Source organism: Dipodomys ordii, unplaced genomic scaffold (genome assembly GCF_000151885.1).
Source record: "Dipodomys ordii isolate 6190 unplaced genomic scaffold, Dord_2.0 Scaffold31, whole genome shotgun sequence".
In the NCBI taxonomy this organism is placed as follows: Eukaryota; Metazoa; Chordata; class Mammalia; order Rodentia; family Heteromyidae; genus Dipodomys; species Dipodomys ordii.
In genome coordinates, this window is record NW_012267247.1 from 8,456,042 (window position 1) to 8,528,130 (window position 72,089).

General features: G+C 40.2%; 5 protein-coding genes and 2 pseudogenes across 5 annotated transcripts; 4 read left to right on the top strand and 3 right to left on the bottom strand.

Annotated features, from left to right (window-relative positions):
• The first annotated feature begins 18,640 nt into the window (after nt 1-18,640).
• Nucleotides 18,641-19,582, top strand: LOC105985692 (olfactory receptor 1D2). Its single transcript, XM_013016324.1, has one exon. The coding sequence runs from the start codon at nt 18,641-18,643 to the stop codon at nt 19,580-19,582; it is 942 nt and encodes a 313-aa protein (XP_012871778.1).
• A 3,475-nt stretch (nt 19,583-23,057) lies between these two features.
• LOC105985693 (olfactory receptor 3A2) lies at nt 23,058-24,005 on the bottom strand. Its single transcript, XM_013016326.1, has one exon. It carries the CDS (start codon nt 24,003-24,005, stop codon nt 23,058-23,060), a length of 948 nt encoding a protein of 315 aa, XP_012871780.1.
• Nucleotides 24,006-33,211: 9,206 nt separating this feature from the next.
• Nucleotides 33,212-34,159, bottom strand: LOC105985775 (olfactory receptor 3A1). Its single transcript, XM_013016429.1, has one exon. It carries the CDS (start codon nt 34,157-34,159, stop codon nt 33,212-33,214), a length of 948 nt encoding a protein of 315 aa, XP_012871883.1.
• A 9,456-nt stretch (nt 34,160-43,615) lies between these two features.
• On the bottom strand, nt 43,616-44,586 carry LOC105985694 (olfactory receptor 3A1-like). Its single transcript, XM_013016327.1, has one exon. The coding sequence runs from the start codon at nt 44,549-44,551 to the stop codon at nt 43,616-43,618; it is 936 nt and encodes a 311-aa protein (XP_012871781.1). The 5' UTR covers nt 44,552-44,586.
• Nucleotides 44,587-58,163: 13,577 nt separating this feature from the next.
• Nucleotides 58,164-59,099, top strand: LOC105985695 (putative olfactory receptor 3A4). Its single transcript, XM_013016328.1, has one exon. The coding sequence runs from the start codon at nt 58,164-58,166 to the stop codon at nt 59,097-59,099; it is 936 nt and encodes a 311-aa protein (XP_012871782.1).
• A 1,287-nt stretch (nt 59,100-60,386) lies between these two features.
• LOC105985696 lies at nt 60,387-70,264 on the top strand (annotated as a pseudogene).
• A 40-nt stretch (nt 70,265-70,304) lies between these two features.
• The window catches only part of LOC105985697, a 12,236-nt pseudogene continuing 10,451 nt past the window's right edge, over nt 70,305-72,089 (top strand).

A 72,089-nucleotide genomic window follows, 5' to 3' on the forward strand; every position in this document is an offset into this window, starting at 1 on the left:
GCTATTTCCATACATGCACAGAGTTTACTTTGAAGAAATTTATCACGTCTACCATATTCTTATGCTCCTATTCCTCTTCCCTCTCTTTTCAAATAGCATTTTATGGGTTTCATTATGTTATACACACACACACACACACACACACACACACACACACACACACACACACACACTACACATTGTTCCATTCTCTTCACCCCTTAGTATCTCTTTTGCAGTAAGAGGCCACAATTGCTCTTAGGAGAAGAATACAAAGGTGTAATGCCTATGTGCATCTGATTATATAAAATAGTATTTATAGAAAGGAGCTCCAGGAAATGGAAATGAGGATTCTTTCCTTGTTGCTGTTTTTTATTTCTTTTTTTCTTTGTTTTCTTTTTATCTGTCTTTGGGAAGGTAAGCAGTTGGCACTGAAATGGAGGGACAATAGGGTAAACAAATGCAGCAGTGGTACTCACTAGACACTGTGATGAAAATGAACTATACAACTTGTGCATGAGGATGGGAGGGAAAAACTGAGAGTGAGGAAAGGGGTGACCTTGTCCAATAAGAAATGTACTCTTGCTGGACACTGGTGGCTCACTCCTGTAATCCAACTACTCAGGAGGCTGAGATATGAGGATCATGATTCAAAGCCAGGCGGGGCAGGAAAGTCCGTGAGATTCTTATCTCCAATAAACCACCAGAAAACGGGAAGTGGTACTGTGGCTCAAGTGGTAAAGTGCTTGTCTTGAGCTGAAGAGCTGAGGGACAATTCCCAGGCCCAGAGTTCAAGCCCCATGACTGACAAAGAGGAAAGAAAGAAAGAAAGAAATGTACTCTTTACCTGAGTTATGTAACTGTAACCTCTCTGTGCATCACCTTTGTAATAACAATGAAAATTTTAAAGAAGAAACCATGATTGGTTATATAGGTGATAAAGTTGCTTAAGTGTGGGGCTAGGAAGGTGGCTCAGTGGTAGAGTGCTTGCCTTGCATGCCTGAGGCCCTTGGTTCGATTCCTCAGCACCACATAAGCAAAAAGAAAAAAGCGGGAAGTGGCACTGTGGCTCAAGTGGCAGGGCGCTAGCCTTGAGCTGAAGAGCTGAGGGACAGCGCCCAGGCCCAGAGTTCAGGCCCCACGACTGGACCCCCCCCAAAAAAAGTTGCTTAAGTGTATTCAGGTTGTGGGTGTCAGTAGCTGACTGTGTAAGTACATGCTGTAATATCCATTCAGTGATGAAGTTGCCTAGCAACGTAGTTCTCAGGATATACTTCCTGACTTTTCCAATAAGAAATATCTTTTGGAGTCCCCATAAAGAAATTGATGCAACATTTAATGCTACTATGGTCATGGAAATTGGGCTATTGTTTAAAATGATCAAGTTTGAAGGAGAAAGATGGTAAATTGGAGTCAACCCACCATTTTCTCATGTCTCTCTGAGCCTACAACTGATCCTGTGTAGCTGCAGGGTGAAGAAAGTGTTGTAGCATGGCACTAGTGTGTAGCAGTACACATAAGCAGTTTGGCACAGCGTGTAAAATGTCAAACTTAAGATTTATAAAAGAAATGATGAACCCAAATACTGGATACTAGGCAGCACAGTACAGAAAGGGGAGAGTCCCCCATTCAACTGGAACTTTGAGCAAAAGAGAAAAGGAAAACCTTGTCAAGATCCATAGGTGCACATTCTTGTACTTTGCAGATACGGTTTAATGAAGGAGATCTGGATAAGCTGAAGCTGGAGAACTGGTCCCCTATACAGCCTAGCCTTCTCATTGGTCATTTTTTTGTATACTGATACTGGGATTTAAACTCAGGGCCTAAGCACCGTCCTTGCCAGTGGGTTGGCACTCTGTCTTTTGAGCCACATCTCCACTTTTGGTCTTTTTGATGTTTAACTGGAGGTAAGAGTCTCATGGACTTTCCTGCTTGAGCTGACTTTGAACTATGATCCTCAGATCTCAGCCCAGCCTCCTGAGTAGCTAGAGATTACAAGTGTGAGCTACCAGCACCTGTATGGAAATCATCTTGAGAGATCTTCAGCTTGGCAAAACAAAAAACTGTCAGTTTGGTATCTCCACGCTTCATAGCTCCAAGTCTTCATCACTGGCAAAAAGAGCAACTAACCTGAGCATCAGTGTGGGCCCTTGAAACTGGATATTACTTGAATAGATTCGCAGTCACTGTTACACTTGGTGGGGAGTGTGGGACTCTGCTGAGAGAAACCGGGATCCTCACAACTGGGCAGTGTATTCTGACCTCTGGGAGATGGACCATGATCACATATGTGTGAACTCCAAGTGAAGTGTCAGAGGCACGGCACCTGGGATGCTATGCTGGTGGGGGGTGGGGGGAGCAGAGTCCCCTAGTCAGGACATTTTCACTGTGCAAGAAAGAAAAGACAGGGTTCAGCATGCAAACAACCTTTTTGGGGGTCTGATCTTGTTGATTTTAAGAAAGACAATGGCTCAATACTGGCAGAGCTCAGCATTGCAAGTACACTTCAAAATGACAAGCTAAGCCTGTTTGTTTTTTTTTTAAACCACATCAATGAATCATCTCTGTTCTCTATCTTTTCAGGAAAGAAGAAATATAGGCCATTTTTTTCATGTGTTTTATTTTTTTTTGGTTATATTCGTGACTTGTTTTGGTGTGTTTACCCTCACTACTCTCTTTGTCTCTGTCTCTCTCTCTGTTTCTCTCTCTCTCTCAATCTCTTTTAATCTCTCTCTGTGGTGGTACTGGATTTTGAACCCAAAACCTCATACTTTCTAGGCTGGTGTTCTACCATTTGAGTCACATTGGAGATGTGCTCTGCTTTTTTAACCTACAATGATGTCAAATCATGGTCCTCCAGCTAGGCTTAAAGGTTTGAGCTATTGGTATCCTGCTACTATTATTTCTTATACCTTCAATGTGTATTTTCTCTCTTTTCTATTTTATGTATTTTCTCTTTATTCATTCACCCATCCCTTGTTCATATTACTTAATGCTTTTGCTTTTGAATTTAAAAATTTCTAATTGATGATATATAAGCATTCTAACTAATTCATTTTCTATCACTTTTGCAGTTTAGCTATTGTTCTCAACCTTTTAAACTACATATAACTGTCTGAACTGTTATTACTGATGTTTACTTTTTGTCCATTGAGTGGTATAAGGGATTAGTATTTCAAGACAAGGCTCTATCTAGTAATGAAATAGTGCACCACTGGCCTGAAAACAGAGATGAAGTGGAATATAATGGTAGACTCAGAAATAAGCTAAATGCCCAATAACCACTTTGTCTTTGACAAAGCTACAAAAACATACTTTGGAGAAAAAAAATAGGTCTTTAACAAATAGTGCTGGGAAAATTGGATATCCACATGTAGAAGACTGAAACTAGATCCTATCTCTCATCCTCTACAAAAAAATATCACTTCAATATAAATGAAAGACTTTACCTGAAACTTTGAAGACAATTCAGGAATATATAGGGAGACATGTAAAAACATAGGCATAGATACAACTTTCTAAATAGGACTTCAATTGCTTAGGAAATCAGAGCAACAATGGAAAAAATGTGACTGCATCAAATTTAAATGGTTGAGAAATAATTGTCCAACTGAAGAGACAGCCTACAGAATAGGAGAAAATCTTTGCAAGCTATTCATCAGATAAATGATTAATATACAGAATATATACAGTAATCAAAAAATCAATTACTGAAGAAAGTAATTCAGTTAATAAATGAGCAAAGGAACAAACAACTTTTGAAAGAAGTACAAATAGTCAATAAGTAACATCAACATTTTAAATTTTTAGCCATAAAGGAAATGCAGATCAGTTATGTAATCAGCCTGGATGCCCATCGACAGACAAATGGATAAAGAAACTGTGGTATGATTGAGCAGTGGAATTTTACTCATCCAGGAAGAAGAAAATGTCTTATATGAGGAAAATGGATAGTAGAGATGATCGTGTTAAATAAAATAAGCCAGTCTTATAAAGACAATTATTACATGTTGTTTTATTTTCTCAAGTGTGGAACTTTGAGAAGGAAAAGGACATGAAAGTAAAAAGGTAACAATTCAGCATGTGGAAAAGGAAAAAGACAATGGGGAAGGATAAGAAAGTAATAAATGGAAGAATGTAATCAATGTATATTAAATGCATGCGTGAAATACACAAAATCCATTACTTTGTACAATAAGTATATGTGAATCAAAATGCAATTGGCCATGAACAAGTATGATCAATATTACATGTCTGCATATTTACAACTTTAAAGGAACAGTACATTTTTCTTATGAAAATAGGTAATTATACAAAATGTTCCTGAAGGTTATGACCCATCAAAATATTTTCACCCACATAAAAATATCTCTTCACGGTAGGCATGATCTGGGTACTATTTTGTTAAAGATGAGGGGACAACTTCTAATGAGAAGGTCGAATAAATTTCAGTTAAACACTATGGGAACTAGTGTGTAGTTATTCTCTGACCGTCTTCCCTATCTATTTGTGTACGTCAGAGCATGTTGTGATTGTTTGGGGCATGCTGCCAACAGCCTGTGCCATCTGAGCTTCGGGTGGGTTTCCAGTCACTGTAGAGAGTTTGCTGCAGATGGAATATGTGATGGAACAAAGTGCACACTTTTGCTTTCTGAGGTGATAATAGCAAGGGAGTTGGTATCAGTTCCATGGACTGGGAAAAGTTGTTATTTCCAGAAAGAAGACAGTGAAGAGAGACTGAAGAGCTGTACAGGGCTGGTGTTCAATGATCCATGCCTTGTGTCACTCAAATCCTTTGGTAGCTTCTTATTTTACCCAGCTCCCATTCTATAACATGGGACTTCTATTTGTTGTTGCTATTCAAGTGTATCTGGTCTCACTCCTTTCCAAATAGAGTGGAAATACATCTCATAATTAAGAATTTCTTTTGAGTTAGTAGGCTGTTACAAGATGGAAAGATTTAAGTATACGTAGGTTGAGAAAAGATGCAAATATATTTTGGACATAATTAAAGGCTATCATCTCCATTCTGTATTGTCCTTTCTAGATTTTGTTCACTGAAGCTATCACTTTGGGAGTTCTGGGAGAATGACTTCTTCCTTCATCCATGCTGCACCTGTGTTTGTAGCTATTCTGTTCTTTTTGTGTGGTAAAGACCCAACTTGCTTATTAATGTTTATTGCTGCTCTGAAGGAAGTACTAGGAGATATTCACATGAATGCTGCAGGTAAAAAACAGGATTTCTTTCTCATTTGTGTGGCAGCGATGGTAATCAGTTATCTGAGTTAGGAAAGTCACGCCGATCTTTTCTTGTAAATATACTGTGTAAGGAGTAAAAAAAAGTCACAGGGTAAATTACAGTTTCTATTTCAATTAATTTCTTATTTTTGCATTTAAATGAGCATATATTAGTCTTGTAAGTGGGTTTCATTGGGATGTTTCCACACATGCATACAATGTACTCTGGTCAAACTTACTCCTTTCCTCACTTACCACTTCCTCTTCTTAAAACAATTTAGTAACTAGGTATAAATAGTCTAAATACACCAATTAAAAGATAGGATTAGCCAAGTGAGTTAAACATTATCTAATTGTATGCTCTCCACAAGAAACTCTCTTCAAATAATCAAACTATTTGAAAGTAAAATGATGGGAAACTATGCAGATGTGAATAAAAATGAACAGATGTAGCTATATTAATTTCATGTAAAGTAGGTTTCAGAGCAAAGAAAATTATGGGAGGCAGAGAGGAATATTAAAGATATATCATTATGTCATGATCAAGAGGTCAGTCTACCAAGCAGGCATTCCCATCCTTAATTGGGTTTGTCACACAATTGATAGAAGAAAAAAAAAACCGTGAAGAAAAGCTAGTAAAACTGAAAGGTCACAGACAAAACCATAATTACCACAGGAGAATTCAAAACCCTTCCTTCAACAATGGATGGAACCACTAACTCAACCACTAACCACAACTCAAAAGAGTTGGCATTTGAGGATGGCTTTCTTCAATAATAGCAGAACAAACATGTTTTTATCCCCTTCTCAGAATTTACCAAACATATTCCAAGAGAGAATCTACCATCAGATTTTAAAATAATTTCTATGCCTCCATCAGAAAGAATGACATTGCACCATTTGTTAGGAAATGGAAAGACTTGGAAAACATTATATTAAGTGAAGTAAGCCAGGCCCAACGAAACATAGGTCCCATTTGCAATAACTAGTATATCTCTGAGTCAAGCAGAAAAGGTCAGGTAAGTTGATGTTAGGGGAATGAACCCCAAGATAAATAATTAAATGTTTTTTTTTCCTTTCATGCAATTGTTTCTATCATAGTTACAAGATGATTTCTATGTTGCTTTGTATGTCCCTCCCCCACGGTACAATCCATGCTTTCACTGTATTTGATGTTGGTATAATTTGTGGAGGGGAAGGGAAAAAACAAATCGTTTAACCAGGGATACAGGTGGACCCATTACAACAATGAGATGTACAAGTCATTATGTCAAAAAACGAACTTTACAACTTTGGTGGGGGGAGGATCAGGTGGGGAGGAGGGGAGTATAGGAAGGGATGGGAAGGAGAAACAAAGAGGAGGCAACAATGCTTGATAAGGAATGTACTCGTTATCTTGCCCATGTAATTGTAACTCCTCTGTACGGTATTCTCACAATAAAAAAATTTTTTTAAAAGAAAGGAAAAAATAAAATAAAATAATTTCGATCAACAAATAAAATAAAAGCTACTAACACATTTAAAATAATTGGAATAATAATCCAAAGTTTTACAACTGGGCACAACTGGGTTGAGAAGACTTTCTCTAGGGATTAATTCAGCATCCAAGTTAAGGGGCCAAGGGATGGAGGAAGCAGAGCCTCCCTGGAGCCTCATTAGTGGGGAAACAGATAGGTGATAGGCTAACGTTCCTAGCACATCTCAGCACAATTACCTATTTCCCTGGGTGGTCCCTGGTGGTCCCAGAGTCAGATCCTGTCTCTGGCTCCAAGGAAATTCAGCCTTAGAGACCTTATTCTTTATGAGTTTATATCCTGGTCCCACTAGATGGGAAATTGAAGTTCCTACCATGTCTGACAGAGCTCTGTGTCCCAGTGCCCAATACAGGGAGAAACTTCTATTGTATTTTAGTAAAAGTCTATGGGTGAAGTTGGGTGCCAGTGGCTCATGCCTCTAATTCTAGCGACTCAGGAGGCTGAGAACTGAGGGTCATGGTTTGAAGCCAGCTTGGGCAGAAAAATATGTGAGACTCATATCTCCAATTAAGCATCACAAAACAGAAATCAAGCTGTGGCTCAAGTAGTACAGTACCCAGCAAAGGGATAGCATGCAGGCTCTGAGTTTAAGGGCCAGTACTGTCTGTACTGTCTGTCTGTCTGTCTGTCTCTCTCTCTCATACACACACACACACACACACACACACACACACACACACACACATAGAGTCCATAGGTGGAAATGAATTGCTCGAATGTTTGATTAAGGTCAAGAACTGTGAGATTTTCTAACTTTTTCCTTTAAATGTCCACAGGAACACATGGCAAATTGAAAATGTATTTGCCAATGGATGTTCAGAGTTTAGGGTGGCTTGTATTGTTTGTCTCATCTTTTTAGACTTTTTAGTCTTTTTAGTTGGAATACAGTAATAATATGAGAGATTTTCATTGTGATAATTCCATGTGTATATATATGTGTGTGTTTTTTGAAAATTTTCACTCCCTCCTTTCTCTCCTCCTCTACATAGTTTATCTATCTATCTTTTATCTATTGATACCCATTTTGATCCTCTCTACCTTTCAGCATGATTTTTCTCCCCCACCCTGATGCTCCCTAGACAATACTGTCTTTACAATAATGTCCCATCATCATCTTCATTGTTGTCACCATCATTGTCATCATCATCACTGTCGTCGTCGTCGTCATCATCATCATCATCATCATGATTTCTGGTCTAGGTTTCACAAAGGAGAACATATGATATTTTTTTACCTTGGCTTATTTTGCTCAACATTTTGCTTCAGTTCTATCTGTTTTCCTGCAAATGACTTAATTTCCTTTTTCTTTATGGCTGAGTAATATTCTGGGGTATAGGTAATCAATAGGGCAGAATCTACAGTGGCTATTGTGAGCAGAATTGCAATACATATGGGGATGCAGGTAACTTTCTTGCATCTCGATCAATTCTTAAGGCTGAGAGGGGAAGCGGGCATGTGATCTCGAGGTGATAACGCACTGTTCTGATGGGCTCCAGGGTCATTGCTCAGACTCTTATTCAGAAATCCAAATTTACTGAGCAAACCTCCTTGGGTTGTAATTTCTCTGTGCTTAACACATGAGCCAAACAGCATAGAGAAATGGAAACTTTGATAGGCAAACACTTGCTGGGTCCCAAGTCCTGGTTGAGGACCTGGTGACACTAGGATCAGGCAAGATTCATTGAGAAGCCCCAGATCTTGGCTCCGCAGGGAATTGACATAAACATAGACATTAAACATAACCATTAAAAAAATCACATCTACTACCCACACCCAGGCCAGCATATGCAATATATTTCTAGGTGTACTTTTCATACTTTCCTGTGTGGGGGGAATGACAAGAAGTAGTTCTTGTCACTATCTAATGAGAAATGTCCCATGAACATGTTTTCACCCTTTATAAACACCACCAATAACCTTAGCATTCCCTCATTTGACTTCTTATTTTTAAAATGATAAAAATTGCTATGTTGGATATCTTTGTAAAAATTCCACATTTCAGATGACTTATTAGGACATTCCTGTTTAGGAGTATAGTTACAAAGACAAAAGGAGATTTCCTAATATCTTCATTTTTAAATGATGAATATCTGATCTTCATGGTCTGAGGCATACACTTGCAGGTTTTTCTCAAACTACAAGTGCACACATATTATTTAAAAAGTAAGATCACACAACACTTTTATCTTTTATTTAAAAGTTTATCAGGAGGGTGGGAGGGATAGCTCAGTTGGTAGAACACTAGCCAATGAGTGAAAGTTTCAAGTCCTGAGTTCAAGTGCTTGGACATAAAGCAATTCATCATGGAAAAAAAATGTCACATTACTTCCTTAAGATATACCTCACAAGGTGCTTTACAAAGACATTGTATTTCATTTTATGAATTATTTGTTTTACTTGATTGTCTACTGACAGATATTTGAGTGACTTCAAATTTTCATAATTACAAGTCATATTATCATAAATTTCCTAATGCTTTTGCCTTTTCACCCTTTGCATGGTTGCTTGAGTTCCTCTCAACCCAGAAAGTGACATTGTCTCAAAAAGAATGAGCCCTTCAGTTTTTGTGGATGCTCTACAGTGCTAAAAGGCTTGTAGCACGTTCTAGAACTCAATGTTTTTCTTTTGCCTATCTTCAAGTGCAGTTATTTTTCTTGAACTTTTTGAAGAAGTCATTGGGGACAATTCCCCTAACATTGTAATCTCAAAGCTCCTCCTTCCTGCCAGGTCACTGGAGGAAGTAGGCAGCAGGAAAAATGTCAGGCCTCCAGGGAAAAACTGGCTGCTGCCCAGAAAGACCACGTTGCTATAAAAACAAACAAACAAAAAAACAAAACAACACCATTTGAGTCAACCATTCTTCAAGTGCACTGGCCTAAAACAATTCAAACGGGCAAAAAACAAGCTTCCTGCTACAAGTCCCCACTCTCGATAAGTTCTGCTTTTACCTCGCCTATAAAAGCTCTGCTACAACTACACTCAGTGAAACCTCTCTGATTCTGACCAGAGAGTTCGCCCAGGAGTGTACCCCAGTAAACTTTCCTGTCAAGCTTTTTATTCCTCTAAAACTTTATCCTTCCTTCCTTCCTTCCTTCCTTCCTTTCTCTCTCTCTCTCTCTCTCTCTCTCTCTCTCTTCTATTTCATTATTTTCATGGAGCATTCAAATATATGGTGATATTGTTGGAGGTCTCCTGCCTCTTACTTTTCTTCCATAATTTTACCTGGACAGTCTTTTTGCTTTGTCTCTTTTTCTCCTGTGCTATTACATGTAGGGTCTATTCTCAGAAACTTCTCTTCATTGTAGAGGTGCCTTGTCCAAAAAGGAACAATGACTAGAGTTGAGGGTTCACTGGGTCTTGGCTACTCCAAACTGCTCAGACTAGAAATTCAGTATGTTTCCAGTTCTATCCCTTTTCCAAGGCTGTAGGTGGGGGTGTGTTTTCTTCCATCCTAAGACAAATGACATCATCAGCTCTCTTTGTGATGTTAACACTGGCCAATGCTTATTGCATAGCTGCAGTCATTCACTAGGGGTTGTCAAAGGGGTGATATTCTAATTCCATCTTTCATTTTCATTTGTCAAAAGGAAGATAATGATAAAAAATAGTAAAGATACTAAGTTGTATAGATAGTCAGGAAAGTTCGATGAAGGCAAAGGTGGTGAAATGCAAAAACAAAACAAAATGAAAACAAAGCCAGCTGAAGGATACATGGCAGAAGAGCTTTGCCACCGAGCAGATAAAAAAAAAAAATCATGGCTGTTTTCCAGACTCCTGTCCAAAGTGCTAGGCTTTGCTTTATCTAAAATGCATTTCATTCTCTTCCTTGAGACGTTTCAGTGACTTGTGATTGGAATAAAAAGTGGCTTTCCAGTTTATTCTGCCCTTACCTTCCAGCCTCGTGCCCTGCCACTCCCAATCTAGCTTTCAAAGCACCAGCATCTGCTTCTGGTCAGCCCTAGAATGTTCGTTCAAAGATCATCCCTCACTTTTGTCGTTCCTGATGCTGTTCCCTCTGTCTGAGTGTGTGCGGGTCCCCTCTCAGCTTAAACGTCTCTTTCTCAGAGATTTATTGTTGTGGCTATGTTGGGTTGTTTTGGTGCTGGAGCTGGAACCCAGGACCTTCTTATGCTGAGCTCTGTCACTAAGCTGCACACCGAGGCTCTCTTGGAGTTCTTCCTGTCTACCCAGTCTAATAAGAGGCATACTCCTTTCCTCTCTACCACTCCTTATTTTTAGATTCATTTTCTTGGGGGCCTCATTAGCTTGTAATTATTTCACCTCTTTGTCTGTGTAAGAGGCCTCTTCTGCTCTGGTCTGAAACTCTATGAAAGCAAGTGGCTATGGCCATCTTGGTCAGCATGGTGTATCTAGGGTCTAGCCCAATGATTGCCATCAATGGACAAACAATGCAAGAATAACGCAAGATGAGAACTGAGGGCAGGAAGCCAGATTCTTGGGCAGGGGAGGCTGCCTTAGTGGCAGGTGTACAGAATATGGGCTACTCTTAGGAAAGGCTGCTGGTGGGGAAGGCCAAATGCTAGTAGCAGGAGAGCAGCAAGGACAGCAATCTGCCTGACCCATGGTTTCACCCTCTGTGGCATCTATTACCCACCTACATTCAACTGTGACCAAAAAATAGCACATGGAAAACTCCAGAAATAGAAGTTTTAAGTAAGTTTTTGTTGTTGTTGTTTTTGTCAGTCATGGCTACTGAACCCTGGGCTTGGGCAATGTCCCTCAGCTCTTCAGCTCAAGGTTAGTGCCCTACCACTTGAGCCACAGCGCCACTTCTGGCTTTTTCTGCCTACGTGGTACTGAGGAATTCAACCCAGGGCCTCACACATGCAAGGCAAGCACTCTACCACAGAGCCACCTTCCCAGCCCCTTTAAGTTTTATTCCAATAGATCCTTATACTTATTCTATCATACTGTTATTGTTCCTCTCTTATTGTACATGACTTTAGATTTTATCATAGGTATGTATGGGTAGGAAAAAAAATCTTAGTCTATATGGGGTTTGTGATTTCAAAAGCTCATTGGGACTCTAAGAATGAATCCACCATGGATAAGGGTGAATAAGGACTCCATTTGTGGCACCAAAAGAACTCTACCTGAAGCAGGATGGACAAAGAGAAATTGAGGTACAGTCAGCTTACAGCAAATACAGAAAGTATTTCTTCATGTACTTCCCTTAAGATTAAGGGAGCAAAATCATTTAGGAGAAAATGAAACAGGATAACTTAAGAAACTGAGGCCTGGTGAAGGCAACTCCGAAATATGGTGCCATTATTGCTTTAAAGAGAGACAACAGGATGCATCCCCCTTATCTCAAGGATAAGGTTCTGTTCTATGGAAGGATGCATTCTTACCTGGAAACTCAGAAAGTAACACCAAGAGTAATAGAGCAAAGACAAAACATCCATCTTTGCATAACTTTGAAGCCAGATCCTCTGACTTACCATATAAATACCCCCAACAGCCCAAGATACTGTGTGTGTGTGTGTCTCCCTGTGAGAGCATCCACACTCTGCTAGAGTGTGCCCCCGCTCTTCTGCTCATCCATTTGCCTATTTTTTGTCTATTTGTCTGCTTGACTGCTGGCTTACTTACTCAATTTACCAAATTTTCTTACCACTGTGGCTTGTCCACAAATTCTTATTCTACGATTTAAGTCAAAGACCCTAAGTGAAGAGTTCCTATCTCTAAAGGGAAACTTCACTAACCCTTACCTGTATCCATTCATGCCCACCTCATAACTGAGCAAGAGTAAAGTTGGTTACTGCTTGATTTGAAAAGTAGGGGCAAACTAAAACATTAACTATGGCTTATATAGCAATAGAACACACTGCCCAGGCCTCAAACCATTCCTGCTCTCCTTCATGTGCTATGTGGCCCACATGACGTCTCCAAACAGGGTGTTTGACATCTGCCAAGCATGAGACCAGGCGTAAGGCCTGTGTGAATGCAAGGAGCTCCCCATCAGAGGAGTTACATGCAAACACAAGTTGAGTTGCCCTCTAGAAATGCTGCTATCTGGACAGGGTGTATTTTAAAGCATGTGGAGATGGGTGGTTTGAATCTAAAGCCTTTCAAGCTCGGACATGGTGGTGCTAGGAGTTTGGGTTGAAAGCATGTGGGCTGAGAGACTGATGGTTTGGGAGATCCAAGCTCATCCCAATCACAGAAACAGGGAAATGGGGGGAAGAGGGAGAAGACCTGGAGGAGACTAGGTGAGGGAAGGAGAGAGAATCTGGTATACTCCTGGTAAACAGGGCTCATCTCTCAAGGCCCCAGCTCATAGATAGTAACATTAGTGAAATTATTCCTGTCCTTCTGAAGATACCATCGTGGGATTACTTCCCTGAGGCCTCTCCCAAGCTGATAAATAAGGCCTGGCACAGTTCTGGCTCAGCCCCTTTCTTTCGGAAAGGAGACTCAGGAATCAGCTTTCAAGTCCCTTAACCTTGCTGGGGAGCCCACAATCTGAGTACCAAGCCTCTGTTTTTCCATCTTTGCCTTAAACTGCTGAGTCCCTGATCTGGGCCTTCTCTGTGAGTCTGTGAACCTGCATTGGATGGAGAAGGAAGGTGGGCACAGCAGAAGCAGGGGATTCTGAGAGCTGCAGAGACATCGGTAAGGTCTGGATGTCCAGGGACTATGCTCTTTGTCTCTCTTTCTTTTCTTACAATTCTCATCTCTATCATTTCTCTCATAGACATACACACCATGAAAAACCTTATGACCTTACTTAATGTTCAAGGTAATACGATGATCCTTCCAATCATTTTAACATTCATTTTCAAAGTGCTCTTACATGTCCTGTTGCTTGTGAGTCTCCAGCCTGTAAAAAAGACAAACCTCACAGGTTTTCTCTCTTATATAGGGTTACCTTAAAAAAAGAAGAAGCCTGATAGCAGTGCAAAATGGGGGCTGTTTGGGGTGGGCACAGGCTGCAGGGGTGGGTGAAAGGAACACACGATAGAGAAGGTGCAATCAGATGGAAGCATTTCATTTATATTTATGAAAATAGAATAATGAAACCTGTCAGTATGATTTTAAAAATTGGGAGCGTGGGAATGAGAAAGAGTCATGGAGTAAATTTGATCCAAGAAATAGCATAAAGAACCCCCTGTGTGCAATTAATAGCGGCTAATAAAAAAATCAAAAAGTAAAAAGCTCCATGGAACACCGTAAGGCATTCCAGGGGGAGTGTGTCCTCCCCTGAAGGTCCCATAATCAGGCAGCATCGGAAGAGGTACAAATCTCAGTTTGATTCTTTTTTATGAGTGTATATTATTTGTTTTTATTTAACTTTTTTATTATCTTGAAATAGTTGTACAAAGAAGTTCCCATTCTGCAAAACAGTATGAGTACAACGTATCTGACAACATTGTCACCCATCTCTCTTAACCCATCCCTTCTCTGAGTGTATATTATTTGTGCAAAAAGGTTCACTGTGCTATTACCACACGTGTGTACAAGGTGCCCCAATCAAATTTACTCCTTCTACGAAGCCCAGTTTTCTGACCTTTAGCTCACAGTACTTTTCTGTACCATCCCCCCATTTTTCTCTATTCTCTGTTGATCCCACAGCTGAGGGGTGTGTGTCTCCAGAGTTTTCTGACCATGCAGATCTTCAGATGCACCGATTCTTACAAACTCTTAGCATAGAATCTGAAGCTCTGGGTGCTTGGATTTTGAGAAGACAGCTGGTAACTATATCATAAGGAAGAGGGCTTGAACATCCTATTTTATTGGTTTTGTTTTATTATTTATTTATTTAAGTGTTTTGCTCAATACTAGTGCTCTACCGCTTGAGCCACAGCTTCATTTCGAGCATGTTGCTGGTTAATTGGAGATAGAATCTCATGGCTTTGTCTGTGCAGGCTGACTTCAAACCAGGACCCTCAGATCTCAGCAACCTGAGTGGCTAAGATTACAGGTGTGAGCCACCAGTACTTGTCATTTTTTTTTAAAAGACCATTGTAAGTGATTCTGGTGCATGCCAAAGTATGTAGGGTGCATGCCTTGTCTTTCAGGGCAGAAAGCAGAAGTGCTAGTTCCTCTGGGCATCTATTCCCTGCTCTCTGCTGCCCTCCTGTTTTCTTCCATCTTCTCATCAGGAAACAGTCCCAGATGATCCTGAACTTTGGGCACCAGACTGGGTGGGCAGTGGGCTTGGCAGGCAGAAGAGGGGAGCTCCATTGTTTACTAGTTGAACAACTTCAGGAAATTCATTGAGTTTTGAAGCCTCAAGTCCTCATCGATGGTCTAACAGGACCAAATTGTGTTGTTGTGTGCACTGAGAATTACATTTCTGCAGAGGCTGGCCTGGCAGCGATGTTTGAGTGCAAGCTGTGGTGGGTCTTTCCAAGCGGGCCATGCAGGGGCAGAGTGAAGAAAACCCATGTGGTATTCAGAGACAGCGATGCTAAGGATTCAGAGAATGGATTTTGGACATTCTAGAAACATACAAAAAGCATTGCTGGGGTAGGCAGTGCAGACCTGCCCACTGACAGGCTGTCCTGGAGGAAATGGATTTCTGCTACAAAAGGGAAGAGAGTGAGAGATATTCTCTTTGTCCCTCTCTCTCCCCATGAAACACAAAGCACTTTGATCTCCTGCTCTCTTCTTCACAGTCACATAAGCGCAGACTCTATGCTATTGTGTGTGTGTGTGTGTGTGTGTGTGTGTGTGTGTGTGTGTGTGTCCTGGAGTTTGAATTCAGAGACTGGGTGCTGCACTTAGTGTTTTCACTCAAGGCTAGTGCTCCTCTTCTAACTTAGATTGCTGATTATTTGGAAATAAAAGTCTCATGGACTTTTCCTGCTCAGGCTGGCTTTGAACCATAATCCTCATATCTCAACCTCCTGAGTAGCTAGGATTTATAGGTGTATGCTAGTGGCACCCAGTTCTAGTGTGTAATTTTTAATGTTGCAATTGCTAGGAACTGCTTCCATATACAAATGGTAAGTATTATTATTGATAGTTTCAGAGTATTCTATTACCTTAATGGATTATGTAATTTTCAAACAACCACTCTAGGTATAAATGATTACTATAAAACCTGCTTACTTAGCCATCACCACAAACTAAATTTGGAATATTTTATTAACTCCAAAAAGAAACCCTTTCCCCATTAATGGTCATTCCCCATTTTATGCCACATATACAGAAAGCCTAGCTCCCAGCAGCCACAGTATGCCTTCTCAATCTATGAATGTGTTTAGTTTCAGATCGCTAAAGTCAAATGTTTACCTTACTTCTTAGTTTTATTATTATGAAGGCTGTGATAATCATTGAGTAGTACACTTTTACATATATAGTATATATTCTACAGTATACATCATTATACACTATATATACTATATACTCTATAGAATATGACATATATACACCATAGAGTATATATAGAGAGTATATACTATAAAGATACACTATATAGATATATAGAGAGTATAGTATATAGAGCATAGATATGTGTGTATTATATAGGCCATAAATATTATATACTATTCATATATATTATATAGATATTATACTATAGTATACCATACTATAGAATACTATACTATAGTATCTATGCTATCTACATAGCATATAATATATATACTATATACTGTATATAGTACATACTATATATGTTATCTACTATAGTCTGCATGATATACACTATGATAAATAGTGTATAGAGATTTACAAAGTCTACACATATATCTATCTCTCTATATATATCTATATATAGTGTGTGTGTGTGTGTGTGCGTGCGTGTGTTCTGATATTTGAGCTTTAAATTCAAGGCCTCTTTTTCTTGCTTTGCTATTTTCTGCTTCCTGATCAAGCCTGGTCCTCTACCACCTGAACCATACTCCACTTCCAGCTTTCTGTCCATCAACCAGAGATAAGAATCTCTTAGATTTGTCTGTCTGGGCTGACTTTAAACTGCAGATCCTCAGATCACAGCCTCCTGAGTAGCTGAGATTATAAGCATAAAACGCTGGTACCTGGCCTTTTGAGATGTGGCTTTGCTGTGGCCGTTTGGCTTTTAACTCATGATTCTCCTACCTCAGCCACCAGAGGCTGAGATTACTGCATAAACCACTACACTATTTGTTCATACTCTCGAGATAAATTTCTAGTACTAGAAAATACTCAATCAAAATAAGCCTGCTTCTCCCCAATTTTAGCTTGTTTTCAAAGTCATGAGATGGCATTAAGATTATATTTTTCTACGGAAAAATGCTGAGTAATTAATGTTGGAGAAGATATTTGTGACAGTATACTATTGTGTATGTATATGTTGATTTTTAAAGCATATTTCTAGGATTTTTTCAGGATATATAGAGAGAGATAGATATATGTGTAAACTTTGTAAATCTCTATACACTATTTATCATAGTGTATATCATGCAGACTATAGTAGATAACATATATAGTATGTACTATATACAGTATATAGTATATATATTATATGCTATGTAGATAGCATAGATACTATAGTATAGTATTCTATAGTATGGTATACTATAGTATAATATCTATATAATATATATGAATAGTATATAATATTTATGGCCTATATAATACACACATATCTATGCTCTATATACTATACTCTCTATATATCTATATAGTGTATCTTTATAGTATATACTCTCTATATATACTCTATGGTATATATATGTCATATTCTATAGAGTATATAGTATATATAGTGTATAATGATGTATACTGTAGAATATATACTATATATCCTGTACATATTAGATATATAATACAGTATATATGTGTATATATATATGTATATATATGTCAGCCATGGGGCTTGAACTCTGGCCTGGAAGCTGTCCCTCAGTTCTTGAGCTCAAGGCTAGCACTCTACCACTTGAGCCACAGCACCATTTCCAGCTTTTTATGTTTATGTTGTACTTGAGGAATCAAACCCAGGGCCTCATGCATGTGAGGCAAGCACTCTACCACTTAGCCAGCCACCTTCCCAGCCCCATTTTACATATATATATATATATATATATATATATGCACATGGAAGTATTTATTGTGAGCTTACTGCATGCTATCTCTTAGTACTGAACATTTTAATCACAATTTTATTACTGTCACAACCTTTTTGTACTTGAATGAACTAAATCTCAAAAAAGTCAAGGAACTAGTCCAGATTCTCTACTAGCCAAAACAATTTGCTCAAATTTGTTTTCTGATATTTTGACAGCATAGTCAATCACTACATTGTAGGATCTCCTGGGAGCAATGTTAGCTTTGTGTTGATTCATTTTCATGTTTGCTTGTTTTTGAGACAGAGTCTTGCTCTGTAGCCCAAGATGGTTTCGAATTTTCCTTAGCCTCCCAAGTGCTGGGGTTCTAGGTATATACCACTGTGCTGCTCTACTCATTCAGTGATTGGCTAGTAAAGTAATGACTTCTTATTTTTAGGGACACTTCAGTTGATTGTCTTAAGTCTCCCAGAGAGATCATAATATCAACAAATAATGATAACATTTTCCTTTCCAGTAACTTTTCTTCTTCCCCCTTTTCCTGATTGTACAATCGCCATTTATTTAATGCATATATCCATTTCTCCCATTTAAAAGCCAATTCTGTACCCAAACATGACATACACAGCACACTAATCTTTCAACACACCAAGATAATTGTAAGATGATATGATTTTTAAATACATTATTGCAAGAACATTGTCTATGCTAGAAGTTGCTGGAATAATTAAGTTGCTTAAAGGTTTTGCATGTTGTGCTTTGTGGTTTACTTTTAAAAATTACAAAATTTAGTGTAAGGTGGTATTAACCTATTTCCAAGTTGATTTTTGCTTTCCATCAACCTTAGTGCTTATGCTGCAGAAGTGTCGGGGAATGGATGGAGGCAACCAGAGTGGGGAATCTGGGTTCCTCCTGCTGGGGATTTCAGAGATTCCTGAGCAGCAGTCTGTCCTCTTTTGGGCGTTCCTGTCCATGTACCTGGTCACAGTGGTGGGGAATGTGCTCATCATCCTGGCCATCACCTCCGACTCACGCCTGTATACTCCCATGTACTTTTTCCTGGCCAACCTCTCCTTCACAGACCTCTTCTTCGTCACCAACACCATCCCCAAGATGCTGGTGAACCTTCAGTCGCAGAACAAAGCCATCTCCTACGCCGGGTGTCTGACGCAGCTCTACTTACTGGTCTCCCTGGTGGCCCTGGACAACCTCATCCTGGCAGTGATGGCCTATGACCGCTACATGGCCATCTGCTGCCCCCTCCACTACACCACAGCCATGAGCCCTAAGCTCTGTGTCTCTCTCCTCGCCCTGTGCTGGGTCCTGTCTGTCCTCTATGGCCTCATCCACACCCTCCTCATGACCAGGGTGATCTTCTGTGGATCGCGGAAAATCCACTACATCTTCTGTGAGATGTACGTCCTGTTGAGGCTTGCATGTTCCAACACCCAGGTCAACCACCTGGCGCTGATTGTCACAGGCTGCTTCATCTTCCTCACTCCCCTAGGGTTCATGATCCTGTCCTATGTCTGGATCATCAGAGCCATCCTCAGAATCCCATCAGCCACTGGGAAGTATAAAGCCTTCTCTACCTGTGCCTCCCATTTGGCTGTGGTCTCTCTCTTCTATGGGACACTAGGGATGGTGTATCTGCAGCCCCTCCACACCTACTCCATGAAGGATTCGGTAGCCACGGTGATGTATGCTGTGGTGACTCCCATGATGAACCCTTTCATCTACAGCCTGAGGAACAAGGATATGCATGGGGCACTGGGAAGACTTCTCTTAGGGAAAGCCTTTAAGAGGCTGCCATAATGGCAGTGTTGGGCATTAGCGTGAAATCCACTATTCAGAAGACCCACATGAGACTTATTAGAACATAGATACCCAGCTGCAAATCAGTTTACTGACTTGCAAACAAAATAAAAAACAACAGATAAACCAGACCTATGTGTAACTCAGTGTTCCCCTTGCTCCCAGAAACTTGTCAGTGAATAAGATCATGCTAACCCCATCAGTCTGACCCATAGTAACTGTGACACTATTCATCAGAATTGGCTAGTCAAACATGGTTCAGTCAAAAATAGCTTCTTAATATTTTTATTAAATAAGTAATATGAAGTTTATAAAAAGTGTTGGAATACAAATAGTCCCAAAATATCATTTGTGTTTCTTCTGTCCAAAGATAATGATCATTTACATTTTTTTTTCTTGTCAGTCGTGGGCCTGAACTCTGGGCCTGGGCACTGTCCCTCAGCTCTTCAGCTCAAGGCTAACACTCTACCACTTGAGCCACAGTGCCACTTCCGGCTTTTTTTTTGCTTATGTGGTGCTGAGGAATGGAACCCAGGGCCTCATGCATGCAAGGCAAGCGCTCTGCCACTGAGCTACCTTCCCAGTCCCTGCTTTGTCTTTAAATTTTAGACTGTAGTCTAAAATTTTTTCCTAGAATGAATTCAAATTGTCTTGAAACTTGCTTTTTATTTAACAAGAATAGCATTTTCCTATGATAGTAACTATTTAGCTACATTATCACTTAATGCCTGCACAGTATTTCAATGTCCAATTTAATGTGTATATATGCATATATATCATAATTCTTTAAGCATAGTTCCTATTTTCCCATATTTAGTTGCTTTCCATTTTTCCCATTGTTTGAGTCAATGACAATAAACTCTGTGGTACTGTTCACTTATGTATTATTTCCTTAAGGGAAATTGGTGAAGTGTGTTTCATTCTCTGGGTCTTTCATAGTATTTCCTCAATTGACCTCTACAAAGTTTGAAACAATTCATAGTTTCTCCAAGAGGAAGCAGGAGCCTTTCGACTTCTCCTCTGTGTTTATTAACTTGCATTGGATTCTCATGAAAAGCAGAGGAAGCTCCAGAAACATCAAGTTTAGAGGAAGCTTCAGAAATGTTGAGTTCTGTCTAGAGAGTTCAATAATCTTGTGCTTCTTTGGAAGTACTGTGCTTGAACTTTGGGCTAAAAAGGGGATTGGTATATCCAAAAAGATTGAGCAGCAAATGCTCCAGGTTCTGACTTGCAACCAGCTGTTTGGGTACCTTTGAGAATCAAAGTCCTTGTCAATCATCCCATCCACAAGGAAGGCATTGGTGCGGGATCAGTGGAGGCCAGGCCTTGACCACCAGTTGGGTTATTGCAGTAGAAATTTGGCTCCTTGCCTGGAATATAATGGCATCCCACGGGAGCTAAGGCTGATTGATCCACAAGGACCCGCTTCCTTCATGATCACCCAAAAGGCAGGAATTCCAGAAGATAGATTCCTGTTCTGGACCAAAAAAAGGTGGAAAGATTGTGGTTGTATTGCCCTCCGTATTCTTTTTTTTCTTCTCACTCCAATAAATGAGTATTTTTTCTAATTTTTATTGTTATTATAAAGGTGATGTACAGAGAAGTTACAGTTATATAAGTCAGGTTATTAGTACATTCCTTTTTGGACAATATGACCTCCTTCCCTTGCTCTCTCCCAGTTTTCCTCTCCAATCCCCACTTACAAATTATACAGTTCATTTTCAACATAGTGTCTAGTAAGTATCACTGCTGCACTTATTCACCCTTTGTCTTCCAATTGTATCCCCTGTAACCTTCTAAAGATAGATAAACAAACAAGACAAAAAGAAAAGAAAAGAAAGCAACAAGGGACAAAAACAACCTCTTAAATGAATCTTTTTAAGAAGTCCACTGTGTTAATAGAGTTTAGTCTGGCCTTCTGAGCTGAGGCAGATTGTGATAAGCGATTGCAACTACAGGACATTTAGGCTATTTCTCCACAAGCTAGTTACAACTTCTCAGAGCATCCTATGTCCTGGAGAGGTAAATCCCAAATAGATTGGAGCTTAATTGAAAGAGAATGACTAGAGTAAATACCACTAACACTCTCTGATCCCAGCTTATACTGGGGTATAAAATGGGTTCCCAGTGTGAAGCTGACATGAGGAATCAAGAGTGGGTTGAGGATTTTCCATGTTAAACTACAATTTTCCTTTCCAACTTTATTTAACTTGTCTTTGTTTTTGCATCTGAGGCTACAGCTTCAGGACTGTGCTAGTGCTTTCCCTACCTTAAGTCCATCTGGAGTAGTAACCATTTTCCCACGTCCTAACTAACACTATTTCAACACATTTCTGTCGATCCTATGCTTAACAAATTACATCCTAATCTTGTGTTCACTGCTCTAACATAGTAATGTTAAACATTTCCAGTATTGGCTAGAAATGTTCTTTTTTTGTTAATTGTATACTGCTCTAGTTGCAGTGCTGTGCATTCTGTCATTCATGGCTTAGAGCTAGGATACCTATTGTTCCCAACTCTACTTTGCATTGTGGCATTAACACCATGATCATGCTCTTATCTGGTCTTTTCTCTCCTGACAGCATGTCAGCTTTGATATGACTGATGATACCTAGGGGGTTAGAAGGGGGAACTCACACAGAACTCTAGACAGACATGAGAGCATTTTGGCTGTTTTGTTTATAAATGTGTCCTGGTCTCTGTCATTGGCTCCTATGTACCACCATGGCCTCCACTTGAGGACAGACCAACTACAAGGACAGGTTTGTTCCCACATGGAAGGACAATCAAAACCTAATGATGGGATGGTGGATCAGTGACGCTCTCAGAGGAAGATCTAAATCAGAAGGAGGAGGTATCATAAACAATTGTACAAATAGAGTAATTTTCATCATACACAACTCAGAGAGAGCCAAGGGACCATAGGAACAAAACTCCCCAGCAGAAGGAATCTTTTAGTAATATTCTTAGTTAAGTAGGCTAAGGTAAACCAAATGGCTTTTCCTAGTGGGACTTTGTTTCCCACTCATACAGATCCTAAACTTCTATTATACTCCTAAAGTTATACTCCTAAAGTTAGCATAGATCAAAGTAAGGTAGCCACTTCCCCAGTGGCATTGCTTGGTACTAATTCTCCTCATATTCTCCATATTTGTTTTCCTTTATAACATTTCACACCACAATGACACATTATATGTCATTTTGTTTATTCTGTTTTTTGTCTATTCTGTTTATTAATTCTCTAGAAGAGTGTCTGGATTACAAAGGATCAATTCAACTGATCTTAATTCAATTCAACATTTGTCAAATGACCGAATAATGTTGGGTTTCCTTGTTGGACAAACTTGTAACATTGATGTTAAGACATGATGGAATAAAGGAAATAGTAATGGACTATTTTATACTGGTTTTGGCCTCAATGGAAAATTTTTCTGTCCAGAAAAAAAAGCAGGAAAAGGAGGAATCTGGTTACCTCTCAGGTCCGTGATCGCCTTCCCACAAACACATGCCACAAAGCACCCTGCACATCAGGGTTCCTGAGGCTGTAGATAAGTGGGTTCAGCATGGGATTAATAACCGTGTTGAAAATCCCAACCCCCTTGTCTTTGTCTGAAGCCTCCTCTGAACCCAGACGCATGTAGTTGAAGATGCCCGTGCCATAGAACAGACAAACCACGGTGAGGTGGGAGCCACATGTGGAGAAGGCCTTCTTCCTGCCCTCCATCGAACGGATCCGGAGAACGGCAGCTGCCACATGAACGTAGGAGCTAATGATGAGAACCACAGGTGTACCCGCCATGATGAAACCCACACCAAAGAGCAGCAGCTCATTGAACTGGGTGCTGGAGCAGGAGAGCTGGAACAGCTGGGGAAGGTCGCAGTAGAAGTGATTGATCTTATTTGGCCCACAAAACTTGAGAGTAGTTAAGGCAATAGTATGGGTCAAGGCATTGGAGAAGGCACAAGCCCAGGACACAGCCACCAAGATCCTCTGCACTGTCTGGCTCATGCGGGTGCTGTAAGTGAGTGGCCGGCAGATGGCCAGGAATCGGTCATAGGCCATAGCTGTCAACAAGAAGCAGTCCATCCCAGCCAAAAGGTGGAAGAAGAAGAGTTGTGTGAGGCAGGCACCGTAGGAAATTGTACGCCTGTGGGACACAAGATGACTCAACATTGGAGGGACCGTGACAGTGATACACCCAATGTCCAGTGCTGATAGGTTTCCCAGGAAGAAGTACATGGGGGTGTGGAGTTTGGGCTCCAGCAAGATGGCGGCCAGGATGCTGAAGTTGCCCCCAACTGTGAGCAGGTAGGCAAAGAGGAAGAGGACAAACACCATAGATCGCAGTGTTTCTGATTCCACAAGGCCCAATAAAATGAACTCAGCAACCGTTGTGCTGTTAGTCCCAGCTTCTGGATCCATGAGTTTCTATAAGATAATGTCCTATGAAGGGATATGTAAGTCTACTCATTCATTTAGTCAATGTAAATTTCTTAAATCAGTAGGCTCAAACCCCCACAGTAATGCTTCCACCTGTCCAGTTGAGTATTGTCCCACTCTCCAGGACATGCTTTATTCTCTGACCTCTACCGTCATAATTCTTTTTCTTGCTCTTAGGTGAGATGCTCAAATATCACATCACCCCTTCCTTCCCATTGTCTCCTAGGTGAAAAGATCAGGACACTTGGAAAATTAAATTAAAAGCAGACTACCTCTTTAAAGAAAGGAAGATTAAGTTTCCTCTATTATTTTCTCTGAGGGATTTGCCCAAACCTATAATCAGATGCTGAGATAGAAAAATTATTGCTTTCAGAGATTAGAAAGCCATTAAAAACATAACATAGGTTTAATTGCTTTTGGAAATAGTGCAAGTCAGGAGGAAGTTTAGTGAAGAATGAATCATCTGAATCCATGATTATGGGTTTGGGAAGATGAGGCAGGTATATTTCTCAAGGTGAGGGATGGCTACATTGAAATTCTATAGTTCAAGGTATTTCTAGTGTTCTTGCACTGCACTTTGGATAGGAGCTTTATTAGAAGTTATTTCTTCTGTTTCTAAGGTTAGATACTTCTGTCTAAAACCAGGATGTGCTTGGAAAGCCAGATTAAATTGTCTTTTAGATTTTATATCAATCTCTGGATCAAAAATATCATTGCTTGTTAATTGTTCAAAAAGGTTACACCATGGGATCTCATTCCTACCTGTACAATCCTTATGTGTTTTCAAGTATGTTTATATTTCAGATCTAGGCAGCTCAATGACATGAATCCCAGGAAGCTGAAACATATCTTAACTGAGCACATGAGGGTTAAATTGAGCAAACAAATGGAAAGAGGAATAATCAGTGAATAGAGCCATAATATTCCCAGTCCATCTATGAAAACTGAACTAGAAAACCTGAGATGGGTAGAAGGGCAAAGACTGGCAAGGAGAATAATGAAAGATCAAGATGCATTGTATACAGTTGAATTAAAACCTTTTGTACACCTATTTGAAGAAGACACTAAAAGAAGCATTGACTCTATTCGCCAAGGAATAAATATAGTTGGGGATTCATGAAAGGTAAAATCACTTCCTTGCATAGAGTATACTGGAATTGGAGGTGGGAAGCAGGTGGAGCCTAGCAATTCTAACAGAAGGGGTAGGTGATCGGTGCTTGAGTTGAGGCAGTATCATTCAGGGACACGAGTGGATAAGGAGACCCCCACCCCCACCCCACAATCAGAGACACTGTAGTTTATGACTGATGTCAGTGCTTGGACATAAAGACCAAGGAGATCTTTTAAGCCCTTGCACCAAAACTGGAAATGAATGCACATTTTGGTATCTGGACTTCTCTGTTCTCAATTTTGATCTGAGAAGCATAGGAGGCAGGACCCCACATGCTGACTATTCAGACTTTGTCTGAAATGTGAAAGCAAGAAGACCACGTCAACAGTTCCACAGCCACCCATCAGCATTGACCAGAGAGAAGCAAAGGCCCAAGGCACACAGGAGCAACCATGAATCAAGTGCATTTAAACAAAGTTAACACTTGGCTGCACATTAGAATACGGTAGCTTAAAAAAAATCCTGATATCCAGATGCCTCCTTCCCTGGATCATTAACTCAGAGCCTCTGAATATGAGACCCAGGCATTAATATTTTTCAATCACCCACCTCATCACTGCCGCTCAAAATTCCAGAAACAGTACTTCCAACTGTCAACTCTGTCTTGCTATTCCCTGACTCTTTTTACTTTGATAGTCTTGAAGGGAGAAGAGACAATAGTTTGAAAAGTGACCTATAGAAAAGCTACACAAATTCAAGATATCTTACAAAAGTTTGCTGATCACTTCTTCTAGCTGCAATTCCTGAATCTCCTTAGACTAGGTTCACAGGCCCCATAATTGTTGGAGTTAATAGGATTATGACTGGATTATGGGAAGCCTTAAGAATAAAATATTCACACACAAGCTTTTGATCAAGAGTTCTGATTTAATTCTTGGTGCTTGAGTATAAGTGTTTCTCAGGTGGTTCAAATGTCTAGCCTGAATAGAGAAGCTCAGTTATATTTGCAATTTGGGAGGCAATCACAAAGACAAGAATTTGGATGAGATAATCTCCAAAATATTCTTAAAATTTTAAGATCTGGAAGTGGCGCTCTAGCTCAAGTGGTAGAATGCTAGCCTTGAGCTGAAGAGCTGAGGGACAGCGCCCAGGCCCAGAGTTCAAGCCCCACGACTGACAAAAAAAAAATTTAAGATCTGATGAGCTGAGGGAAAGTGGAAATTCCTTCAGATCTGATTAATATGATGATATTGGTAATTGAAGAATGCTTTTTAAATTGACAAACGAGTGGTCTAAAACAGTTCTTCACATGTTACATTGCATAGCTAACTACTCTCCACATTTCATTAGGTCCTTTTAACACAAACACTAGATAGTGACCCTAGGATTTTCCACCTCCCTGCCCATGCTGTTTGTTTGCTTATATTTTATTTATTTAGACAATACTGAAGTTTGAAATCACATCCTCAAGCTTGCAAGGAAGACAGTCTACTACTTGAACCAGTCCCCACCAAGCCCTTTTGCTCTCATTGTTTTTGAATAGGGTATCTCTTTCTACCTGGCTGGCATGGATCCTTCTTTTTTTAAACATTAAAAAAAATATCTTTAAGCTGGGCACTGGTGGCTCACGCCTCAGGAAGCTGAGATCTGAGGATCATGTCTCAAAACCAGCCCAGGCAAAGAAAGTCTGTGAGACTCTAATAAACCACTAGAAAACCAGAAGTGGCGTTGTGACTCAGGTGGTAGAGCATTCCCCTTGAGCTGAAGAGCACAGGGACAGTGCCCATGCCCAGAGTTCAAGTCCCAAGCTGACAAAAAAATTATCTTTAGGTCAATGTGACCCCTTTTAACATTCTTACCCATCCGTCTCCTACATACCCTATTCCTCACTCTTCTTAATTTTGTAAGCTATACATTGAATTCTTGATCCTTCTATTTATACTTTTCATACAGTGGTGTTAACAGGTACATCCCATTTTTTATTGGTTGAGATGGGGCCCTGGGCTGATCTCAAACTGCAATCCATCCAATCACAACCTCCTGAATAGCTAGGATGACAGGCACAAACCACTATGCCTGCCTCCATGTCATTTTTTTATGTCTACAGTGGCTTTCTCTCAACTCTACATGCCTAAATATTCCAAAACTTGACTCAGATGCTGGCTGCAGAATCAGTACTTATCTCTTCTCTGCCTCTTCCTCCTAAGCTCACACCACATGATTTCTTAGAACTTATTTCTGTTTATCTTAGAGCTGAATCTCTCCTACATCTTTGTAGGTGACTTGAGAACAGAACTCAAGTTAGATAGATTTCATTGATAGCAATAGTCATCGTAACACTTTATACATACTAGGTACTCGATGTTTCTTAAAAGACACAAGTGGGTGGTTCCAAGTTTCCCTGGAGTTCCAAAGAAAGACAGAAATCAGTATGAGCTGCAGTTTCCATGGAAGACTTTCTAGACAGGAAAGAATTAGGGTGAGACCTTTACTGATGAGAATGATAGAAGGGAAGTGTAGGACAAGGGCAGGGCATGAGATTGTTGCAGGGACTTCTTTGTATTGATGAGATAAGCAGGATATATAGAAATCCATGCTGGCATGTTCCTTTTCACATGAACAGTCCCCAAACAAGGCCTATACTATTAGGAGAGGTTTACCCTGTGGACAAATGGGTCACAGCCAAAGACAAGAACAATGAAATGGCCCCTGCCGACACTTACCCAGCTAGACACACCACTTGGATCCTGAGATGACCTCTGATCACCCTGAGTTGTCTGGAGAGCCTGACACGGTCACTTGATGACTGCCTTCAAAGCCTCATAGTGTTCATTCTGGAACTCTAACCATTGCTCCCTGCCCCCAACAATGAAAAGCTCAAAAAGACCTTCAGTAGAGGGAAGTCTTCTGGTACAGGGGGGCCTGGACAGTGATCTGGACTCAGCCAATCCCTCCCTACTCCTAAAAGGAACAGAGATCAAATTTCACTCACAAGAGTGGAAGAAAGAACAGAGAAGGAGTCAGGGCCTCTGGGACATCATCCTAGCTACTCCCTAAACCAGCTCCCTCTTTCAGATGTGTTACTGCAAAATAGATCATGTCCGCTTTGAGCTGATGGCAACCAAAGCCTCCGTTTCTGTGGGATTAAGGCCCATGATAACTTACCTGGGATAGGCACAGATGCCAATGAGAGTTCCACAGACAGCAAGTCAGGGGCTAAGTTCAGGGTTTAAGTAAGGGAAAACAAGATGATGTCTCTCCTGCCACAGTCTCTCTTCACTATAGCATCAGCCCCTGGAGGGCCTCAGAAATTAGTTGCCCCATGAGAGAAGAGGAGAGAAAGAAAGAGAGAAAAATAACTAGAAGGAAAATATCTCCAGCCCTGAATACGTATCTGGTAAGAGCATCTGATCTTTTCTGACATTTAGATTTTCTGTAACCCTAGCTTAATGGTCAGGGAGTGAAGGCACATGACACAAAACCATTGAACAGCGGGATGACTGACACATGGAAGACTTGTCTAAGTCTCCACAGCACCCCAGAAATCAGGAAATACAGTTAGGGACTCAATAGAGGCTTCTTAAGGAAAGATATTCTTTTCTAGAGCTCAACCCAGGGCTTTTGAGCCATAAGAAGCCAGTGTGCAGACTTGCCTTGAACCTGAGGAGCAGGAAGAGGCCCCAGAGGGAAGCAGGAGGTAAGGGAGGCTATCTTCCAACCGAATAAAAATGCAGAAATATGGTGCTTTTCCCTTGGGGCCTTGTCAGTGAGGGTCACTGGGACTGTAGCTTGGGGAGTCCTACAATGATTTGGAAAGAGGTGGTGGCAAAATCTCCATTGTGCTAAAAAGGCTCATGGGAAGCTGTCCATTAACATGATTATTCCAAGTCAGGCCCTTGGAAATCAAGAGTTCTAGTGAAGGCCACGGACTAATGAATAGAGAGTTGGGAAGATTGAGCTGTGTTTTGCCATCTCCCATTCCTGCAAATAATTCAACATGTTGACAAATTCTTATCTTTCCCTGAGAGAATGCTTGCTCTCCTCTCCTCAAAAGAGGTCCAGTACAACAATGAAGACATATGGACAGATAGGCTCTTCAGGTTGTTAGCAGTTTGACTTTGGGCAAGCTGTCTTGTGCCTCAATTTCTTCATCTATGAATATAACCTCTGCTGCAGAACATTGCTGGGATCACTACATAGAGTAAAATGAGTCATTAAGCTAATAGTAGAGCTTTGACAATATGCCAGCCCATGAATGAATGACCTTAATGAGTGCTTCTTATATACAGGGCAACATGCTAAGAAGTGTACAGTCTTAAAGTCTCTGCCAACATCACAAGTCTAAGAAGTAGCTTATAGTAGATGTTAGAAATTCTGCCTCACACCTGCTTGTCTTGTCTTCTTAATTTGGCCATGATGGAGGTTGCCAGTTCCCTGATAGCTCATGTTTATTGTTAGACTCTTGTTTTGGATCCTCTAAAGTCCAGAACAATGAAGGAGTTATTCCAACAGAGAAACTGTGGGGCTCAGAAGTGAAGGTGCAGTTTGACAATGTTAGCTGGGGGCAATGAATAAATTCTCCAGCCCCCTAATTCATGCATGCACTTCTAGAAAACATTCTATAAAGTTCTTGCACCATCAAGCCTTTGCTATCTGTAGCTAGGAGTATGGAAATGTGCTCTCAGGCCCGTGGGTTTTCCTCACTCAGCTTTGTACTCTTCATACATCAGTCTTTTTCTTTTCTTTGTTCACTGTTCTTGGGATGTAACACATGTAATCAGTGTTGCTTATTCCCTGGAAGCCCCTTTCCCTTTAAAATACTTCCTAGTACTCTCTCTCTTTCACACCACACACACACACACACACACACACACACACACACACACGACTTATCTCAGGCTCTGCTTTGGTAGGAATCCAAGAGAGTAATGAGAGTAGTTCTAGGGACCATGTACTCCAGATGGAATTCTGAAATATGTTCACTACAATTGGGGTAAGTAGTTAGAGTTAATCATCAACAGAATCACCATTACTAAGACTCACTCAAAACATGAAGAATTTCCACAAGTCATTATAAAAAATTATACAATATATGCATGGATCTAAGACATATTAGCCTATTAATATGTCAATTTTTATTTGGTAGTTAGAATAAATTTAATTAATATAAGACATAATTAATTAATATAAGACATAAAAAGATAAAATAAAAATAAAAATAAAAAGATAAACCACCTCAACTTATCAGAGAAAAAATGAGCCATGAACAAACAAGAAGAGATATGAATAACAAATAAGTACAAAAAATCTCTCTACACTCATAAACAAAATCATAGACGTGAACAATACAATATTTTATTAAGTTTTAATGATAAAAAGATATATTTCTAGCACCCAATGAAATGTAAGATGTGAGGTAAAAGCATTTTCATGCACTGATAACCAAGATGTGAAATGGTGTACATCATTTTTGGCAAAAAGAAAGGTAGAATACTCACCAAAGTTTAACATTGCATTTGTAAATAGTTTACCTCACACCCATACTGAACTTTTATGAACTTCACCAGTGGAAGTAATATCAGATGTATGAAAACACACATATACACTAATCTTAGTATTGTTCACAATTGCAAACACAGAAAGTAGAATGTCATGCAGCTTTAAAAATGGAGACAATAGATTGATACATTAATGTAAAGAGTTATACTATGCAATGTAAAGAGAGAAAAGTAAACTACAAAATAATATGGTGTTTAATTTGTCCAAAAAAGCTAAACAATTAACTGTTGGCATTAGTTACTTTTGGAGAAAAAAAAAGAGTTGAGAAGGCTTTGTGTATTTCAGGTCTATTGAAAGCTTCAAGTCCCAAAGAGATTTCTAATTTGGAATAAGAAACAGGAGACAGACTCCAAAGGCAATGGAATTACCCCAATTGTTAAAGCAATCTCAGGAGCAGGAGGGCATACAGAGAGCGGAAGTCAAGGTCCTAAGTTCTTCTCTGACACACTACCCCAGCTGCTGCCCCAGAGATGGTGCCAAGACAAAGTTACCCCTCAAAGTTTGACAAGAGCAGCCAGGTGATGGAAGCGCTGGAGGCTTAGGGATTTTTGTAGATAAACAAGCTGTGCTTTGCCTTCAGTGTTAAACACTGGCAGGGACAAGTGATGGGGGAAGCAGTGGAAGCAATCCTGATGTGAACAGAATGAGAATGTCTTTCTAGTTACTCAGGTGAACTGCGCCAGATGCTGTCTTCAATGGGAGAATGTTCGCTGCTATCTGTGCCTCCTGCCAAGTACATGCCCAGAAGAGATGAAGTTATTCAATGTCAGGAATGTTTGAACAAGAAGACTGATGACTTTATTGAATGGCAACTCCTTTATACAACTACTTAAGGATAATAATAATTTTTAAAAGCCCAATGAAGTGAAAATTGTGTCATGTCACTGGTTTGTCCCAACAGTTTTCTGATCCTCGAAGGAAACTTACTGTGTTGTATCCCTGAACTTTGCCTAATGTCTCAAAAAGAACGAGGAAAGATCCATCCATGCCCTGTTGTTTGACACTGTCATCAGGCATAACTCAAGAGGCAGGAAGGCCTAAACTTTGATATTTGAGATTTAACATTGGATAAACACCTGACACTCTTTTGCTCCCGGCTTTTCTCACTAGATGCACCTTCTTGGCTTTTCTAGGATGATCTCTGTTTACAGAAATAGAAAACAAACCCCTCTGTATTCTTTAGCACATTTAGAAAAACTTAAAATATTATTTTCTTCTTAAAAAAGAGGATGGAGCTACATTAATGGCTTCAAGGTTTCCAGAATTAGGAAGCTCAAATGTGACTCACTAATTTTTAATCTCTTCTCTAATCTTTTAACAGTCTTGATGCATTTTACCTAGTGTTTCCATTCTTTCTGATCTCCCACTCTAACTTTATGCCTCATTTTGTCCTCTGCAATATTTCTAGTATTTCATCTAGTTCTTGGGTTGCAGATTTATCCTACTATTTTTTCTTATTCTCCATCCTTCACTTTTATTTTTGTCATGAACTTCCAATCTTTCCCTTCCAATCTTGTTCTATTTTCTTTATTCATATCTTTTCCTTTTTAGCTTACCCCACCCTTCCAATCCTCCACCTGATGTCAAGTTTAGAGAAATTAATCAAGAACTGTCAATGACACAGTAGAACTGCCAGGAGTAGGCAGTTAGTTCTAAAAAGGATGCTGAAAGAAAGATATGTCTAAACGATGAATGGTAAGAGTGATACATCTAAATGATGAATGCTGGTAATGAGAAAGCTAGAGGAGATGATGTTTCAGGTCAGAGACACACTTTCCTGCTGACCATAGAAACTCAGTGTGGTATCACTTTACAATCTTCATTTACAGATGGATTTGTCCCAGCTACAAGGTCTGGTGACTAAGAATGAGAAATTCATATGTAAGCATCTAGGGTTTTTGAAATATTTAAATAATGTTTAGATGATACATTCTCATATCTCAAAAGATTTAAAGCAAATGGAGAAGATATGAAGGAAACTGTTTTGTATCATAAGCTATATCATAGACATGAATAGTTGATTCAACATCTGAAAACAAGTTTAAGAGCAGGACACGGCATCCTATTCTACAAAATGACTAGAAAATATATAATCAAAGATTTCTTATCTATCCCCTCGGGTTCTAATGGAATATTTGTGCTATAGCAAAGGGAAACATTACGCTTTTTTTTCAAGAGCTATGTTTTATAAACAAACCAACTATACCCAAACTTGAGGGAAAATTTGACTCCTCTGGGGGAAAATTTTCTGGGGGATACTGCTGGAAACTCAACCTACAAGGACAACACAATGACTTGAGATTGTAATTTGTCAAAGGGACTGGCCTGGTACAAACTATAAATCATTGCCTATAACTGGACAGGGCTTCTTTGGGAGGTAATAATTAGTATTCCCAATGAAGTTATCAACCTCAGAGAGATGGAAACAATCCTGGACCATTTGTCCTAGTCCTTGACTCTATAGGAATTGTCCATTCATTTAAAAAGACACATGGAAGAAAGGGCACTGGAGGCCTCCTCAAGCCGTGGATTGCTTCCTTGAGAGCACCCTCCAGAGGGCAGCCTGCACATCAGGGTTCCTGAGGCTGTAGATAAGCGGATTCAGCATGGGGTTAATGACGGTGTTAAAAATTCCCACAGCTTTATCCTTATCTGAAAGTTTGGCAGAACCTAATCTCATGTAGTTAAAGATGCCTGACCCATAGAAGATAGCCACCACAGTGAGGTGGGAGCCACAAGTGGAGAAGGCCTTCTTCCTGCCCTCCACCGACCGAATGCGGAGAACCGCAGCTACCACATGAGCATAGGAGATGAAAATGAGAGCCATCGGGGAACCTGCCATGATGAAACCCACACCAAAGAGCAGCAGCTCATTGAGCTGGGTGCTGGAGCAGGAGAGCTGGAACAGCTGGGGAAGGTCACAGTAGAAGTGATTGATCACATTGGGGCCACAGAAGTTGAGTGTGGAGATGGCCACGGTGTGGGTCAGGGCATTGGAGAAGGCACAAGCCCAGGACACCGCCACCAAGATCCTCTGCACTGTCTGGCTCATGCGGGTGCTGTAGGTGAGGGGCCGGCAGATGGCCAGGAATCGATCATAGGCCATGGCCGTCAACAAGAAGCAGTCCACCCCAACCAATTGATGGAAGAAGAAGAGTTGTGTGAGGCAGGCTCTGTAGGGAACTGAACGCTTGCGGGTCATGAGGCGAACCAACATGGAGGGAATAGTGACGCTGATGCACCCCACATCCAGCACTGACAGGTTCCCTAGGAAGAAGTACATGGGGGTGTGGAGTTTGGGTTCCACCACGACGGCTGCCAGGATGCTGAGGTTTCCTCCCGCCGTGACCATGTAAGCACAGAGGAAAAGTACAAAGATAAGTGGTTGTAGCTCTGGTGTCTCCACCAGACCCAGCAGGATGAATTCAGTAATGGTTGTTTCATTGGCCTCAGAGTGTGGTTGCATGAGTTCCTGCAAGGAAACATCCAAGGAAGCAAATAATCAGTCCTCTCCGTTAGTTTATTGTTCAAGAAGAAGAAATGGTCCTGTTTGTACATGCCTAGCCTTTTGCTGGTTTCCGTCGGTCTGAGGAAGGGGTTTTCTACTCCTGACATTATGCTTGTAAACTGTAATACTACATTTGCCCCCAATACCTTTACTTCATTCTTAGATGACCTTAGTGCTCTGGACCTCTTCCATCCTCCAGCTAAAGAGTTTATTATAAATATAATGAGAGGCAAAACTCTTGGGAAAAATAAATAAGCAAAAAGCCTACTTCTGGTTTGAGTGTAGTAGATTAAATCAGGCACCTTCTCTTCTCAGAATTCATGCCCTATAAAACCAAACAGAAGAATAAGCATATAAAATATATTTTCAAAGAAATGGGTAAATATACCAGATTGAAGGGCTTCAAAAGCAGTGGAGATCAATAGAAGAATAGCAAGAAGCAGAGAAGAAATCTTTGTCTATAGAGGGGCTATAACAGTCCGGTTATGGTGGCTCACACCTGTAATCCCAGTTACTTAGATGAATGAGATCTGAGGATCACTGTTTGAAGCTTGTCTGAGTAAGAAAGTCTGAGAGACTCTCATCTCCAATTAACCACCATAAAGCTGGGGGTAGAGCTGTGGCTCAAGTGGTAGAATGCCAGCCTTCAGCAAAAACGCTAAAGGTCAGTGCTCAGGACTTGAGTTCAAACCCCAGTCTTGACACAGTAAAAAAGAAGAAAACAGTGGAGGAAGAGAAACAAGAGGAGGAAAAGGAGGAAGAGGAAGAGGATAAAGAAGAAGAGGAGGTAGAAGAGTTCCAATACTTGAAAGAAAAAAGATAGCTAGTAAGGAACAAAAAAGCCCTCATAGCAATAATGAGAGTAAGGTCAAAGCATGGCACCACAATCTTTTGTGATCCTGAGCTGAATTCAAGAAACAGAAGAAGGGCTAGATGAAAAGCTAAATACACCAAAAAGTCGTCAGTGCAGGCTTCAGTTAGGGCAGGGGACTAATAGTAAACAATAAGGAAAAATTTATCTTCAACTTGGAATCACAAAATAAAGTCCTGCCAAACTGAAACATGTTCTTAAACCTTTTCTAAGAAAGGTAACCCACAAATGTCTACTTTAGCAATAACTCACTTCTTTTAAGATTCAAAAACAAATAAGAACAGGATCTATATAAAGATCACATAATAAAAGGGCAAGAAACAAATGATAAGAACATGAAAATAAATTGAACTGCGAAAAGACAAGGAAAACAATAAATAAAAGGCATCTTGAGAAAACTTAGGGAATTCAGATAGATAAGGAAATAATATTTTAAAATATGATAAAACAAAATGGAAAAGTAGATAAATGTTCCATAAATGTTCTAGTATAAGAATAACCAGGGGCTGGGAAGGTGGCTCAGTGGTAGAGTACTTGCCTTGCATGCATGAGGCCCTGGGTTCAATTCCTCAGCAACCACATAAGCAGAAAAAGGCAGAAGTGATGCTGTGGCTCAAGTGGTAGAGCTCTAGCCTTATGGCCCAGAGTTCATGCCCCATGACTCACACACACACACACGCACACACACACACACACACACACACACAAGAATAACCAGAATTTGACAAACATGGAAAAATATGTGTAAATGGATACAACAAAGTATGGCTAACTTTCCTAATAGCAAAAGAACTATCCCTCAATGTATAAAGACCAATAATTCAGTGGGAAAATGGACAGATGGTATTAAACAACATTTCACAGATAAAACAACATGAGAAAAAGTGAGGAGAAGGTAGGAGATAGTAATGGAGAGGGTGAACTTGTTCCAAGTAGACTGCACACATCTATGGAATTATCACAGTGAACTCCTCTTGTATTATTAGTGTATGTTAATCCTAAAATAAAATATTAAAAGAAAACTTTTTTAAAAAAAACATTATTCAGCAATTTTAGTTCTGGATATATATCCAAGAAATTGAAGTCAGTATGTCATAATAGCAAAGATGTAGGACCAACAGATGAACTGATAAGGAAAATGTACATATAAACAAGTAACATTCAGCCTGTGAAGAACAGGAAATTTTGTCCTTTATGAAAATATAGATAGCTCTATAGAACAGTATTCAAAGAGACAAAGCCATGCACAAGGAGACAAATGCTCAAGACCCCACTTACATATGGTATCTAAAAACTCAGGAGTGAGGAGTAGAATGGTAGCTGGGGTTGTAGGAGAGTAGAGGCTGATTAAATGGTAACATGTTTCAATTAAACAGGAAGAACAAAAGTATGTAGGGTGACAGATTTGTTAAATGCCTATAATATAGATATAGAAAAGTAAAAGTTATATGTTGGAGAGTATGAAAGAAAGACTAGCTCTTTAAGAAAAGAACTTAAGACAACAGCAACAAGGTAATATGCAAATGCACAAAATTATTATTCCTTAATGTTATCCATTTATATTGATAGGAAGCAATGGAAAATACAGTTGAAATCACATTTTTTAATGTGAAATGTTCGGGGTAAAATATCATGAAATTAAAGGAGGATGAAAAATTACTCAAGAAGTGGAGCTGTGGCTCAAGCAATAGAGAAACAACCTTGAGATTTTTCACGTAGGGAGAAAAATTATCCAATGTGATTTTATATTAGCATAATAGAAAGACATGGTGGTGGGGAGAAGGAAAGAGAGAGAGAGAGAAGGAAATACCGAAGTTCTGTCTGTGGTTTGAATAGTAATACATGTTTTATTTATTTTCTTCTATGTTTTTCAATTTTTCAAATTGTCTACAGTTAATATAGATGTTTAATGCTATTTAACATCATCTTCCAGGGCTGGTCACAGCATATCTACTAATTCTACATCACAATAAACTAATTGAATGAAAGAGAAACCAGAAATCTCTCCCTCAAGACTATTGAATAATTTCTATATTAACAATTTTCTCAGAGCATTCTGTGATAAACTGAGTTATTAGGAGACTTCTGGGCAAGGCACTGAACACTGTTCTAAGGGCTTTACATATGTTAGCTAGTTGAATTTTCCTAGCAACCCCTAAAATGAGTATCATTTTAAATCCCTATTCTACAGCAAGTAAAACATGAACATACAAAGCAAAAGCAGGAGATAGTGTTTGAACCTAGATGATCTAGCTCTAGAACCCCTGCTGCTATGCATATGAATGCTTCAAGTAACCAGGGCATCTCAAGTCTCATGGAGCCATGCCCTTTCTTCCGTGTTCCCTGACACACTTTGGTCTCAAAGACCAACTCTGCAATCTCTGTAGCTGTGCCCTGGTTGATCCCAGCCTCTTGCTTTGCAAGCTGTAGTAGTAGCACAAGTCCAAGTGAGTACCTGAGGTGGGTCATGGCCACCGAAGTACCTCTCCCCCCCCTTCCCCACCCCCACCCAATTCTCCCTCTTCATTTTCACCTGCGTCATCAGATTGCAATTCCTGTGACTTCTTATAACTTCATTTTTGCTTATGATGCTACTTTTCCCCTGAATAATGTCCTTCCAATGTCACACAAAGTCTTTATGAGTCTACTCAACTACTTTCTCCTCCAGAAATACTATTTGTGTCCATTTTAAAGTGACATCTGCACCTTTAACAATTCAGGTTTGCTTAATTATATTCCAACATGGCTCTTCCTTCCTAGTACAGTCATTGAGCTAATTAGCTTAGTTATTGAAGTTCAGTTTAAGGATAGAATGCATGTCTACTTCAACTTTAGTAACTGCATGCTCATTTTATCTCTGAATTCCTTTATAAATAAATGCATTGGATGATAAACAATTTCTGAAAAGGAGGGCATCATTATGCTTAATAGGAACTAGGAACTGAGCAACTTGGAAATTGAGATCATTACTTTGAAGAAACAAAACGATTTAGAGGAGGTAGAGTTATATAAAAGCTATCAGGATGACTCATTCCTTTGTGTAGATAGGGCTTGTAGTGTGTAGCCAGCCACACACCAGCAAGTAAAACATATAAAAATAATTTTTACAATCAAGAATTATTTCTTTTTTAAAGGCTTGTAATCCTAGCTACTCAGTACACTGAGATCTGGGGATTGTGGTTCAAAGCCAACTGGGGCTATACAGTCCATGAGATTCATCTCCCACTAACAACAAAAAAAGCCAAAAGTGGAGCTATGATTCAAGTGGCAGAGCACTAGCCTTGGGAAAAAAAATCGGAGATAGTTCCAAGCCCTGAGTTCAAGCTCCAGGACTGGCACAAACCAAACTAAACCAGACAAACAAAAGCAAGCAAAAGCAAGTCATGACCAGGGTGATAGTGACTGTCTTAGCTGTCAATTAACAACAAACTAAGCATATGTAAATTCTCTTAAACTCTGGATTAAACACTGTCTCCAGCACGGATGACTGGGTGCCGATGGGATCACAAGGGATTCCTCACTAATGAAGCTCACAATTGGCAAGGACTCAGCTCTTTTACTCACATGGTAGGTCATCCCCAGCAAGTGTCTTCTTTTTTATGCTTTGCTTACCATATCAGCAGATCCAAGAAGTTTGACTAACTCCGAGACAGCTAAAGTACCTTTCCTGTGACATAAGAGGGAAGGCCATGAAAGAACTCACCGTGGGATGACACAAAAGCAAGCAAGGTTTTCTTTTAAAGAGATGTGAATGGGCAAGAAGCTACACTGTCCCGCTCGGCATCACTGAAAGCAATCTGAGGCTGTACATATGTATTTATCTTTGGGAATGAGATAAAGAGAGGCTGAGCTATCTCTGTCATGGGCTTTCTCAACCTCGTGGGACTTCACAATTAGTCTCAAGAAAGGAGAAGAATCTATGGGGACTGACAGGTCAATAATAAAAACCATCATATGCACGACAGTGATGAAGCAATGGGACCTCCCATTCAGTGGGGATTTTGGACTTCTCCAATGCCTTCATCTCCATCTACCTCCTCCTCCATATTTCCCTATGAGAAGAATTACAGAAGATGCTACACAAACTCATTTTAACAGCTGAGAACATAAAGGAGCTATCACCTATCCCAAAATCATTCAGGGAACTAGGGATGAAGCCAGGACTGAACTGGGGTCCCCAGATCCAGGGTATTGCCCCTCCACCCCCCACCAGCTTATTTCAAATAGGATTTGGAAGCTAGGAAAGGCTCCTAAACCTGTGAATGAGAAGACCTGTCTTGGATCTGAAGAGTGAGGAAAGAAGACAAAGTGGAAGAGGCCTCTCACACCTTCAAATTCCAAATGACTCCTCAAGGACAAAGTACATTCCCACCCAGGGCCTTGTTAACAAGGACCAGAGGGAGCGTGTTTTGGGAGCCCCATAATGATGCTGGGAAGTGTCGGAAGCACTGTGTTCCTAGGAGAAGCCAGGAGTGGGGGTGGGGATGATCTTACCTCCTACTGTGATTTTCAGGCTGAGTTGTTAGAAGTTCAAAGTCTAGGGAGCACAGCTCAAGTAGAAGAGTACCTGCGCGTAGCAAGCACAAGGCTCTGAGTTCAAACCCAACACTACAGAGAAGAAGAAGAAGGAGGAGGAGGAAGAGGAGGAGGAGGAGGAGGAGGAAGAGGAGGAGGAGGAGGAGGAGGAAGAGGAGGAGGAGGAAGAGGTGCAAAGGCTGATAACAGAGATGATGAAAGAGAGGACAATGGAGCAGATGTATAGTATGGCTTTCAGATACTAATGCCCTCTGACAGCTCATTATCCACCTAAGCCCCCGTGATAGCCTATGTTTTGTGCAAAGCCCACTGGGCTTTGCAAGTAGAGAGAGCTGTGGTTATTCATTCATTCCAGGCTGCTGAACCTCCTAGGGCCTTATTTGTGAAATGCATGTAACAACCATTCTAAAGTTGGAAATGAAATGCAGCAATGCACCTGCCGTTCCTGTTGAGGAATCACCTGTAATGTTATTAACTTAATAATAAATGATAACATTAATCACGTGCTTGTTAATACATAACTTTATACCAGTATCTTTGGGATGACTGAAAACGAATCAACCCTCCCAACAACACTGACATAGATACCCGTGTTATTCTTATTCCCATTTGACAAATAAATAAATTGAGGTTTGAAGTGATTCAATAATTTGCCTAGGCCATTAGGCATTTGAGGAGTAAGAGGTTACACTTTGATTTATCTGATTCCAAAGTACATAATCTTAATTACAGAATGCAACTTCCTCTCCACCTCCTTCCATAAACCTCTTTTGCCCAAACGATTACTTGTACCTTTTGATGTTTGCAGTGGTTGTGGCTGCAAATGTGCCATGAAAATGATCAGGAATTAGCCTACCATATCTATCTCAGTAATAGCAAGCTGTTTTCTACCTATAACCGCCCCCATTTTATAACACAAAATCCAACTTCCAGCTGCCAGGTAGCTGCATAAACCTTTTGCCCTTCCATTCTATCTGTTCTTAATTCTCACTTTAAAAAAGAATAACCCTGAATCTGTGCAGAGCTGATTTCCCTGCGTTGATTTCAGATTCTTGGCTCACAGGGCTCCCACTCAGGTATATCATATATGAATGCTAAGTGCTTTTTCTGCTCAGCAACATTTTTCTAAATGTAAAATTACAAAGGCACTATAATAAGCATTGCCATTGATTTTAGCCGCTAAAATGCATAGGGAAGATGGGCATGATAGTACACATCTGTGATCTAGCACTAGAGAAGATGAGGAAAGCAAGTACAAGGCCAGCCAGGGCTACATAACGACATGTAACTCAAAAAAATATCACAAGGGAACAAAATACATTTTCCCAAGCAATTCTTGAATAAAGAGAAACTATTACAAGAGTATTCAGTAATAATATAAGACAAAACAGTCTTTTATGAATTTTCAATGTAGGCATTCATTGTATTATCAGTCATTGTATTTTCAAGCTTTGAACTCTATTTAAAGTTATCCTAGATAGGTAGTACCATGAGATGCCTAGCTGAAATAAATCCTTTGGGGTTTTGAGTAGAAGGCCAAAGCCAGAGAAGTCTTGCAGTGATTCTAGGCTGCAGATCAAGCCGCTCTTGCGTTTTGACCTATGACCAAGTAGATGCAGACATACTCAATGGTTTATGGTTATTACAAGTACTAAGTCTCTCTCAAGCACCAAGAGAGGGCTCAAATGTATATGTTGAACAAATCTATGTCTTCTTCTGCAGGTAAGTAGTCTTTTTTATTGTGAAAATTGCAGGTAAGTATTCTTTTGAGAAACAGTTTCAGGCTACAGGAACAGGTCCTGCAACTGCAATCAATCATCAAACAGAAAAGGTAGGACAGGATGATCTTAAGCAGGCTTGAAAAACAGAAAATGGCATGAGCCGGCAGTTTAATGAACTTATTTCTATATCCACTTCCATTGAGATCTGTAGACCTCCTCCTTCCAATTATACCTATGGATCCTGTGAATGAATTACTAAGGAAGAAAAAAAATCACTTGGGAATTGTCTTTCACATAGGTTTACTCAATGCAATCGTCAGTGGTGAAGAGAAATCAATCCTCTCTGTAGGAAGAACTAGTATTACAACTGAGAACTCTGGGAAAAAAGTATAGGAAAAAAGTATGCATTTTAACTCATGCATAGTTGCTTGATTAAACTTGTGAAGACTTTCCAAGGAAGTTCTAGGCAATAAGTGTGTGAATGTACTTCTCAGGATGGGCCTGGACTGCAAATATTATTGTTTGTTCCACATGTATACAAAAAGATAGCCACTGCAGACAAAGCTCTTCGTAATCAGCAGCTAAGGTTACATGTTATGATCTTCCCCTGATCCCCATACTTGATGTACTTCCATACAAAGGAGATATGGGAGCAAGGACTGGGACTTTGTACTGGCTCCACAGGATGGACTTGTCCACACTAGGCCTTGCTGACAGCTACCTCCCAATAGCAGATACCAACTCTTAGCCTCAGAAATGTCACTATTCCCTAGGGGATGGCTGTGGTTTAAATGAAGCCCCCAAATTCATATACTGGAAATGTAATTATTCATGCAAGTGTTGAAAGGTGGGAACTTTAAGAGATGAGTAGGATAAAGGGTTCTGTCATCTTGAACAGATCGATGCTCTAATCAGAATGGGTGACTCATCTCGGGTGTATGTTTCTGGTAAAAGAATGAATTCAATCCTTCCAACCTCTCTCTTTGTGTGCACTCTCTTGTCCTTCTGCCTTGGGATGACCTAGCAAGAAGGCCTTCACCTGATGGCCTGATGTTAGTAGAGCAAGGATATATATATGATAAATTCACATATACAAATATATTTATACATATAGTTTATATATGTACATATTTATACAATTAAGAAATTTTACTTATCAGAGTTTATTAAAATGCAGAATAATAAAAACACAGCTCTTAAATTTTTTATTTTATTATTATAAGTGGAGAAAATATGTAAACAACCAACCTCTTCCTAAAGGAGATAAAATAAATTACTGTTTACTTGAAAATTATTGTTAAAATTAGATATAATGAAGTGGAATTAGGATGAAAAATAGAGTATGATTGAAGTACTTTATATGTATGCATGAAATTAGAACAATTAAGCCTATTGAAATTGTTTTAAGAAAAGGGAGGAGAATGAGGGAGAAGATGAATTTGATTGGAATGAACTGTATGTAAACACATAAATGTCATAATGATCACCCTTATACAACTAGTATGTTAATAAACATCCTTTTAAATGGCAAAGATAACATGACAGTCTGTCCCTACTGGTGAGATATGTTTAGATACATGTTTATAAAATTCCATAACCCTGTGTACTCAGTACACAATCAGGGTGAGCATTGATACTTAACATTACTCCTGAAGAATTGAGTAATTAGTTGAATAATAAAGGGTGCAGGTTTTGACTTTGATTTTTCTATTGTTAATATTTTTGTTCTGTTTTCATTTTCATGAACAATAATTCCTAATGAAAAAAATTAAAAACCATTTTAGAAAAATGAGAAATCCCAAAGGAAATACATATTCTCTCTATTGAATTCCCTTCAATGTTGTCATTTCCACAGGGTATTGGTACTGGAAGACAACTTTTGGAGTTACACCGTGTTGGCGTGGACATCACATCGTGTGTGAAAGTGGGCGGTAGGAGCCACGTTCGGGGGAAGTCTGCAGGATCTGCTCATTCTTGGCACGAGGATGGGACTCGCTATGCTTCAGTTTAGAGAACGTTTCTCGCTGGTAAGTTTGGAGACACTTGCAAAGAATAAATCAAGGGTCCTCCCTGCAGGACCGTGTACCTCCTGGCATACACTTTCCTAGGTCACCTTCACCTAGAATGGGAAGCCAAAGACTGACTATAGAACCATTGCCAGGTAGAGTCACAGCAACGAGCAAGAGTATGTCTTCCTAACAGAAGTAATGAGCGAGATCTTTCTTGCCGAAGAATCTAGGACAGATGCGGAGCACTCCCATGATTTCTGCTCTCCCAGGACATCCTTCATGCCGGGTCTCGCTTTCCCATGAGCACCCTGCGCAGGGCACCCTGTACATCGGGGTTCCTGAGGCTGTAGATGAGTGGATTCAGCATGGGGCTGACGACAGTGTTGAGGATGCCAATGCCCTTGTCCTTGTCTGAAGCCTCCACGGAGCCCAGCCTCATGTAGCTGAAGACGCCTGTCCCATAGAAGATGCCCACCACGGTGAGGTGGGAGCTGCATGTGGAGAAGGCCTTCTTCCTGCCCTCCACCGACTGAATTCGGAGAACCGCAGCTGCCACGTTTATGTACGAGCTGACAATGAGAATCACGGGTGCACCTGCCATGAGGATTCCCAGACCAAAGAGCAGCAGCTCATTGAGCTGGGTGCTGGAGCAGGAGAGCTGGAACAGCTGGGGAAGGTCACAGTAGAAGTGATTGATCACATTGGGGCCACAGAAGTTGAGTGTGGAGATGGCCACGGTGTGGGTCAGGGCGTTGGAGAAGGCACAAGCCCAGGACACCGCCACCAAGATCCTCTGCACTGTCTGGCTCATGCGGGTGCTGTAGGTGAGGGGCCGGCAGATGGCCAGGAATCGATCATAGGCCATAGCCGTCAACAAGAAGCAGTCCACCCCAGCCAATTGATGGAAGAAGAAGAGTTGTGTGAGGCAGGCTCTGTAAGGAACTGAACGCTTGCGGGTCATGAGGCGAACCAACATGGAGGGAATAGTGACGCTGATGCACCCCACATCCAGCACTGACAGGTTCCCTAGGAAGAAGTACATGGGGGTGTGGAGTTTGGGTTCCACCACCACGGCTGCCAGGATGCTGAGGTTTCCTCCGACTGTGAGCAAATAAGCAAAGAAGAAGAGGACAAAGACAAATGGTTGCAGCCCAGGTGTCTCCACCAGGCCCAGGAGAATGAACTCAGTGACTGCTGTTCCATTGCCCCGCATTCTGGCTCCATGAGGCCCTGTAATGAGATATTCCAAGGTGGAATGGATCGGTCTTCATGATTGACCACCTCTACTTGCCGAGCCCCTAACTGTCCCAGTGGGTATTTTCTAATGTTATGCATTAGGCCAACACTCATCTATTAACCCTGTTGCTTTCAAGCTCACCAACATTCAGGAATATAGGAGGTTTCAAACTCCTTTCTTTCCTTTTTTGGGGGGATTGAGGTGGGGTGGGTGCCAGTCTTGGGGCTTGTATTAAGAGCCTGGGGGTTATCCCTAAACTCTTTTTTGCTTAAGAGTAACACTCTACCACTTGAACCATAGTTCCACCTCTGGCTTTTTAGTGGTTCAGTTGAGGTGAGATGAGTCTCCATAGACTTCTCTGACAGGCTGGCTTCTAACTACAATCCTCAAATCTCAGCCTCCTGAGTAGTTAAGATTACAGCTCTGAGCCACTGGCACCTGGCCTTTCTTTCTGTTTTTATGTTTGCTTTCAGATGATGTATGAAAAATCAGGTTAACTTTTATAATGACATATCATTAATATACCCCATACATCTTACATATATGTTTGGGTTCCTTACGATCAGCAGTCCCCAGCAGATCGAATGTGCTACACTTGTGCAGATCAAATAAAGGTCTTCAGTGCTACTTGAATTTGCCTTGATGCTCTCTGATGTAATAAAGGAACATTTACTACCCAATGCCCTCTTCATATGAAATCCACCTATAACAAAATATTCTACTGCTTTATCCGCTTCCACAAAAATTATTCAGTGTGTTATTCATCAGTGGAAACTTGAAGGCTATTCTTTTTTCCATGAGCATTTTTGGCAGAAGATGGGCATTTTCACAATATTTATTATCTGCTATCAAAAATGTCTTTTGACTTTTTTTTCATTTTGATCATCTTTTAAAATAATAGCTACCAGACAACACTTGGTCCTTAGAAGTATTTGAATTTTTAAAGAGTAGAGCTATAAGCATTGTGAATAATTATAACTAAGGTATTCTCTCTGGAACTATATTTGCCATGATCTATGAATAAGGAAAACATATTACTAATTATTATGAAATCTCCTAAATCCAAAATATCATGTTAGTGAGCCACTGTAGAGATCCTGTGTGGAGAGTGGCATTCAGTTGGAATCACTGGGAGTATCTGTCTAATGGTTGCCAAATATTTGCTCAAAAGCCCGAGTACTCTGTTGGCCTTGTCAGTGTACATAACTGAATCAGTGAGCTGGTTCACAGTGCAACGGGTTCTTGGACACTTCCTGGAGGTTGAGATCATGCAGAATATCTACTACCTCATTTCTCAAATGATCCTTTTACTAAATGGAACATTGTTAGATTAGAATTAATGGGGCTAGAGGAAATACAGAATGTACTTATATAGGTTTTTCTGGGTTTAAAAAAATGGTGTTCTTGAAGGATCAGTTTGTTGTATGCTTGCTGACCCCATAACAATGAGGCTATCAGAGAATTTGTATGAGCTATCCGAAATTCGTCTACTGGCCAGCTCAATATAAATGCTTCTAACCAACTTTCCAAGAACATTTCCTGGTACCTAAGTAAGTATTTGAAAATATACGTGCAAAAGAATGAAACAATATTCCTACTTCTCATCAAAGATAAAACTCTACTAAAATGTATCACAAATCTAAATGTAAGACCCTGAATTAAACCTACCAGAAGAAAACATAGGAGAAACACTTTAATACATAGGTATAGAAAAGACTTTTAATAAGATTTTAACCCAATAACATGGCCACCAAAAGAAAAAATACAAACAGGATTAGAACAATATAAGAAACCTTTTATCTTAATAAGAAGTGAACAATCTCTTTCTGTGAAGCCATCATAACCCTCATCCCAAAACCAGGCAGGGACTCATCAAAGAAAAAGAACTATAAACCCATTTCTTTGATGAACATCGATGCAAAACTTCTCAACAAAATTTTGGCCAATTCAACAACTCATCAAAAAATCATATACCATCATCAAAAAGGATTTATTTCAGGGGTGCAAAGCTGGCTCAATATGCTCAAATCAATTAATATAATTCATCACATCAGCAAGAGCAAGGATAAGAATTACATGGTTATCTCAATAGATGCAGAAAAAGCATTTGACAAGATCCAACATCCCTTTATGATGAAAGCTCTGAAAAACTAGGAATTCATGAAACACTTCAATATAATAAAGGCTGTGTATGGCAAACCTACAGCCAGCATTATACTTAATGGAGAAAAGTTAAAGCCATTTCACCTAAACTCAGGAACGAGACAGGGATGTCCACTCTCTCCACTTCTCTTCAATCTAGTATTAGAATGCCTAGCTACAGCAATAAGACAAGATGCAAACATAAAGAGGATCCAAATAGGGAAAGATGAAGTAAAACTTTCCTTTTTTGCAGATGACATGATCTTGTATTTAAAGAACCCCACAAACTCCACTTCCAAATTACTCGAGCTGATCTGAAAATTTGGCAAAGTAGCAAGGTATAAAATTAATCTTTAAAAAATCAGTGGCTTTTCTCTATGCCAACAATGAGAAGAGTGTGGCTGAAACCAGGAAAGCAACTCCTTTTGTAATAGCCCCACAAAAAATAAAATACCCAGGAGTTAACTAAGGAAGTGAAGGACCTCTATGATGAAAACTTTAAAAACCTGAAAAAGGAAATTAAAACAGAACTAAGGAAGTAGAAAAAAATCTCATGCTCCTGGATTGGGAGCATTAACATCATGAAAATGGCAATACTTCCCAAGGCTGTGTACAAATTCAATGCAATACCTATCAATATTCCAACATCATTCTTAATGAAATAGAAGAAGCAATCTAAAAATTCATATGGAACAATAAAAGACCACAAATAGCAACAACAATTCTTAGCAGAAAGAACAGTGCTGGGGGAATATAAATACCAAACTTCAAATATTATTACAAAGCTATAGTAATCAAAACAGCTTGCTACTGGCACAAGAACAGACCTGAGGACCAATGGAATAGAACTGAAGACCTAGAAATGAACCCACAGACCTATAGCCATCTAATCTTCAATAAGGGAGCTAAAAAAATAGAATGGAAGAAAGACAGCCTCTTCAGTAAATGGCACTAGAAAAAATTGGTTGAACACCTGTAGAAAAATAAAGCTAGATCCTTATATATCACACTGCACCAGAACCAACTTCAAATGGATCAAAGACCTCAAAGTCAAAGCAGACACCCAGAAAACATTACAGGAAGGAAAAGGAGAAACTCTAGGGTTCCTTGGCACAAGCCAAAATTTTCTTGATAAAGATCCAGAAACACAACAAATCAAAGAAAAGTTAGACAAATGGAATTGCATGAAACTGCAGAGCTTCTGCATGGCAAAGGACATAGCAAGCAAGATCAATAGAAAGCCCACAGATTGGGAGAAGATCTTCTCTAGCTATACAACAGACAAGGGCCTCATATCTAAAATATATTTAGAACTCAAAAAACTAAAAACCCAAACAATAAATCCTCAAAGAAACAACTGCCCAATTAATAAGTGGGCTAAAGACTCAAAAGGAGACTTCTCTAAAGATGAAATAAGAATGGCCAATAGACACATGGAGAAATGCTCAACTTCTCTAGCCATAAAAGAAATGCAAATCAAGACAACATTGTGATTCCACCACACCCCACTTAGAATGGCTATAATCAAGTAATCTAATAACAACAGATGCTGGAGGGGATGTGGCCAAAAGGGAATGCTACTATACCATTGGTGGGAGTGTAAACTTGTTCAACCACTTTGGAAAGCAGTATGGAGGTTCCGCAAAATACTCCACATAGAGCTCCCCTATGACTCAGCAATCCACTTCTGGACATTTTCCTAAACGATCACAAACAAAGCTGTACTAAAGCTACCAGCCCAACTCTGCTTATTGCAGCATTATTTACCATAGCTAAGATATGGAACCAACCCAGATGCCCTTCAGTAGATAATGGATCAAGAAAATTATATATATATATAATGGAATTCTATGCCTCCATCAGAAAGAATGACACTCCTCCATTTGTTGGAAATGGAGAGACTTGGAAAAAATTATATAAAATGAAGTAAGCCAAAGAAACATAGGCCCCATGGTTTCCCTTAATTACAATAACTAGTATATGTGTAGGACAAACAGAAAAGGCCAAAAGCTATATACATATGACCATATAAGATGATGCTAAATGAAATGAACCCCAAGATAGGGACACAAGAGGTTTTACCTCTTGCTGTTGTTTTTAATGTATTTATACTGTACCATGTGATTTTTTTGTTTCTTTTGTATGTTCTTCCTCCATGGTATGACCCCTGTTTTCACTGTATTTGATTCTGGTACCCTGCAGCTTGTATATACATTTTTCTAATTTGAGAAGGGGAAGGGAAATAACAATATGCTGAAATAAGGATACAAGTTGACCCATTGTAACAATGAGATATACAAGACAGTATGAACTTTACAACTTTGCAGGGAGGGGGGAGAGAGGATTTGGGGAGCTGGGAGGGAAGGAGTAGTAGAGGAAAAACAAAGAAGGAGGTAGCAAAGCTCAATAGAAAATGTACTCATTACCTTACTCATGTAACTGTAACCCCTCTGTACAGTATCTTTACAATAAAAATATATATACAGAAAAGCAAATAATCAACAGCATAAAGAGACAATGAGCAGAAATAGAGAGAAATATTTGCAAACTTTTCATCTGACAAGGGATTCATATCCACAATACAGAAGGAACTCAAACAACCCAGTGGCAAAACTAAAATTTTTTTATTTATTTTATTGTGAAAATACCGTACAGAGGGGTTACACTTACATGGGCAAGATAACGATTACATTTCTTATCAACCATTGTAGCCTCCTCCTTTGTTTCCCCTCCCCATCCCTTCCCATCCTCCCCCCCCGTCCCCCCACCAAAGTTGTAAAGTTCGTTTTCGACATGACTTGTACTTCTCATTGTTGTAATGGGTCCACCTGTATCCCTATTTAAACGACTTAGTGCAGGGCCTTGTTGGCTCATGTCTTTAGTCTTAGCTACTCAGGAGGCAGAGAGCTGAGGATTTTAATTTGAAGCCAGCTTCAGCAGTAAAGTCTGTGAGACTCTGGTCTCCAATTAACTTCAAAGAAAGAGCTGAAAGTAGAGCTATGGTTCAAGTGGTAAAGTGCTAGCCTTGGGGAAAAAAGCTCAGAGACAGTGCTCAGGCCCTGAGTTTAATACTCAAGACTGGCGCATGCATGCGCGCATACACACACACACACACACACACACACGGGAAAGTGATTTGAACAGACAATTACAAAAAGAAGACATATCCATGTCTCATACAAAGACAAAGATCCATGCACAGCATGTAATGCTACATTTCACCTCAGGAAATGTATTCAATGTCTAGTTATTCAGGACACTGAAGTAAAGGAAAACTAAGTTACTCTACAAGAAATTTTCTTTTGGGGATTACTGGAGATGGGCAGAGATGAAATATGAATTATTTCAACTCTTAGGAAGGATATCAGTATAGGGCTTTAAAATCCCTGAATCCTGATGGCTATTCTGGTATTTACGGAACATGTCTTTCTTAATACTCCAAAGTTGTTGAGCCATGATGCAACAAGGCAACAGATCAAATCCATTTGGAAACTTATTATGAGTTCATAGTTGCATACTCTTGACAATATACATATCAGGGAACAATCTTAATAATGACATGTAGAGAAAAAAGTCCCATCTTTTCTGGCAGGATAAATGATATCACTCTTTCAACATGCTTTGGGAATGTCTTCAATTAATTTTTTCTGAAAAAATACATCAAGAAAATGTGGCATACCCAATAATGAGAAGAGAGAGGCCAAAATCAGGAAAGCAACTACTTTTATAATAGCCCCACAAAAAATAAAATGCCTAGGAATTAACTTAACCAAAGAAGTGACAGACCTCTATGATGAAAGCTTCAAAAACCTGAAAAAGGAAATTAAAGCAGAACTAAGGAAGTGGAAAAACATCCCACCTTCCTGGATTGGGAGGATTAATATTGTGAAAATGGCAGTATTGCCAAAGGCTGTCTACAAATCTAATGCAATACCTATCAATATTCCAACCTCATTCTTAATGAAATAGAAAAAGCAACCCAAAAATTCATATGGAATAATAAAAGAGCACAAATAGCAACAACAATTCTTAGCAGAAAGAACAGTACTGGAGGAATATTAATACCAAATTTCAAATTCTATTACAAAGCTATAGTAATCAAAACACCTTGGTACTGGCCCATACCCAGAAATGAACCCACAGACCTATGGCCACCTAATCTTCAATTTAAAAAAAAATAGGGTAGAAGAAAGATAGCCTCTTCAGTAAATGGTGCTGGAAAATTTGGTTAAACACCTGTAGAAAACTAATGTTAGATTCTCATATATCACCCTGCACCAGAATCAACTCCAAATGGATCTTTCTTTCATATGTATGTTTTCCCCATTCTTTTGCTATTATTAATGATTCAGACATAAACATTCTCATGCATTGACTTTCTTCTTTTACTTAAAAATATATATGTAGAATTTATGGGACAAAAGCTATGGTTGATTTATGGTCCTGCTATGTACTATGTTGCATACACAAAGAGTTGTATTTATTTTAAAATTCCATCTGAAATAAGTGTATTAAACAGTAGTTTTATACTTCAGTATTTAAAGTCCCGGATCTTCCCCATCTCAAACTCCTTTCCACTCAACTGCAGACAGTGTAATTGTATTCCGCACAGCTCCTGTCTTCATTAACCCACTGCATGATCATTTTTCTGTAGAGCACACTGGCTCTCTCCCCTGTGGTTTTTGGACAGATCTACACCTGATGTAGCTTTTCATTTGCAATGCCTGTCATCATAGTCTCTCCTCAGCAAGCGTTCGGTATTTTTGGAAAAGAATATGGACTTTCTAACTAAGGTTAAACAAGATTTTGGTGAAAAAAAAATTAAAATTAAAAAAAAAGATTTTGGTGGAGCAGGACATTAGACTGTGCTGTTGGATTTGAGAAATGCTTTTGCGATGAGCTGGAATTTGTGCAAGAGGAAAGACTGATGTGATCTGAGAGAGTTGTAATTTGAGTAAAAGTTTCAGATGTGCAACTGTAGGAATTTCAGCTCCCCTTGTCTAGATGGGGCATGTGCCAGGACTCATTAGAAAAGCTTAACCATCTGTTCATATGACATATGTCTTTTCCCCAAAACATCTTCAAAGAATTTGACAATTAGGAGAGGTAGGAGGCCCTCTGGATAAAGAAGGCTAGGCAAGAAGATCGCACCCCATAAAGAACCCTATTGGCAATCTGTGATGAGGGGACTTAATTGTCATTAGCAAGACTTTAGGATGAGGTCTATGGATACCATTAGTCTGTCTTACACAAGGTCACAGTAATAACCATAGTTGATAAGATGCTACTAGATTGTCACTCTCAGATGGCCAGCTGACCTAATTGAGTAGCCATGACTTTCTGCTCTGATATTCCATCTAAACCCTCCATGCAGCTGATGATGACGACTCAGCAGGCCCTCCACTACAGGATGATAGTTGGGATTGCTCCCCGAGGAATAAGCCCAGGCAGAAGGGCTGCATTCTCTGAATGCCATTTGTTGCCAATAGAAGTGGAAGGCAAGTGTCATCCAAGGATATTGCCAAGGTAAGCAAAGTGCCCTGGCATAGGAGGGCCCTGGGTCTGTATCTCTGTATCTGTGTCATCCTGAGCAAAACCATTTTCCTTCTGAATCCTCATGAAATAAGGAATTTGACTTACTTGGTACCAACTCAGGTGCCTTCTCCAGGAGCAGAAGGGGGTTGGTAGTACTTACCTTATTACAGGTACTAAAGCCAGAAGAGGGGAAGACACTGAAAAGGCCCTAGCCCCAGGGAGCAAGGAAGAGCCACATATAAGAAGATAACTGAAGGAGATATGAGATCATCCTGTCTTGGGGCCCTATTCCCCTCCCTGCTATCCTCTGGGGACCTTAGAAATTAGCCCTCCCAAGAAGCAGCGACAGTTTGGAGAGCCACACACTGAAAAACAACCCAAGCTTAATGAACTCAATAATGAGGTTGTGTGAGTTTGTGATGCTCTTGATTTTCTCCAAAAGGGCCGCACTCCCAACTCCTTATTCCCACTCCTCAGACATTAGATTCATCCTATTAATTTAGACTTATTGATTCCACTTATCACACAACAACAATGAAGTCCAGAGAATTTATTTGTTTTTACAAAGACATTCATAGAGCTAAGCGTGGTGCTGAGGCCAGGCCAGAGTTTTCAGAACAAACGCTTTGCTCTTCCCAGATCCCAATAGGAGCTCTGAGCAGAGAGAAGCCAACTCCAAGATTTGCCATGACCTGGAGATGAGAAGGAGGCACAAGATAGAAACAGAAAGGAGATGCTTTCTCCAAACTCAGCTTCCTCATGAGTCCTCAGGATGGCAATACTTTCTCCTTCAGGATCTGGCTAGTGGGGACCCTGGAAGTACACCTGGGAAACATCCACAGTGATTTGGAAAGTCATAATAGAAGAGCTGAGTTGAGTTAGGACAGTTTCAATGGTCCCCAGGAATAGAGTTGTCTGAGCTCCAACTTCCGAAGTTGAAGGCTCTTAGTGATGAGGTCCATGGACTGAGAGTATGGAGGGGTGATGTGACCCTCCCTCAGTGACCCATTCCCATTTAAACAGGAATTTCCCACAGGGTGGAGAACTTGCCTTTCCTCAGCTACAGAACCCCAGCTCTTTCTCCACACATTCCCACGGAAGCCTCGCAAAACATGAGAATGGTAGATAGACATGTTTTTCTAGTTATTACATCATTTAGGACAAGATGCCAATCTTCTTTGGGCTTTGACTTCCTCATCTGTGAAAATAGAAAAATATTTCCAGACACCCAGAATTGGTCTGAAAATTAAAGAAGATAGGAGCTGTGAAGTACTTGTTAAGGGATCATCAAACAACAATAATAGTGTTCACTGATATTTAGTTTATTTTGGCACTTTGTCTTCCTCTATCTTCCTGTCAGCTCTTTGATGTAGCTTCAGTATTTTCCCCACTTTATAAAGAAGGAAACCTAGGCTCAAGTTCAGTAAGTTGCCTGATATTTTTCACCTAAGATGAGGCACAGCTGGATCTGAAACTCCAAACAAGATTTTTTTGGGAGTGGGGGGTTAGTTGTGGGGCTTGAACTCTGGGCCTGGGTGCTGTCCCTGAGCTCTCCAGCTCAAGGCGAGTGCTCTACCTCTTGAGCCACAGAGCCACTTCTGGTTTTCTGGTGGTTAATTGGAGATAAGAGTCTCCCAGACTTTCCTGCCAAGGCTGGCTATGAACCGTGATCCTCAGATCTCAGCCTCAAGGATTACAGGTGTGAGCTACTGGCACCCAGCTCTAAAACAGGATTTAAATGACATTTCCATGGCTTTCCCATCATCTGATCACCAAGTCTGCTTCTGCCCCCAACACGCTAATGTTGGTGCCTGCTTTCTTCAGTATCTTTATGATGCAGTCCTAGTACCTGCATTTATAGATTAGCCACTTGGGAAAGGAAGAATGGTTACTTATTCACCTTCAGATTCCATGTGTGTGTGTGTGTGTGTGTGTGTGTGTGTGTGTGCACGCGCGCGCATGCACACGCACGCGCACACACACCAGCCCTGGAGCTTCAACTCGGGTCCTAGGCATTGTAATTTATCTTTTTAATCAAAGCTAATGCTTTACCACCTGAACCACAGCTCCACTTCTGGCTTTTTGGTAGTTAATTGGAGATAAGGATCTCATAGACTTTCCTGCCTAGGCTGACCTCAATCCTTGGTCCTCAAATCTCAGCCTCCCAAGTAGCTAAGATTACAAATATAAGCCATTGATACATATCTCCCCACTCAGATTCTTGTCATTGGTCTTTTCAACATCCCTGGTACCTGTCCTGCAGGGGATGAACTTAAGCTCTTCATGTAAGCCACGCTTACCCTGGTAGCTCAGCTCCAGACTCTTAATTCTAGTGAAAAGCTACTGCTACCTAGTGTGACTTTTTGTCTCACTTGGTTGCCCCTACCCATCATAACTTCTTTAAAGGCATGGCAATTAAGAGCAAAATTCAAGAAATGAGCCCAAACAACAACTTAGAGGTCCTGGAAATTTGACAGATGGCTTAGGTGGCCAACTGAGTAGTAAGAAAAGAGTAAAAGAGTAAAATAATGAGCTAGGCTGGGCATAGTACCGCATTACTCTAACCCCAGCTCTTGGAGATAGTAGTGGAGTAGACCTCTCCCTAGTAACTATGTTCCTAGCAAAGGCCATGTTGCCAGAATGTGTCTAAGAGAGGGTGTCCGCTGGAATGTGGGTATCTGGCAGACCAAGTGAAGTTCTCTGGATTACTAACAGAAAGCCCAGCAGGTAGCAATTGCACACCTGACCTGAAGTTGACACCTCTTCCCCTGACCCTGGGGCCTTTCTGATTGATGACCTGGTGTGTGTGTGTGTGTGTGTGTGTGTGTGTGTTTGTGTGTGTGTGTGTGTGTGTGTGACCAGCTTATATAAAACCCAGAGTTTCCCCTTCCTCAGGATCTTAACCCTTTCTGGCAGTAGCCTGGTTTGGGTCACCAGCAATAATCTCCTTTATCCTCTCTGAAAAGTGGTCTTGGTCTCTGCAGGTTCATATTGCTGTAACAGTGAAGGTAAGAGGATTTTGTTCTAAGCCCACACAGGCAAGAGCCACAGAGTGTTAAAAAAAAAAAAAAAAGAACAAAATGGCTGAGAATGTGATTCGGGTGGTAAAGAGTTTATCTAGCTAGTGTGAGGCCCTCAATTAAGTCCCGAGTTCCACTAAATAACTGTCCCTGACACTGTACGACAGTCCTATACAGCAACTTTCTGAATATATGAAGAATGAAATCTTGTCATTTGTAGAAACATAGGTGGAATTGGAGCACATTCTGTTGAATGAACAAGCCAGAAAGATGAGAACTGCCAGGCACTGGTGACTCATCCCTGTAATCCTAGCTACTCAGGAGGCTGAGATCTGAGGATCACGGTTCAAAGCTGGCCCGGGCAAGAAAAGTCTGTGAGACTCTTATCTCCAATAAACCACCAGAAAACCGGAAGTGGCGCTGTAGCTCAAGTGGTAGAGCCCTCGCCTTGAGCTGAAGAGCTGAGGGACAGCGCCCAGGCCCAGAGTTCAAGCCCCATGACCAAGCAAAAAAAAAAAAAAAATGATGAGAACTGCATGTTTTCCTGCATGCTAAAAAGTAGAAAAGTGGCTACTAGAAATTGGGAGGGGAGTGTGCATGGCAGCTGGAGCTGAAAAAATGGAGGCTGAACTTCGTCAGTGCCACTGCATGCATATATGGAAACATTACCCTAAACCCATTAATAGTGCACAATCATACATGTTAATACAAAGTCTTTCTGAAAGTCATTTGAGCTATAACATGTAGCAAATGAGAATGGCGGCTCATAGTAAAATCACATTTGTTGAATAAACGAATGAATTTCACCAGCCAGGAAGGACATAATTGGAAACCTTAAAGGTCTTTGGCAAAGACAGGTGTTTAGCTAACCCTGGATCCTCCCCTCCCCCAAAAGGTAATTTCTGAGGCCTCCAAGGGATAGATAACAGTGGGAGAAGAGAAATCCCCCAGGTGAAAATGATGTGAGCTGTTGTTTGTATCTTTGGGTGCTCTGTCTTTTATAAGCTCTTACCTCTGAGGAGGCTTCCTGGCCTCCTCTTTGCCCAGGAAGTTCCTGTCCCTTTAACCATGTGAGTGCCATTCTAATACCCCTTGGCTGCATGTCAACTTCACTCCTGAGTCTGAAATGGATTTTTTCCTTTCCCTGGAGGCTGAACTGGTATTGGGGTGCTTGACTGTGGGAGGGAAGGAGGATGGAGGCGACAGTGAGGATTAAGGTTTTGAGCCACATGAAGTGGGATGCTAGCAAGCCTGTTCTGAAAATAGCTGACTCAGAAGCAGACAGGGAGGGAAGAAAGTAGTCCAGCTTTGGGGTGATAAAGTTTGAGAAAATCGTTAAACATGTGCATGAAAAATTAAAAAAAGACCAGACTCTTTTGAGAGTGTTTGGCCCATTACAGACCTGTCGATTCTTGTCAAGAGGAAGTATCTTCCTTTGCTCAAGGGTTTTGCTCTTGGGGGTGGGAGGTGTCTCCAGTTCCAGCCTTTTCCACATGAGTTGAGCTCTTTATAAGTTTGTAAATACCTACACCTTAGTGAAATTAATTGCTGAGTCCTTTTTTGTTTGCTTTTTGTTTTGGGGTTTTTTTTGTCAGTCATGGGGCTTGAACTCTGGGCCTGAGCACTGTCCCTCAGCTCTTCAGATCAAGGCTAGCACTCTACCACCTGAGCCACAGCGCTACTTCTAGTTTTCTGGTGGTTTATTGGAGATATGAGTTTTACTGCTTTTCTTGCCCAGGCTGGCTTTGAATCGGGATCCTCAGATCTCAGCCTACTGAGTAGCTAGGATTACAGGCATGAGCCACCAGTGCCCAGCAATTGCTGAGTTCTTTATTCCTGTGGCCACCTCCTAGTGGCAGAGAAGGCACCATTGAAGTGGCCATGCATATGGGCTGCCAGCAGCTCTGTGACAGACTGTGGTCCTATCTGGTCATCAGGCATCTGAGGGTTAGGTGTTGTGTAATTAGGTTCAAGAGACAGAAGAGAAAATGATTGGGCAGCAGAACATGAGGCAGAGGGGAATCAAGATGCGTGTATCTGTTTTCTCAAGAATCCAGCCATAGGGGCTGGGAAGGTGGCTCAGTGGTAGAGCACTTGCCTTGCATGCCTGAGACCCTAGGTTCGATTCCTCAGCACCACATAAGCAAAAAGAAAAAAGCCGGAAGTGGCGCTGTGGCTCAAGTGGTAGAGCGCTAGCCTTGAGCTGAAGAGCTGAGGGACAGCGCCCAGGCCCAGAGTTCAGGCCCCACTACTGGACCCCCCCCAAAAAAAAAGAATCCAGCCGTAAGAAAGTTTAACTCAATATCCTGTAAATCCATCCAACCCACCCTGGAACTTAAGCCTACTAACTCTTACCTGCTCAGAGTTCTTTTCACATTCTTCTTATTCAGAAAAAAAGATGTCAGTACTCTGGAGTCAAATTTTCTGACTTGAGAAATGCAGCATCATCAGTCTACTTAGAAAATAAGGAAGGCTAGTTGTCACCAGCTGGAGCTGGAAATACCTCCCACAATATAGCATCATTGAGTTTCACTGTTTCTCATTTCACCAGTCAATGGCTTTCCAAGTTAATTTTCTAACAGTTCTTCCATGATTTACAGTCAGCTCTCCCCATCTGTGAGTTGTATATCTATGGATTCAGCTAATCATGGACTGAAAATATTTCAGCGGGGTCCCATATTACCTTTTTTTCCCATGAAAAGTTGTATTTTCCATAGCTTTCCCTACTATGTCTCAATCTTTTAACTTTCTTTCCCTTAAATTATATGTTCTCTTACATCCTGGCCTCTCCTAGACATTGCTATATTTGGTGCTTCATGTCAAGATATTCTTCCCCTGTTATCCCCTTTGCTGCCTTCCAACTTTTCTCGGTCTGCTGGTAAATGAAAGCCATGGATCTGGGAGCCTCGGGAAATTATTCATTTGTGACTAAATTTGTCTTGCTGGGTCTCACAGAGACTCGGGCTCTCCAGCCCGTCCTCTTTGTCATCTTCCTTCTGGCTTACGTAGCTACCATTGGCGGCAATTTCAGCATTGTGGCTGCTATCATTATTGAGCCCAAACTCCACACCCCCATGTACTTCTTCCTGGGAAACTTGTCTGTGCTGGATGTTGGGTGCATCAGTGTCACTGTCCCTGCCATGTTGACGCATTTCATGTCCAATGACAGAAGCATTTCCTACAGGGCCTGCCTCACACAGCTCTTCTTTTTCCACCTGCTGGCTGGAGCAGACTGCTTCCTGTTGACTGTCATGGCCTATGACCGTTACCTGGCCATTTGCAAGCCTCTCACCTACAGCACCCATATGGGCTGGGGAATCCAGAAGGCTTTGGTGGGCATGTCCTGTGTCTTTTCTTTCAGTAATGCACTGACTCAGGCTGTTGCCTTGTCTACTCTTCAATTCTGCGGCCCTAATGTGATCAATCACTTCTACTGTGACCTCCCCCAGCTCTTCCAGCTCTCCTGCTCCAGCACCCAACTCAATGAGCTGCTGCTCTTTGTGGCAGCAGCCTTCATGGGTGTAGCCCCTTTGCTCCTCATCATGGTGTCCTATGCCCATGTGGTAGCTGCTGTGCTACGTATCCGTTCTGCCGAGGGCAGGAAGAAGGCCTTCTCCACATGCAGCTCCCACCTCACTGTGGTGGGCATCTTCTATGGGACAGGCGTCTTCAGCTACATGAGGCTGGGCTCCGTGGAGGCTTCAGACAAGGACAAGGGCATTGGCATCCTCAACACTGTCGTCAGCCCCATGCTGAATCCACTCATCTACAGCCTCAGGAACCCCGATGTACAGGGTGCCCTGCGCAGGGTACTCTTGAGGAGGTAGCCCCGAAGGACACTTGCTCTGACTGTAAGCAATGGCCTGGTTCCACTTACCACTTCTAAGAGGCATTGAAATCCATGCATGTGAGTGTGGGTATTATGAAATGAGGACATTCTAGATGAGGAAGAAAAGTACAATAAAAATGACAACAGCTATCACTTTTCTCATTATCATCAGTTGTCAGTTACTGTCCTAAGTGATTGGCTTCTAGTAGCCCATTTATTTCATGTAAGAAAGTAGATGCAGACTTACAAATTGTAGATTTAAAAAACACCCTCAGAGAAGCTGAGTAATTTGCCCAAAACCTCCTATGCTGAGCCTATGTTTGGTCCAAATCTGGTTGATGGAATGCTTCAATAACCACCCTTGTACATTGGTGTATATATATATATATATATATATATATATATATATATATATATACATATTCTTTAATTGCTGAAGACAGAAAGCCATTAGAAGGGTTCCTGGGTCAAAGGATATAAACTTCTCCAAGGCCTTCATAAACATTTGACTAGACCAGGACCTGAGAAAAGTTGAGCAAATGATACTTCCAATGACTAATTACTGTATCTTTGCCAATCGATTAGTCTGAATGTACAACTCATCATCCTATTTGAAGTTCGTCAGTAGTAAAATTAAATCTATCTACCTAAGATAGTACTTACCTTAGATAGATTTAAAGCAGTGTTAGCAACTATTTTTATATAAATATAATATATATCTAAAATATTGTCTTTTTTCTTAATGAAGGGATAGAAGAAAGGCTAAATGAAAAGGAATATGGTGGAAGTACTTTGTTTACACTATGACAATAGAACAGTGAAATCTGCTTAAATGGTTTTAAGCAAAGGGGAAGGAGGATTGATTGGGAAGAGATGGAAGGAGGGAGTTTGGGGTATACTGTATATATGTATGGATATATCAAAATGAAATCCCCCTTTAAAAACCAATATATGCTAACAAAAATTAAGTGGGCATTTGCCACATTGACCAGAAAGAATTCACCCAAGGCAGTGTATGATTCCTAGAGGGAACCTAGCAGTGCTGGGAGGAGAAGTGGATGCAGTGGGCAGACCCAGCAAGAAGGAAGTCAGGAAAGGAGGATCACAGGTGAAAACAGCTCTCTGGAGAAGTTCAGCTATGAATGAGAAACAGATATGGCCAATGTAAAAGGATAGCCAATGGAGAAGCAGAATATTAAGGGGTGTTGCGTTTTTGCTTCAAAGTGAGAGAACTATGTGCTTATATGCTGGTGGGTAAACACCAACAAAAGAAAAGCAGATTAAGATGCATCAGAATAAGGAGTTTCTTGATGGCGTGGGCCCAAAAGATGTGGAAAATGAAACAGTAAGAGCAGGGATAGTTGATAATCTATCTAGTGACAGGTTTATTATTAAAAGGAAGTATTCACTGAAGGATTTATAAAAGGGAATATGTACAATATAATAATTAAGTAGTGGGTTCTAAGTAATTGTCACCTCCTGGTCATTTCCTTTGTTAACTAATTATTTTTCCTTTGTTAACTAATGATTTAAATAATTCCTTGGATTATTAACAATGTCTATACCTACCCTAGAGGAGCTGACAATGTACAGAAAATTTTAATAAAATATATTAATTGTAATGATAGGATTTACATGCTCATTTATAAGTCTGGAGAAATTTCAAGCACTAAAAATCAGGGTAAACTTATAATATTCATAGTTTTAAATCTTGCTCTCTGTGTATGTGTTCTATCTATCTATCTTTCTGCCTATCGATCTATCTTTCTATCTTTCTGCCTATCGATCTATCTTTCTATCTTTCTGTCTATCTATCTATCTATCTATCTATGTGTCTGTCTGTCTGTCTGACTGACTGCCTATCATGTTTATATCTATTCTTTTCATTTACTTATTCACCCCACAAATACTTAGTGAATATTCTACAAAATTTCCTGTACTCTGCTGAACAAAATGGGGGTGGGGAAACAGAGTTATCAAGTGGAGTAAACCTGATTAATGTACTAGGTACATGTGTGGAATTTGGTAGAACTTCTTTGGACAACCAACATACATGGAAAAATGACATGAAAGTAAAACAGCTCCCATATTGGGTGAGGAGAGGGGAGGAAGTGGCAGTATTAAATGGAGGGAGAGGGTAAATGGACAGGGTGACAGTGATCAGTAGAAGTACCTTATACACCTGTGTACCTGTATGCTAATAGAAAACTGAGACCTGTTGAAATTGTTTTAACAAGTGGAGGGAGAGCAATGTAGGGTAAATCTGATCAGGGTACACTGTAAGCAAATAGATGTCAAAATGAAGCTCTCTTGAACAACTAATAGATATTAATTTTTTAAAGAGATTCAGAGAAAAAAAGATTTTAGAGACTAAACCTCAGTCTCTACTGTCAAAAATTCAATCTTTCCTGACAAACTGCTGTGCCAACATTACTGATTATTATTTTAATTGCACTTTTCCCTTTAAGTAGTTGTATGAAGAGATTACAATCCATATATCACATTATGAGTTCAATACATATTGATCAATGCCACTCCTTTGTTAGTGATTATTACAGAATCATTGCTAATTATTATTATTATTATGTCATTAGTATGATATCTCTTAGAATTATTATTATTAAGAAGCCAGGCTCTGGTGGATCATGCATATAATCCTAGCTACTCAGGAAGCTAAGATCTGAGAATCATGATTTGAAACCAGACCAGGCAAGGAAGTCTGTGAGACTCTTACTTATCTCCAATAAACTACTCAGAAAAAGCTGGAAGTGGTGCTGTAGCTCAAGTGATAGAGTTCTAGCCTTGAGCACAGAGAGACTCAGGGTCAGCATCCAGGCTCTGAGTTCAAGCCCCAGGACTGGCAAAAAATTAAAGAACTATTATTAAGAGATAGAAGCTTCTTCCTTCAAGGCTAATATGAAAACTGCAAAAGTACTGTGGAGGGATCAGAAAGAATGACATTGCCCATTTGTTAGGAAATGGAAAGACTTGGAAAAAATTATATTAAGTGAAATAAGCCAGGCCCAAAGAAACATAAGTCCCATGGTTTCCTTTATTTGCAATAACTAGTATATGTCTGAGTCAAGCAGAAAAGGACAGATAAGTTGATGTTAGGGAAATGAACTCGAAGATATGTATTCAAATGTTTTTTTCTTTCATGCGATTGTTTCTAACACATTTATAAGATTATTTCTTTGTTGCTTTGTATGTCCCTCCCCCACGGTATAACCCCTGCTTTCACTGTATTTGATATTGGTATAATTTGTGGAAGGGAAGGGAAAAACAAATCATTTTAATAGGGATACAGGTGGACCCATTGCAACAATGAGATGTACAAGTCATTATGTCGAAAACGATCTTTACAACTTTGGTGGGGGGGAGGAGGTTTGGGTGGAGGGGTGGGGGGAGGATGGGATGGGAAGGAGAAACAAAGGAGGAGGCTACAATGCTTGATAAGAAATGTACTCATGGAAGTGATGCTGTGGCTCAAGTGGTAGAACACTCGCCTTGAGCTGAAGAGCGCAGAGACAGCGCCCAAGCCCAGAGTTCAAATCCCACAACCAACCAAAAAAAAAAAAGAAAGAAAGAAATGTACTCATTATCTTGCTCATGTAATTGTAACCCCTCTGTATAGTATTTTCACAATACAAAAATAAAAAAGTACTGTGTATGGAAGCAGATGAAGCATATATACATACAACTAAATATAGTAACAATAATTCATAACCCACACGTGGTACTTCCCAATTCACTCTTTCATGTCTAGTGTCTTACTTGAGTTTCAAGACAGCTCCGTTTCTCCCTCCACCCCCACCTGCAAATGAGTTCCACTTGGGATGCAGAAAGCCAGAGGAAATGTCATTCCTCTACTATTAACAGAAAAAAACAGACAACCTACAAAATCCTAACTTTTCTTGATCTAATTTAAGTTTTGATACAGGCAACAAGGTGAACAGACAATAAGGCCCTGAAAGGAAAAGGAATGAGTTCATCTTTGACCAAATATGCTATAAATATGGCTGGGTTGTTAACAAATTCTTAAAGGTCAAGTATAGAGCAACATGGTCATTAGAATCCCTGGGACCTCTAGACACAAGAACAACTTGGAGCAGAGAGAAGTAAGAAATATGAACTTCTAACTAGACTTTCCTCTATGACGCCAAAGGAGTTCCCCCTTTAAGAAAGTAGAAAACCCCTTATCCTCAGGTGAGTCCAGAGAAAACAAAGAGCTGTGGCTTCTGGGGAGTGGTAGGAATAGGCCCCTTACTGGAAAGGAAATAGCAGAAAGACCTGAAGAGGGCATTAAAGAAGGGAAGAGCTGCATTGAGATCTCAAAATAGACATCATATCTTTTCCAGGTTTCTAAATACCCAGCACGCGTACATGGTGGCCTTGTTTGGGATGATGAGTCCACATAGTAGCTTTCTCAAGGTTGAAGTTGACAGCAGACACTTAGAAAACTGGAGAAGAAAACACTCTACAACCCCCCACATATACGCTTTGACTGTCAGCACTTTTCCATTTTTTAACCACAGAATTCAATGGGCAACTTCAAATACTACCAGAATAAGTGGAGTTTAACCCTGCAAGTTTTCCATTGACCACTGGCCTCTCTAGTCCTATTTCTCCTACATCCCCTTCTAGGTGGATGTTGTCCTTTGGGATGTTTTCACCCAGGCTACCACTTGCTAAATTAGCAATATCTGTTGTACATATTTTTGTGTCACAACCACACAGGATGTTAAAGAGTGGAGGGAAATGGAGGGGCTATCGACAATTAAATGGACAGGAAATAAAGTTAGGAACAGGTATATAAACCTAGGAACAATTCACACATGGTAGATCTCAGTGGATAAAGTCTTCTGGTTCTTAGACATCAGCAATTGGACAGAGGTCCACAGGAGAAGTGATGGCAGATGGGTGACAGATAAAGATGTGAAGGCCTGAGAGGCAGTAATACTGAAGCAGAAAGCAGTGAGCTTGGAAAGGAGTCTTGAAATAGCAGCCCGAAAAATACGTAACTTTGTTTTTCACTGATTTGTAGAATCTGGTGAACTAAAGACTTCAGAGTGTGAACAGGGCTCAGAACTTTATTTGGTAGTTATGTATAGTTGTCCAGGTATGCATTTTTTTTTCGCAGTACTGGGATTTGAATTCAAGGTGTCCCATTCATTCTGCTTGCTTACCTGGCTGATACTCTATCATTTGAGTCATACTACCAGCCCTAAACTTAGCCAATTATTTTGGAGACAGACTCTCAAGGACTTTTCTGGTGAGACTGGTTCCTTCCTTGCTTCAGACCTCCAGATCTCTTCAGATTCTGAATGATCAGTATTATAGGAATGAGTCACTAGTGCCCAGCTGAATCCACCATCTTCCAGATGCACTAGGCTAGATGAAGGCCACATTAAAGAAGAGCTGGGAGGGCTGGTTACTGCTGTTTGTTAACCAGATGACATTGATCGATGGCCTCTGTGGGCCCTGGGTTTCTCATCTATGAAGTGGGGAATTCTAACATGTACTTTAAATGATTATTCGGAGGAATAAACTCAGAATTACTGAGTTGATTATTCAGGGAATTTGAACTCAGAATTATTGAGCTGATGAGGTATGGTGTCACCTCACATAGAGTTACCATATTTCTAGAGTTTTACATCTCTCTGTCTCTCTGCCTGTTTCTCTAATATCTACCCTAGTCCTATTTCCCAGTTGCTATGGCCTCTGTGCCACACCTGACTTCACTTCCTGAATGAAGAAATGAAGAGCTAAGGCCTGAAGACACGGATGTGTCTCCCACACACGTCCCAGGATCATGATTCATCTTCTGCATTCTCAAACTCTTCAGTATCTTTTGACATGTCATATAAGAAAAAAATGAATTGATAAATTTTCCTAACTTCCTCAGCTCCACAGGGCCTCAGGAGGCATCCATCCACTCAATGAATCTCACGGAGGGAGCACCAGGACTGGGATCAGGGACTGAAGTCCTTAGAAGCTTCACAAACAGAACCCTCTAATTAGCTCTCAGATGAGAGTTCAAGATAATGAGGCCTAAGGGCTGAAGGAAGACTGGGAATTTGTGAATTGTCTTCTGTATCACTATTAATAAGACCAGAGGGAATGGATACTCAGAAAAAGATTTACTTTCTTTTTGGTCCTTAGTCTGAAAGAAACTTGGACCTGGGAGAATAGAAAAGGCCAATTAGTAATGGGTGGTTTTGGTAATATTGTAGCAAGAGTCATTAACAAGTTGTGACTGGAGGGAGCATGCACCAGCCTGCCAGCAAACATGAGCTTCCCGTTCTCTTTTCTCTGCTTATTACCATTTTTCTTCTCACCTCTGTATACTTCAGAAAGCTCCTGGTCTATTCTTTTTATTATAGCTTTAGGGAAAAACCTATATTAATAAATGCATCTCTTTCATTGTTTTGTAATGGTTATATCAGTCTCTCTCTGTGTGTGTGTGTGTGTGTGTGTGTGTGTGTGTGTGTGTGTTATTGAGCCTAGAACCTTGTGCATCACAGGCAAGCACTCTACCACTGAGCTTCCCCACACACACACCATGGCATAAATGATTATATCCTTTTATAACTTCATATAATTTCCTTAATCAGCACCCTATCTGGACTTGTTTTGAGTTTTTCATTATTAAGAGACAGGCTTTGGTAGACCTTTGTACGCTTATTTGCTGAAATTTAACAAACTATCATAGACAGATTTTCCCATTTGACTTTTCTATCAATTCAGAGTGAGAAGACCACTTTCCTAATCATTCTTAACTCTAGATACCATCAGCTAAAGAATTCTTGTAATGGCAGGGAGCCAGTGGCTCCTGCCTGTAATCCTAGCAACTAAGGAAGCTGAGATTTGAGGATCATGGTTCAAAGCCAGCTTGGGCAGGAAAGTCCATGAACCTCTTATCTTCAAGTAACCACCAGAAAACTGGAAGTAGCACTGTGGCTCAAGTGATAGAGCACTCTCCTTGAGCTGAAAAGCTCAGGGACAGCACGTAGGCCCAGAGTTCAAGCCCCATGACCGACAAAAATAAATAAATAAAAATAAATAAATGAAAGAATTCCTCTAATGGACTAAGTGACTAACCATTTAGCTCATACTTCTTTATGAGAAAGATTAAGGTTTCTACTTACATTAATGCAAGTTTTAATATTTTGCTATAAATAGTACACAACATTTTTCTTTCTTCTCTTTAATGCCAATGATGTGTTTTATGAAGACTTCTTATGTACTTAAGAATATAAATATTTGGGGTCTTCATCTGTGCTATTGTACTATAAATTATTTTTCCATGTCAAATTTATAAAAATAATCCTCTAGGCAGATGCTTTAATTATGACTCAACATAACACTAAGAGTGAAACTGACATGATTGCAAACACAACTGCAATTTAAGAAACCAAAGGAAATACCTTGGCCATCTAAATACTTACACAAAACATGCACACATTTTAAAATAGTAAGAAGTCCATCCACCCCAGTGTAATCAATGGGATATTTCAAACCGCTAGAATAAAAAGAACGATCCATAGGCTTCCAACGTGGAAGTAGGGAAGAAGAGAGGCATCAATTTGTACACAAAAAAAGGAAGGAAGGAAGGAAGGAAGAAACAAACAAACAAATTAAAAGGACTTTTGCTTCTTTATAACATGAGGCTTTATAACATGAGGGCAATTGTAAAAGCTGGAGGAAATATTTTAAAATATATCTTTGAAGTGCCAGAATAAGACCCAGAGGCTGAAAGGCTCCCACGGACTTGAGTCATCTCTCAGAACTACTCTTTCTTGGAGGTCTTCATTAATGTAGGGTGGCAAAGAAAAGAAATGATACTTTCTGAACTAGTTAAGTCCTAGACTGCTCTCTGAATGAAAAGTGGCAAAGTCATTAAGCCAAAGTAAGCATGGAGTTGAGAGCTGAGCTTCAAAGAGTCTTCTTTGGGGGTAAGCCAGAAGTTTTTATCCACATCTATGTTGAGCAGTATGGGAGCCACTAACTCAATGTGATTATTGAGCAACTAAAATGTGTCCAGTACAACTGAAAATTTGAATTATTTATTTAACTGTATTTTTTTTTTTTTTTAGTTTGTCATGAGGCTTGAATTCTGAGCCTGGGAGATGTCCCTCAGCTCTTCAGCTCAAGGCTAGTGCTCTACCATTTTGAGCCACAGTGCCACTTCTGGTTTTGGGGTGGTTAATTGGAGATAAGAGTCTCATAGACCTTCCTGCCTGGGCTGGCTTTGAACTATTATCCTCAGATTTCAGCATACTGAGTAGACGGGATTAGAGACGTAAGCTACTGGCGTCTGGCTAACTTTAAATTTTTAAACTGACATTTGTTTGTGGAAAATGTGTAAGTTGAGGTAAGTGACTCTACTTTGTCAATTGTTTTATTAAACCTCCAAATTGATCGAGTTTTCCTTAGTGCACTTAACATCTGGGTGGAGATATGATGTAAGTGTAAAATAAAATCGGGAAAACAGTGCAAAAGAATGCAAATCATGCCATTAATAATTTTATGTTGATTGACTGCTTAAATAATATTTTTATGGATTGAGTTAAAATATATTATTTGAATTAATTTTACTTTAATGAATCTTTTTAATGTGGCTACTAGAGAAGGTAAAATTGCATAGGTAGCTCTCACCATATTTCTGTCGGTCATTGCTGACTTAGAATATGACCCAAATATGGCAAAGAAGTGTATTAAACACCTAGCTTCTCACCTAAGTTTGCAATTTTCAAATCAGTACATATCTCTTGGGCTGGGGGCCAGGATGAATGAAATAATATTCTCGACTGTCTTTCAGTGTGGAAATTCTTCTACTGGATTCTCTCAACTCAGCAGATCCGATCCTATTCTTGTTCTACAGAGTTCCACATTGGGATGGACCCAATTTGCACCAAAGGTCCCCTGCCTGCTGTCCAATGGGCTTGCTCCACAGTCTCTCAGATCCCAGGTTTTTAGCATTTGTGTTGCTAGATATTTACTTCCAGCTTTATTATCTACAAAATGCTTGTCTTTACTTGAGGCATACATGTTTACCTTGTTCTGCAAGCTAAACATGCATCACCTTATGAACTAGAGGAAAAGAATTGAGATGAGCAGGGTTTTTTGGGGGGGAGGCTTTTGTGTGTGTGCAAAAATCTTCCTGGTTAAGTCTGAGAAGTAGTGAGATTTTTCTTTGCTATCTTCTGAAATGAATCTATTGGAAACAGTTTATCTGTGTAAGTCTTTTGCAATGATCCCAATCTAATAAGAAACTGTATGATTCATATATAATAGATAGCCAGTAAAAGAGTTCTGTGAAGTCATAGTAAAGCTAGTCATGTTAACTGACTCGCTCCATACCCATTTTTAGTCCTCTTGATTGTCATGCTGTCCTCATCTTCCTATTTCCTTTCTGATCATACATTGTTGTTCTAGCCAATGAAAATGTTTCCTTAACAACTCCCACACTCAGCTCACTGGTGTCCACCTAATCATTGTGAAAAGCCTTCTCAATGTTTTCTCAGATGCATCTTATGATAGTGTGGGTTTAGAGCATGCTTAAGAATTTTTCACTTGTAGTAAAGTGGATGGATGATGCTGTTGCTGCTGGCCTGGAGACCACACCTAGAGAATTATGGCTCCAGCACTCACTATTCTACTTTTCATCTTTCCCATTCCAGATAAAACACCACATTACTGACTTAGCCAAAGACATGTCAGACTGGATTTATATCCTACACCTAGCATGGAAACTTGCCACACCACACAACCACAGCCAAAATTGATTACCTAGGTTCCCCATATCTTTGATCAAATTTCTGGTTCTTTCCAAAGTCCACTGGTTTCTTCTTAAAGTAAATTAATCAAAAGGGAGATTCTTCTCTTGCCAGCTAATAGAACACTGCTGGGTCATTTTTGAGGCTGTGAGGGTTGAATATCAATCCCAAGGCTCCCAGAACACAAGTCTCTGGGCAAAACTGGCATGCCAATAGCCACCTGCAGACATGATGCAAATCATGAGTCTTCCATTTAAACGTGGCACAACTTTAAGAAACTCACAACTTAGCCTCCATTTTACCATCTATAGGGTGAATATAATGGTTTGTTTTATGAAACTGCTATGTTAGAGTACTGATTCATTCTCCCCTTCTCTCTACCTGATCCCTCCACCTTTATTTGTCCTATCTAACTTAAGGAGGGAATTTTGGCAGGAGCGACAACTTTCACCTTGAACATCCTCTGTTGCGGCTCCATGGTCCTAGCTATGGAAAGGTGGCCTTGGCGGTTGCCTGACCTCTGAAAGTAGCTGGGTGGGGGGCTGTGGCCTCCTCCTGGAAGAATGCAGTTACAGGTACATTGGGAAGATGCTCAAGGTAGGTGGGACCTCTCCCCAGCAGGGGAGTTGAGGGTAGGGTGCAGGCAGAGCATAAACTGGAAGCCAATCTGTCAGGCACAGAGTTAGACAGCTAAGAGCAATAGTGCAGCTGTGGAGCTGCAGCTGTGGAGCCTTAGCCAGACCACAGGTAGGAGAGCTTGGGTGCTGGCCTCTGGCTCAATGCCAGCCCGTTTGAGCAAGCTATGGAAAAAGTCACAAACGAACATAACATCACAAAAGACTGGAGTCTTAGTATGGACATTTGTGACCAAGTTGGGAGCATTCTTAGTGGAGCAAAAGATTGCCCACAAGCAATAATGGAAAGAGTAAATCATAAGGTTTCCTCACATTGCTGTTTAGGCATTAACTCTTCTTGGGGAAAACTATGAAAAGATATTTCATTAAGCATTTATAGTCCTGTGATTTTCCAATAGAAGTATGTGCTGTGATAAAAAAAATAAATAAATAAGATTCATCGTAAAGTATGTGAAAAACCAAGGTCTTTAATGGTGGAATGGTCGGAAGAATTTCAGAAAGACCCTCAGTTTAGTCCAATATTTGCAGCTATTCAGTCTATGAGAGCGGAAGGAATTATTCTTTCTTCCAGCAGGCTCTCAGACTTTCTCAGCCATTTTGAAGAGTTGTATATCATGTAGCAAAAACAAAAAATAGGAATACATTGCTAAAACTATCGAATTATTCTTCCAAGAGCAAAACAGCAATACACAGACACAAAACTTTTACATCCAACTGTAGAAACTCAACTAAATAATAAGGCTGCATAGATTGCGAGTGTCTTTAAATGTAGTGAAATTATTATCAGTGATGGTGATTCCAGTTTGTGGAGCGACTCACACAGGAACAGGACTCTTCCCATCACATGTGTATAACAGCTAATTTAAACACAGAGTCTGAGGTGGGGCAGTGGACAAACTGAATACCATGGGTGATGGTGTAGAGGAAACTAAGAAATCAGAGTCTGAGCATAAATCTGAGGATAAGATAGAGAACCCTGCAGAAGAACCCTGGAGTAAGCAAGTGGATCCATAGATTCAAAGCCAAACTTCCAAGGCCTCTTGGACTCAGAAGATATCTGCCAAAAGATTGGTTTAATGATAGATGAGAAACCTGAAGAGATTGGTAGGAAGAATGCAGAACTGTCTGAGGTGAATGTAAATGTCTTGGAAGCTCTGGCACTATATAATAAGTAGGTGAATTGCAGCAGTGTGTTCAGTGCATGCAAAACCCCATCCTCCAGCATATTACCCATCCGCATTCACTGGATTTCCAATGCAGGTGTATCCAGTTCACCCACATGATAGAAACTACATGGGTCAGGCACTCACCAAGTAACTGTTGCCCAAAGCCATAGCCTAGGACCATATCTTGTTGGTTCCCTGAAATCCCTACTTCCAAATGTGAATTTCTCAGTAACAACACAGCTGTATTTAAGCACTGGACAAGATATTGTTTCCAATCCCACTTATGTAAACCAGAATCCTAGTCTTTAATCAGCTACTGGCACAGCTGCTTACAAACAGCAGATGAAAACATCTGTGAACATATCTTTTTGCCAGAACACTATTTCCAATCTGCCACAGCTGGCAGGTTTCCTCGTGTGGTAATTCCAGCTCATTCCATTGCCCAGCAGCAAAAAGTTTCATCAGTAGTCTCTCCCTTTAGAGACAAGCATTCTCTTGAAAGTCTTCTTAAGTTATCACACCACATTTGTAAGTCTAATCTGAAAATATAAAAATATATAAATTCCTATATATATATATATATATATAAATATAAATTGATGGGCCTATATTATGTAGATAATATATCAATATATCTGTATCTGTATGCATTCAGGTAGATGTGGTACTCTCAAATCTCTACATAAATCTGGATATTAAATAGTATGAGATAAGAGAATAAAATTTTCTTGTTGCCAGGTGCTGATGGCTCACACCTGTAATCCTAGCTACTCAGGAGGCTGAGATCTGAGGATCTCAGTTCAAAGCCAGCCCAGGCAGGAAAGTCCATGATACTCTTACCTCCAACAAACCACCAGAAAACAGAAGTGGCGTTCAAGTGGTAGAGTGCTTGCCTTGAGCTGAAGAGATGAGGGATAGCACCCAGGCCTAGAGTTCAAGACCCATGACTGACAAAAAAAAAAATCTTGTTGAAAACATTGTTTCCCCTTCAAATGTGGTTTTAAGAGTACTGAAGATCTTTAAATATTTTGCTGAATATTTCTTTCATTTCCTTCACACTATTATTTTTTTAAGTGAGCATCTTTGGTGGAAGTATTTAACCTGTCAAGGTACTTCCTTTTGATTCCTTAAATTGCCATTTTGTTTACGGCTCTGTCAGTTTTGCTCTCAGTGTTGAGTTATGATAGGATGTAATTCTCTGCAGCAGCAAAAGTAATATGAAAGGAACAAAATTTTAGTTATCAACAGTGAAAACTATGTAAGTGCAGATTGTGATAAAGCATTTAGCCAGCCATGTTCCCATTACAGCAATGCCAACATTGTACTAAAAATTGCCCCCCACAAACATTGCTAGTGCCCAAGGAAAACCATTTCCTTCTGTACAAGGGTCTCTGGTATTTAGAATAAA

Excerpts from the sequence above, each read along its gene's own strand:
- LOC105985692 (XM_013016324.1), top strand. The coding sequence starts at position 18,641 with ATGGATGGAGGCAACCAGAGTGGGGAATCTGGGTTCCTCCTGCTGGGG.
- LOC105985693 (XM_013016326.1), bottom strand. The coding sequence starts at position 24,005 with ATGGATCCAGAAGCTGGGACTAACAGCACAACGGTTGCTGAGTTCATT.
- LOC105985775 (XM_013016429.1), bottom strand. The coding sequence starts at position 34,159 with ATGCAACCACACTCTGAGGCCAATGAAACAACCATTACTGAATTCATC.
- LOC105985694 (XM_013016327.1), bottom strand. The coding sequence starts at position 44,551 with ATGCGGGGCAATGGAACAGCAGTCACTGAGTTCATTCTCCTGGGCCTG.
- LOC105985695 (XM_013016328.1), top strand. The coding sequence starts at position 58,164 with ATGGATCTGGGAGCCTCGGGAAATTATTCATTTGTGACTAAATTTGTC.